The sequence below is a fragment of the Bacillus rossius genome, chromosome 6 (genome assembly GCF_032445375.1).
Source record: "Bacillus rossius redtenbacheri isolate Brsri chromosome 6, Brsri_v3, whole genome shotgun sequence".
Taxonomy (NCBI): domain Eukaryota; kingdom Metazoa; phylum Arthropoda; class Insecta; order Phasmatodea; family Bacillidae; genus Bacillus; species Bacillus rossius.
In genome coordinates, this window is record NC_086334.1 from 15,376,694 (window position 1) to 15,448,782 (window position 72,089).

Consider the following 72,089-nt stretch of genomic DNA (forward strand, 5'->3'; position numbering starts at 1 on the left):
GTTATATATTAAGCCAAAACTAACGAAGTAATTCTATACAAACAAATAAATACGGATGACAGTTTTGCTAGAGAACACTTATTTCTTTCATAAATTTATTTCATAATCAAATAATATAGACCCTGTTTCGGGAAAATACTTGTCGATTTTCATTTCACTGGTGTAGGTTTCATTTTTGTACTAATAGTTTCGTATCACGTATCCAAATTAATCCGATCCTGATGGAATTAGTTTGTGGTATAGGATGCTTGCTGTTTTAATTTAGTAGGTCGAGAGATCCTAGACATATTCACTGGGGAAATAATTATGATTGTAAAATGTATACGAAATAAATACATTTTTACAAGACCTGACATAATTTGTTTGTATCGTGATATGTTAGGTATTTTGAGTTATGTACAGGATTTTTCAAAATTCTAAATTAAAACAGCAAGTCTAATGTAAAACAAGACCAACATATAAAGGATCATGCCGATAGGATCAAGGGATAAACTTGGATACGGGAAACAGAATAATTCCAGTGCTGTTTTCGTTTTGTAATTGCGTGGCAGGTAGATAATAAGTACCTAAAGGTTTGTAAGATAGGGAAGGGATAATTGGGTAACATTTATGTACACAAACGTGTACGTGATGAAACTAAGATTTTCCATTTTTAATTACTCAGAACGTTATTCCAGGACTTAATACAAGGGCGCCAGAGGTCATCAATAATTAAAAACAAAATAACACAAAAAAAACTTATTTTATTGTTTTAATCATAATGAGAAACCTTGAGTCATGGAAATAATAACCAAACAAACAAATATTAAATAAAGTCTATGGGATGTCGTAGATAACCTGACTCTTGAATAAAATACAAAATAAATAAATTTCCTGAAATTGTTCACTGAGTAAAAGTTTTGGGGTTTTGCTCCGGCTTGCTCGAGCATGAAACGCCTAACCAAAAGACTTCTGGACTTGTGTACATATAGTTTGTGCCAATGTGAGTAAATTTGCCGTTAATCGCCGAAAGTCAATGTTCTACTAATTTTATAATAATCCAAAGTTTATATAATTACAGTTCGTTTACGTTGACGGTAAAATTTACGCCAATTTTAATATATAGCGATGATGCAGACCATACCTTAACTATAGATGCTTAATGTCGTTCGTAAAATACTTCGTCGCTCACGTGAATTGAATGCGATTATTCTGCATTCAATTACAGGGCGTCAATTAACATTGCCCAGTATTTTGACGTAATTTCCAGATCAATAACGCCGAAATTAGCATCGCCACGAACGAAATATTCCCAGAGGGAATACACTACCACACGCACTAAATGGCGTCATTTTCCACTTTTTTTATTCTCTCTTGCCGAAATTAAATTGTTAATTGAAAAGGGCCAATCACGGCCGCGACACGTTAGCGTCCTTTTTAATGAAGCCAATGAAATGTCAATATCAATCAAGCATAGGCTCGTTAAAGCTGTTCCGAACGCCGCGCGATTATTTATTTTAGCAGTTGTCATGACGACACAGCACGAGATGCGCGCGCCGCCATGCGTGAAACAAAACAAAACACTGCCGAAAGTATTGGGAAGCGGTATTAACCTCGAACGTAAAACAATAACAAACAGTTTCAGTTAGTCTGATAATACCGTAGTATTACATTTATTTTCACATTCAATTGTATTCATTGAATTAGAACCACGTCTGAAGTCGTATGAAGTACATTTCATTCCCGGCATATGTCCACTGTATTACGAATAAAAATTCACCGATACAACTTCCACGAAAACACGCATTTTATAGGTAATAATAACCCTCGTTTTGCAATTTTAAAATTCACTTATTTACACATATTCTTAAGCAGGAACATTTAAGTTTATATACATTGCATACGTTTATGTACTTCGTGATCAATTAAAGTCAAATAATAATACACGACTCGACGAGAATAGAAAAGCGTGACTACACTTTCATGTCATGTAATTTTTAATAAAACTTTGACGAATACGGCGAAGCATTTTATATTTAGTAATAAATTATTCCATCGCATCCTGCAAATATTGAATAGAATTCCTTAAATAGTCATCATCACTATCAACAACTAACCTCGCCTGATACATCGCCATTTTATTTTCTGTTGCTTAGCCTCCGGTTAAGCAGCTAGCGGCTGGTTCATCCACCCGCTAGGTTAGCCGGAACTTTAACTGAAAGGTAGACGTTAACAGGGAGTCATAAAACCGAAATAAGAGCTAGCCTGCGGTTAAATTTTAGCCGGAACTTTAACCGGGGGTCATAAAACCGGCCCTTAGTCGTCTATAGCAGAAAGTGAGATTAAATTTATTTTATGTCCAAGTAAGCAAGCTATATATAGATTGACAAGGAAACGGAAATAATTCTGCTGTTAGCTATGCTAAAAATAAAAAAAAATAAACGTAATGATCAGTTGAAATCACACTACAAATGTGAAAGTATGCCCAAAGGTAAAAATAAATTTCATTTTTTGGTACAAAGATTTACCCAAGCAGGTAAATATTTTTTAAGTTTAGTTCTGTAAGGATTACGTTTTGCTTTCCGTCGTGCGGCACGATGCGACGAAATTAGAAATAGAATCTACTTCCGGCGGGCCGTTGGGGCGCGTATTTTGTCGCGTGTTGACGTCACGGCGACCTTGTGTTTCATTGGCTGCTGAGCGTGCCGGGCCTGTCGTGTCGTGTTCGTCGTGGCATTGCTACTCTGACTTATAGTTAAACTTTACTATACATTTTATTTAACTTCATAGATAATCCTATAATATTTTCTAGTGTTTCTGTAAAAAAAAAAAAAAAAGTAGAATGCGTTCTCAAAGTCGCCATCATCAGCGTAGCAGTTACCTACAACCCTGATGACGGCGACTGCGAAGTGGACCGAAACGTACGTGAAATCTTCGCCATCGGACGTGGTTGCAACCCAGAAGCCAGGCAACTCCAGACAATGGCTGCGATCATCATTTAGAAGGAAAAAAATTGGTTGTCTGTAAAGTCGGTTTACGGACGATAGTTTAACGTGACAACGTCATAACAAAACATTGATGAAATGATTGCATACTTTTATGAATAAAATTGAATCATTTTTATTGAATTATCACTATTTTGTATGGATACAAAGAAGGTGTGAAATGAAATCTACAATTTAATTGATAAATTTACTTTTATTTGCACTCATTAATTCAAATATGTTTATTACTTTAAGGAAGAGATTATTTTAACTATAACTTTTATACATGTTTGCTATTTAATTTCTTCTAGTCTGTGTTATTCTGTTAAGGAAAGGACGATAATAGGAAAAGTAGGAAACTAATGGGAGGGTTTCAAGTTTAATGTGCCTCGAAAAAGTCAAATCGATGGTTGTTCCAATCGAGTGGAAGAGAGATATTTGCGCCACGGACTCTGCAGCAATGCTAGGAGGAACGGGTTAGCAAAGAGCAATGAAAATGTTACATTGAAATGCATGAAAAATGAATCACGCCACGGACTTGGTCGCAATGCTAGGAGGTTCAGGTTAGCAAAGAGCAATATAAAATGAGCGTAACGGGACACCGCGAAACGGGACAATGTGCGTAACGGGACACTTTTTCGTGCGTGCAGCCGGCGTTCATCGATTTATTAGACGTCACGGTAAAAAAAAGAATAATTCAAAAAGGTCTAGGTAAGTTTCAGCAAAATATTTAATAAAATAATTCCTCGGCTGGAGGAGTCTCCTGGAATACTTACCAACAATAATTTTCTTCTAACTGAACCAAACTCCAATGCTGCGCATGCAACGAAGAAATACCACTTATTGCAGTCGTACCGTGTTGCGACTTGCCAAAATCTCTGCCGGCGGACGAACTACAGTGTCCTCCCGGCCAAAGATTCCCAGCGAAAGGAGCGAGGGGACGAGCACAGCGGCCTTGCCGGCGGCAGGACCACCTGGCTAGGTCCCGCCCTCTCCCCCACTCCCCTCCCCGCTTCATGGCCAGACGGTGACTCCTCTTCAGGACGGGCTGGAGCGGGCTGTAGTGGGGCGTGCGTGCAGTGATCGCGCCTGTCGCGGGTCGTGGCCACTCCTCGCGCACTGCAGTGTCGACGAAAAAGAGCGATTAAAGTTTTATCGCGGAAAAACCTGCCATGAACGAGCTCCGCATTTAGAGTTGTGGTGTGGTAGGTTTCGGTTTTTGGTGATATTTTTTGTAAAGAGGATGAATCAGTTGCCAACTGAAAAAAACTGAAAAAAAAACGATTGAATAAAGTTAGCAATCGAAAGAAAGTCAGGGGTACAAAATATTCAATAACGTAAAATTCAAGAAACCTCACAGTTTCAGTCACATGAATTTTCATCGTACCACTATAGTCATCTTGCATCGGAAGAGGCGAATTCACGACTTAAAAACAAACATGTTTGATTTCAGACGTGAATATCCCCCCCCCCCCCCCCCCAATTTTCCCGGCCTGCCTGTTATATAAGGGACAAACACGACAATTCGTTCACTCGGGTAGTAGTGTTCCACGGGAACATGGCCTAAATTATTCCTATGCAAGGTTGCGGACATCTAAAATTCACACTCATACATACCACTCCTCTTTCTCCCCCACCATTCCACCCTCTCCCCCCTCCGCCACCCCTCCCGTGCAAACATCTCCCTGACCAAGCACCTGGCACGCACCTACGTTCGCTGGAACACAGGTTCATTTTACCACAGAAAATATTTTGGGATCTGTGAATCAAAGTTAAATTCGCAAAGCTTGTTTCACACAATTCGTTTCATTTTCATAAATATCCCCACTTTCGTGGCCGTTTATATCTTTAAAATTACAATCCGATAATACATAGCAAAAATTATGGCAACCAGTTTACAGCAAAATGCATAAATCAAATGACAAAAAATTAAATAACTAACAAGGTTGTGAATCACATATTATCTACTGTTACGAAAATGTGGGAAGAAACGGGTTCGTGGATAGCCCATTAATTTATTAATTACTAATATATCGTGGGCTTAGTGTAAAAAGTCGGTTAAGTCCAATTTCTGGAAAAAGACTGTTAGTTCACTTATCAAGTTTTCTTGCCTAGAATAGCATTATAATGGACTTGATGAAATAAAGCTAGAAGAAAACGTCCACAATCATTCATTATTTGGACTTCCAAACGTTTTCTTGGCGAAGATATTGCCCTTACAACTTCATCTGTGAAGTTAACTCATTTTAACAAAAAAGTGGACTTACCAACTTTTTCCACTAAGCCCACGATATACACCTTAAAGTTCATCAAAAACGCTCTGTACAATCACTGTTCGTATAATCAGACTCATGCCGATCAATCACACACTGGAGCTCGGCTCGACGGTGGTTCGCTCTTCTGCCAGTCTGTGTCCGCTCACCGCAGTTCGTGAAGACTACTACATCACCACTTACCCACGCCGTGCCGCAACACCACACCGGACTGTCGCTACTGTCGCCCCGACTCGCTACCGAAGAGGCTCTCGGAACTCTCTCTCTCGCGGGCCAACCTCGCTGGTATCGCTACCAGAGAGACCCTTCCTCGGTGGCCAGGCCTTCAGACGTCGAACAGTCGCTCCGATGCCGCCGCACGGGTGTCGCCGTTGTCGCTCGCCGGTGGACAGGGACTCTCTCGTCCGATTCACTCGACCACTCCACCTCACTCCCGCTGATCGCAAGGGTATCTCCAGTATCAAGAGGAGACTCCCACTCTACTCTCCGCTCTTCGTGGGGCTGGCGTCGCTGCTTATACAGTCCTCGAACATGCTTCTCGAACTGTCCGGCACCGCCTTTGACGTGTCGCGTCATCCGTGTCGACCCGACACCCAGAACCGCGGCGTGCCATTCACGCCACTCCACGCGGGAGACAGCGGAATTCCCCAAGCCCCTTGAAGGCAGCCGTTCTCGACGGCGAACCGGTGGGTGGGGGGGGGGGGATGCGGGAGCCGATGGCTTGTAATCCGGCGAGGCACGCGAGGCACGCATTAACGTCAAAGGACGGTGAGTCACCATGGATGGGGGAGGGGGGGAGGGCCGACAGGCCAGATGTCCGCTGGAAGGTCCCTTGGTCCGCCTCTCACAGCCGTGCTCCCAGCACGTTCGTAACATCACTTACAAGAGAGACGACTTACAACCAGCCTTGAACGCACGAAGGCGGAGAAATAAACACACAGAAACATACAGTACTTCACCACAAGTTACAAATAAATCATTAAAGGTCAAACAGTTGCTTACTAAACACATCTGTGTGCTACAATTTACAATTTATTCAAAACATGAATCAATCGACAAAAAAAAATGTCGTCTCGGGTGTTTCCGCATCACAAAATGCGTGATGAACGTTAAGCATGCGTATGCGTTCCGATTATAATTAACTCTACAATATGAACTTTTTTTACGCCCTTTTAATTGCACAGAATGTTTAAACCGTGATTAATATGCACAATACGCCGAAAGACTTAAACACGATCGCTGAATGAATGAATTGATGAATGAAGTGTTCTTACGTACGGTTTTTTTTTTTTAAATTTTATGTAGGGCAACGGCTGAATATGCGAATAAATTATATTATAATTACGACCCCAAAGTGTATCAATTTCAGCTAATTTTAGACTCAAGCCACTCAAAACTCCATTACCTCTTATGTGCTTTCTAGTTGGTTTATGTGTAATATTTTAGCTCTCGATATAGGGCATTTTGGTAAGAGTAATTTCGTGAATGGAACGGAAGTCGCATGGAACAGAAATGTGTAACCACGGTGGTGCCATTTGTGGCGGGTAACGCAAACAAAAGTTCACAAAGCCAAAGGTAAACTTTTAACAAGATGGGCAGTATTTCAATAACAATTCTTTGTCGAAAATCAGATTTAAAGACGACGTTTGGTTTTTTTTCAAGTTATTTCACTTTTATCGGACGTTTCATTAGAGTTTAAAATTTCGGTCGGCCAATCAAATGATTCAATAGTCCGGCAACGAATTCTAGCGGCAGGTGTGAAAACTATACGTGTGATTCGCGTCAATAAATGTAGTTGAAAACACAGTTTGCGTATACTTATCACGCTCGGCAATATTTTAGATAATTATACGATAACTTTCGTGTCCAAGGCCCGAGTTTCGTATCATAAGTGTACTTGCAACATGAGAACACATGAATTTCCTCGTTACCGAGGTTAGATGTTACACATCTCTGGCGAGTACTAAAAGAATCACTCAAGTGTTTTTTTTTTTTTTAATTTAAGGCTTGTTTAGTTTACAGCATATATTACGTATGTTTTGTGTGTACGAGTGAGAGAGGGTTTGAGAGGCCGCTACCATGAGAATAGCGACTGTAATGTCAACCGAAAAGTCGGTGAATTCTTCGTCTTCGATGCGACGAGAATCCACAAGCCTGAGCAACTCGAGACAATGGCCGAAAACCTGGAATCCTTAAAGAGAATTTTCTTTTTCACGGCGTCGCTGCAACAAACATAGTGAAAATGCTTTTAGCTCGAAGCTTCACTAATAGTGCTCCTATTCGTACACTAAGAAAAAAAAAACTCAAAACAACCGATGGAATAAGTTCCGAATTCTTTTCATTTGGATTTGATGCGTGTTTTTTTTATATTGTTTAAGGCATCTCAGAAGGGTGAGATACTAGAATGCACTCAGGAGCAACACCGCAAAATTTACCTCATTTGTAGTCACAGTATGTACGCCCGAATGCTCTTACCACCACTAATTTTCTTATCAGTCCTGTCAGTTTCATTCTCGTGTCTTTCTTTACCTTCATATCTCCCTGGCCCGGCAATGCGTTTCAGATCGACCCACTACTATTTCAAAATTTCACATTGGCCATAAAAAAGACTGAATGCATGTGGTGGGCGTAGTCAAGTTTAGGATGTTTTAACGAAGTCCAGGTGACGCTTTTAAATTAAAAAAAAAAAAACATGCTAAGAAATACCAAGCAACAACTTTAAGTATTGTAAGTCGTAAAAAGAAACACTCATTGCAGATTATGGGCAGAACATAACCTTTATAATATGTATATACGTAATTCTTCACAAATGATTTCGGGTTTACAGCTGCCTAGCGCGCGGGCGGAATAATGTTGAAAACGCGACGAACAAGCAGCAGCGGAAACGCGCGTCAGTCCAGCCCTTCGACCGCGCCGCCGTGTCTGAAGTCGGAGTTGGCGAAGACGGAGCCGTCTTGCGCGCGTCCCACGGCGCACACCACGGAGAAAGTGCCGCGCGCCTCCAGGGTGCGGTGACCTCGGTGGCGGAGCCCTTGGAGCACTTGCTGCAACCGACACGGGACCGATGCGCCTGAACATCTGCACTGAACAGGGACGTCGGAACGTTTTCATGAGTTTGGGGGGGGGGGGGGGGGCGGAAAGATGTATCACATTAACCTCAGTCCTAGAGCGGGGGGGGGGGGGGGGGGGGTCCGGGGGCCCTCCCCCGGGGAAAATTTTTGAATTTTAGATGCAAAATTGTGCTATTTAATGAGTTTCCGAACCAAAATATTAAATATACAATGCCAAGAATTTGATTACGTAGTAGGTATGTACTAAATACCACTCTGACAGTAGATGTAGTACAATTTAAACAAAATACCATCTAGGAATTGGCAATCATTTTACAGTAATTTGACAATCATAAATTTGATTTTCTAATCAATGTGATCACCAATGCAACGTTTGTAACTACTGGTTGAGAAAAATACTACTAGGACCAAACATTTGTTCTGGGAAAAGGAGGGGGGCGAAATGCTACTCTCGCCCCCCCCCCCCCATGAATAACAGCACGGGGGCGACTCGCCCCTGCTGCCCCCCCCCCCCCCCCCCTGTTCCGACGTCCCTGGTACTGAAGGAACAAAAAATCTTTGAATGAACATGAACGAATTAAAAATGAAGAATCGATTAATGGACGTATGAGGAAAAAATAAATGAAGGATGAATGAATAATGCATTAAATAGAAATATAGAAATAAATTAATGAAGAACGAATATCGAATGAAGAACGAACGAATGCAGAATAAATTAACAATAAATAAATAAATGAAGAATAAATAACATCATGACAGAATGTTGAATTAATTAAGAACAAATTAATTCATGACAAAATGAAGAATGAACTAGGAATCAATATGAATGAAGAATGAATCAAGAATAAATAAATCAATGAATAATACATAAATGGAGAATAAATAAAATAAAAATTAATGAATAGAGAATGAATAAGGAATGAATTAAAGAACTAAAGAAAGAATAACTGAACGTGCTTAACGTCTGGTGATTGTCGAGACCTTAACAGACGATGAATGGAGATGAAACACTGATGGATTAAATTTTTTTGTCCAAACGGGAGTACCCCGCGGAAATCCCCACCGGCTCACAGCAACATCCGCCACGTTTCCCCCTTGCACTCGGCGGGAAGCGAGTGATGTGACCACTCAACCAATTTGGTCCCCTTATCTACATTTATACACACAATGGAATATGTTTTCCAAATAGTAAGAGGCCAAAATAACTATTTTCAAAATTTATGTCTAAGTTTTGTACTTTGTTACATCGTAGCACAAATAGTTAACTATCAAATTATGACATTTAGGGCGATAATAATATGTGTTTTGTAAGATTAATTATGCATAGATTTTACTGCTGTTAAGTTGAATCGCTCTTATAGGTCACACACCTTTGTTTTCTTTTCGCGCGTCGCTCTAAATCTACTGAACGGAATTCATAAATTTTACGTGAACGAAATGGTAGGCAATAAAATTGTTTATAACTCAAATAAATAATATTTTTAGGACATTCGTCTACTTGCTTGCCCGTTTCAATACTGGGTGAAAAACACTGAAAGTATTTCAATGAGAATTTATTGTAATAAATTGAGGCGTTTGGAAGTTCTGAAAGAGACATTTGGAAGTTTTGCAAGAGGCAATTGGAGGGGAAAAGAGGTTAACTTTACAAAATATAAAAGTTTCATCTATATCGACCAAAAAAAAAAAGAGAAACTTTTCCGTTGTACTCTGCAGTAAAAATAATGAATAGCATGAGCTTCTTCTTCGCCTACAAAACCCCTCCCCCCAATCCTAACTTCCCTACTCCCGTTAAATTTCCCTCCTTCTTTTTATACCCTTTCGGAAATACACAACCCGCTGCGTACTGCAAGGTGATGGATTCGGCTAAAGCTAATGTAAGTTCGACGGGTTGTCTACTACTACAAGGCGATTGACCTTGCGAATACATATTGTAAACCGCCAACATGCAATGACTCTTACTTCTTCATATCCATGAAAAGGAATCTACGTTTCCAGAAATTAACGTTCCTTTATTTTCTTTTTTTTTTCTACCTGTGCTTGTGTCCCAGTACAAATTATCTGTCATGTTACATTTGAGAACAGATTTTTTACCTGATATGTTTGTAAACATGAACCAAATTATCATTTTCATTAAATCTGTTACTTATCAGCACGGGAACGTAATATAAAACATGAACTTTAGAAAAAAATAGTACAAATATATGGCAATAAAATAAATTTCGTCTGATTGTTGTGACATAAAATTGTTCTAAGAATGTCTAGTTTGCATCAGTGAATATTCATTTCCGTTTATTGTCATGACATGAATTGTAACTTTAGTTTAAAGTGTTTTATTCAAAATGTAAAAAAAAAAAAACATAATGCTAATCGTAAGTTATTGAACAAAATTGAATATCTCAGTAGGATATATTTTAAAAGTTTAAAACTAATTTAAAATTATAATTATTTTATAAAATACTAAACAATGAAAATTGCAAAATGTCTTATAAGAATAATATTGTACTAAAATGTTTGTTTTGTGTTTCTTAAAAATAGTCTGCAAAGATACCTGTACCTTCTCTACCTTACTTGTTACAAATATACCTGTAACTTCTCTACCTTACTTGTTACAAATATACCTTTACCTTCTCTACCTTACTTGTTACAAATATACCTGTACTTTCTCTACCTTACTTGTTACAAAATTACCTGTACCTTCTCTACCTTACTTGTTACAAATATACCTGTACCTTCTCTACCTTACTTGTTACAAAAAGCTAAACGAACCCAAAGTGTCAGACACGTCGATGTGTACAATTCAAACGTAAGTTCAATGAAGAGGCAGAAGCCAAGTGTTGCAATATCCAAATAAGAGATGAAAGGCTTATGCGGTTAGAGTGGGGAACGATATTTTAATCGTTACAGATCTGTGGTATCACGGGCCATATTTTAAACAAATCCGAGTAAAATACTCTGAAGTACATCTAGGTATGAGATATCATTCGTCATTTGTTATGCTTACCCTTGTCAGGCCGTGTTCGTGTTGCAAGGTGTTCGGAATGAACTGGTGGTGGACTCTCCTGGCATCGATCGCTTGCTTCAGATCGTCATCCAACCATAAATGCCTGGCACACACCTGTAACAACAATTCCATCGCACAGGCACAGCATTGGTTGTAGTGCACTTAATTTGTACATGTCGATTATGTTTTACACTTTGAGACTGCGGTTTCAAGGGTAAACTGGGCAAAATCCGACAAAATCCGACAAAATGTTAACACTGATACATGCTCATATGTACAGAATGAGACAGAATTCGACTGACAAAATTTTGGCTGCAGGTTCATCGACTTATTGTGTTTCGCAAGTTGGGGCCGAACAACATTTTTTTTAATTTAAAGAATTAAGTTATAAAGATGGAACACTTAGCGTCTGAGTTATATATCCTCGTTTTCTGTCTGTTCCGTGATCCTGTTTCTATAATTTGCACTGTGAATGTTTACACACATTCATTTACGCGGTACAATTACACAAATTTAATAGTCCCTGGCTTGCGACCTTCTCGTCTTCTTGAGTAGACTGAGCACCACGTGTTCGTGAACCAGATCGCCAGCTTTCCTCTCCTAGGCTGCTGCGGTTCACACACGTAAAGTATGAGCCGTGTAGTGGAAAATGTAGTGTACTCTTCCGACTACTTGCTTTAGTACTTTCCCAGAACTTTCCCTTCTGGACGTATTCAGGAGAGGCAGGGAGAGACCCCCTCCAAAGCTTTCTTTTGACGTGATAACGTCTCATAAATCGATGAACGCCGGCTGTACGCACGAAAAAGCATGACTCATTGTCACGTTCCGCCTGAGCCGAGCGCGCAAGAACCGGCCAACCACCGTGCGAGAAAAATCTTCTATAATATCAAACAGGTTAAGGCGAGCTTTTTAACTAATTTTTCGTTATTATATTTAAACAAATTATTTAAATTAAATTTGCAAAAACTGTAAATAATATTTGAAAATTAAAGAGTATGCAATTTTTCATCAATGTTTACTTATGACGTTATCGCGTAAAATTATCGTCCGTAAACTGACTTTACAGATAACCCCCCCTTTTTATCAATCATATTGCATCTCATCAACCAGATTGAAGTGCCTTATTTACGGTTCATTTTATGGCCAACGAACATGCTAAATTAGGGAGTAGCCTTCTAATTAAACATGCATTAAGTTACACTTTACATTTATGATTGTACGGTTTTTTTTGAAAAGCACTTAAGGTTCCTCAGATAGATTGAAAAATTTTTTGAACTGTCATATTTTCAAAGAATTTCTGAAGGATGACCCCCACCCATCGAGGACTATACCATACCTCTCCAAGACTCCCAAAAACAAGCCTATCAAAGGGGGGGGGGGGAGCCTTATTTTCACAGACGAGAGAGCCAAAACCCGAAGTTCATGTTTTTTCCCGTATCTTTAATGTAGCTATCCTAACCAAATCAACCGTCCACAATGTTTCAAAGTATTTATAATGTAGCCAACCAAAACTAATTGACCATTAGTATCATTTTATCAACACATTTTTTACAATGAACAAAAAAAACCGAAGATGCACGATCGGGCGTTTGGCTCTCTCGTCTGTGAAAAAAAAGCTTCCCGTCAACCGGCCCGCCTGGTCCACACAAGAACAGCGGTGCGGACCGCGGACGGGGAACTACTCACGAGCGCCACGCTGGTGACGATCCTCGGACGGGGAAACTACTCACAAGCGCCACGCTAGTGACGATCCTCGGACGGGGAAACTACTCACGAGCGCCACACTGGTGACGATCCTCAGACGGGGAAACTACTCACGAGCGCCACGCTAGTGACGATCCTCAGACGGGGAAACTACTCACGAGCGCCACGCTAGTGACGATCCTCGGACGGGGAACTACTCACGAGCGCCACGCTGGTGACGATCCTCGGACGGGGAAACTACTCACAAGCGCCACGCTAGTGACGATCCTCGGACGGGGAAACTACTCACGAGCGCCACGCTGGTGACGATCCTCAGACGGGGAAACTACTCACGAGCGCCACGCTAGTGACGATCCTCAGACGGGGAAACTACTCACGAGCGCCACGCTGGTGACGATCCTCGGACGGGGAAACTACTCACCAGCGCCACGCTGGTGACGATCCTCGGACGGGGAAACTACTCACAAGCGCCACGCTAGTGACGATCCTCGGACGGGCAACTACTCACCAGCGCCACGCTGGTGACGATCCTCGGGACGGGGAGCTATTCGCCAGCGCCACGCTGGTGACGATCCTCGGACGGGGAACTACTCACGAGCGCCACGCTGGTGACGATCCTCAGACGGGCAACTAATCACGAGCGCCACGCTGGTGACGATCCTCGGACGGGGAGCTACTCACGAGCGCCACGCTGGTGACGATCCTCAGACGGGGAAACTACTCACCAGCGCCACGCTGGTGACGATCCTCAGACGGGGAAACTACTCACGAGCGCCACGCTGGTGACGATCCTCAGACGGGGAAACTACTCACCAGCGCCACGCTGGTGACGATCCTCGGACGGGGAAACTACTCACAAGCGTCACGCTAGTGACGATCCTCGGACGGGCAACTACTCACCAGCGCCACGCTGGTGACGATCCTCGGGACGGGGAGCTATTCGCAGGCGCCACGCTGGTGACGATCCTCGGACGGGGAACTACTCACGAGCGCCACGCTGGTGACGATCCTCAGACGGGTAACTAATCACGAGTGCCACGCTGGTGACGATCCTCGGACGGGGAGCTACTCACGAGCGCCACGCTGGTGACGATCCTCGGGACGGGGAGCTACTCACGAGCGCCACGCTGGTGACGATCTTCGGACGGGGGAAATACTCACGAGCGACACGCTGGTGACGATCCTCGGACGGGGAAACTACTCACCAGCGCCACGCTGGTGACGATCCTCGGACGGGGAAACTACTCACAAGCGCCACGCTGGTGACGATCCTCAGACGGGGAAACTACTCACGAGCGCCACGCTGGTGACGATCCTCAGACGGGGAACTACTCATCAGCGCCACGCTGGTGACGATCCTCGGACGGGGAAACTACTCACAAGCGCCACGCTGGTGACGATCCTCGGGACGGGGAGCTACTCACAAGCGCCACGCTGGTGACGATCCTCGGGACGGGGAGCTACTCACGAGCGCCACGCTGGTGACTATCTTCGGACGGGGAAACTACTCACGTGCGCCACGCTGGTGACGATCCTCGGACGGGGAAACTACTCACAAGCGCCACGCTAGTGACGATCCTCGGACGGGCAACTCTTCACCAGCGCCACGCTGGTGACGATCCTCGGGACGGGGAGCTACTCACGAGCGCCACGCTGGTGACGATCTTCGGACGGGGGAAATACTCACGAGCGACACGCTGGTGACGATCCTCGGACGGGGAAACTACTCACAAGCGCCACGCTAGTGACGATCCTCGGACGGGCAACTACTCACAAGCGCCACGCTGGTGACGATCCTCGGGACGGGGAGCTACTCGCCAGCGCCACGATGGTGACGATCCTCGGACGGGCAACTACTCACGAGCGCCACGCTAGTGACGATCCTCGGGACGGGGAGCTACTCACGAGCGCCACGCTGGTGACGATCCTTGGACGGGGAAACTACTCACAAGCGCCACGCTAGTGACGATCCTCGGACGGGCAACTACTCACCAGCGCTACGCTGGTGACGATCCTCGGGACGGGGAGCTATTCGCCAGCGCCACGCTGGTGACGATCCTCGGACGGGGAGCTACTCACGAGCGCCACGCTGGTGACGATCCTCGGACGGGGAGCTACTCACGAGCGCCTCGCTGGTGACGATCCTCGGACGGGGAGCTACTCACGAGCGCCACGCTGGTGACGATCCTCGGACGGGGAGCTACTCACGAGCGCCACGCTGGTGACGATCCTCGGACAGGGGAGATACCCACGAGCGCCACGCTGGTGACGATCCTCGGACGGGGAGCTACTCACGAGCGCCACGCTGGTGACGATCCTCGGACGGGGAGCTACTCACGAGCGCCACGCTGGTGACGATCCTCGGACAGGGGAGATACCCACGAGCGCCACGCTGGTGACGATCCTCGGACGGGGAGCTACTCACGAGCGCCACGCTGGTGACGATCCTCGGACGGGGAGCTACTCACGAGCGCCACGCTGGTGACGATCCTCGGACAGGGGAGATACCCACGAGCGCCACGCTGGTGACGATCCTCGGACAGGGGAGATACCCACGAGCGCCACGCTGGTGACGATCCTCGGACGGGGAGCTACTCACGAGCGCCACGCTGGTGACGATCCTCGGGCCCCCGGACGCGCCCACGACCAGCCGCACGCGGCCCCCGGGCTCCGTGAAGATGCTCGGCGTCATGGAGGACAGGGGCCGCTTGCCCGGCTCCACGAAGTTGTTGTAGGACGGCGTCGCGGCGTCTCCGGGCGCCCCTGGGCGGGAGAAGTCGTCCATGTGGCTGTTGAGCAGGAGGCCCGTCGCGTTCGACATGAAGCCCGCGCCGAACCTGGGTCATCGCCGGTTCGCCCACACGTCACTCTGAGATGTGCTTTGCCGACGTTCCTGAACATCTCATGGAACTTCTTAACCTATGCACAATTAAATAGGAAATTAACAATCTTTTCACCTGAACAAATTTTGTAGGGAACCATGAATACATGTTAAATTTTCTGTCATGAATGTATCAACCGATACAATCGTGCAGTAAATTCACCACGAATCCACGACGTATTTGCTAAATTTGACTAGGAAAACTTTTATTTCCCATACCCTACATGTTTCGGAAAATCATATGACAATCACGCAACATTCCTTCAGGACCATGCGTGATAACGACCACCTGTTTGCCAAGTTTGAAGAAACTGTTCACTCGAAGTTCGACTCATTCGGCCAGTGTGATCACACAGTGTTTGTAACTAAAAATTTCTAATATAACAAAAGTTCGAAACAGGAACATTCCCGAAAAATATTTTGCCTTCCAGGTGAGACCACGTGCGATTTCAAAACGTGCCTGAACATCTATCTAGGACACTGCTTTGATTTTAAGAGAAAACACGATATCATTTCGTTCAGAAAAACCAGAAAAGCTGACTAATAACAGCTGCCGTCGTGTTTAACTTGCGACGCAATAGCTACAAAGTGAAATTGCCGCTCGCTCTTGTCAACAGTCGTGAAAGCTGGCGCGCAACGACTCATGACAACTAGCGATGAGTACAGTCTCATATCCAAGACTACAACGTCACTGCGTGGACGGGATGTCGATATGTCCCAGGCGACGACGCCTGCTCTCTCTCTCTCTCTCTCTCTCTCTCTGGTGGCTGGAACGAGTCTGCCGTTCCCGGGAGTGGTAGGCCCTGATAAAAGGACTCGGAGTGAAAAACAGGATACGGCTTCCGGTGAAATCACTCGCGCGGTGAAATGAGAGACGAATCAATAACGGATGTTGACATCCCATCCATAAAAATCAAGCAAGATAAAATTACTTAAAGAGAACTGTAGATAACGTGCCAAGGAATGGCTAGGCACTTCTGAATTGATGATTTACACAGTAACTGGATGATTCAATTGAAGTGGATGATTGGAGTGACTTTAACGATTGAAGTGGATGAACGGACGAAGTTGATGAGTTAATGAAGGGGATGAATTAAGGAAGAGAATTGATGAATTAGTTTTAAATGTTGTCCAATTTCCGTATTTAGTTTTAAAACTAAATTTTTAGAAAAGTGAAAATAGCTAAGACAAGTTTTCGGAGTATTTTTTTAGGCATGAAACACCCGGCACTTAAAAGGATTGCATCAAATTCACCTTAATCTTGATTTCTCAGCTATAAAAATGTTACAGATTGCCTACGCACTACGAGAAGACAGCGCGCCAGTCTACAGCCTCGCTGGAAGCACCATCCCGCCTCGCCGACGCAAGTACTACTGGCTCGCTGTAGGAAATAGAGGTGGGTCGAAAAGTATTAACCTGATACTTTGGTACTGATACGCGCCTGTATCAGTAACGGCAAACGAGTACACTTGAAAAGTATCAAGTACTTTAGTATCAGTTCAGAATTCGCCTGGAACAACACCACGGCCAATGTGCGCAGAACCCGATCGCAGATGACGATCACTTGGGCGGAGCTTGTGAAAGGGGAGGGAGCAGGAACGACGAATAAGGGATAAAGAAGGGAAATAATGTAGGGGTGGAAGCGCAGGGGAAGGCGTTGAAGGAGAGGCGCAAAGCGAAATTGTTACGAGTCGTTTGGTTATTGTCCCACATCAAAGTACGCTCAGAGCGCAGTGCGTGCACAGACTCGTTCAATAATAAAACTAATGAAATTTTAATATTAAAAAGTACATTAATACAAGATATAATATTTATATTTGTGCACCTAACAGCTATGAAAATGCAAATAAATTCTCAGTTGACACTAATAACAGATGTAATCAACATTAGGACTTTTTTTTCCGAAAACAATTAGTAACTAGTGTTTTCATACATTAAAAGATTACGATTTTAACAAAAATTAAAAATTAAAAAAAAACAACAGATACACACATTAGTGAGCATACTATATCAATGTTTATGTTTCAATTGTTTCTTCAGATTAGTCGATGATGATTTATAACTCAGTTTTTGTTTACACAAATTACAATTAGCAAACTAATTATTTTCCGTAAAAAAATTCCACACAAATGAAGTCTTTTTCGTGCACTTATCCATTCCTTATTTCACTATAAAGATACTAACTACAAAGCATGACAGCCCGCAACAATGTACATGGTGATACACGGCCAGGACGAACTGCAGTGAATGTTGAACTGATTGATACTGGTTGTATCAGGCGGGCATGAGAGTATCAGAGGTAGAGAATTACCGGGCGTGATAAATAATGTATCAGATTCTCCTTCCGGTCGCATGGTCTGCGTACGCGGAGCTTTGTTGCTTCCTGGGACCGTCTGATACAGAAGTATCAGAGACTTGTAACTAGGTACATTACTGTATCAGTATCAGGTTGGAACAGATACCGAAAATTGCTGTAACAACCCACCTCTAGTAGGAAAGGTTTTGATGGAGATAAAAACTGACGAAAACTAGCTTCTGCTGCGCAGCTTATGTTTCCCCCTCCCTTCCTTCTTTGTGCCAGAGAGGGGAGTGACGGAAATTCTCTGTCGTGAAGAAGGGGGGGGGGGGGGGAACCTAAGCTGCGCTCCTACAGCGAGCTAGTAGTAGTACGCGTGTCCAGGGTCTCCACAGTTAGTACTTTCGTACTAGATCTAGTACTTTTATAACTTTTTTAGTGGTTTAGTACAGATCTAGTACATTTTTCTTTAATATAATAATATTATTGTAACTCCAATATGTTTTATTATTAAACGTAATTATTTAAAAAAAAAACTATTGAATGTATGTGTGTGTGTGGTGTGATAATTTAAGTTCGAGCATTGCAATGTCATAATAACTTCCAAAATTGTTAAAAAACCATAACAAATTATAATTTGGTACTTTTTTTTCTAATAATAGTACTTTTTTCTCGCCTAAGTTGGTACGAAAAAAAATTTTTTACCCTTGTGGACACCCTGCGCGAGTCTTGCCGCGAGCTTTGAATATATATACTGTATAGAGTCGCGAGTGGATAGGATTTACTCTACGTTTTTCAGAAGCGTATGATGAGCAGCTTGGGAACTTCACCGCTGCAGTGCGCTGCCGTAACGCCCTGTATCGTCTTAGTTGTTATTTACACGTTAGAGCGCAGCACTGTCGCCCGCTGTCATTCACCGCACCCCCCATCTATCATTTACTGCAGCTCAAGCTCGTTCAACGGGAGGGGGAAAGGGTGTTTGAAGAGTTGGACACTTGTCCGCTAGGGACCACCACAAGTCGATGCCCTAGAGATGGTGGCGATTGCGGCGGTGAATTAACCAACTACCTCAAAACCGTATTAGAAATTTTAACCTGGGCTGGCGACTTCTATACAGTATATATATTCAAAGGTAGTACGCGTGTCTTGCCGCGAGCGGAACCACACCGACCTGTGGTTCAAGGACGCAGTGATGGCGACCGCGTCCCCGCCGGGGCCCAGGACGCTGACGTGGGTCGTCCCCGAGTCCTCGGGCTGCGCGACGAGCGGGCCGTAGGACGAGGCCTCGTCCTCCGTCCTGAAGTCGCTGATGCGCCGCCTCACGGAGCGGGCGTGGGCCTTGGACAGCAGCAGCGCCATCACCTGCGGAGGAGCGAACCGCATGGGCGTCGCAACGATATAGTTGTTGGGGGGGACTGCAATTGATTTAGTTGTTGAGGAATATCCATCCCCTGGAGAAAAAAAAAAAAGAAAAAAAAAGCAGGGGGTCCGGGGGTTCTCCCCACGGGAAAATTTGGGGTTTGAAGGTGCAAAAAGGTGTTTTTTAGGCATTTTTCTTTCGTGGATATTCTAATTACAGTTGGTTGCAATATATAATTTATTTTTTATAAAAAATATTTTCAGAGAACAAATTACCACGATAGGACTAAATGCACCATGCGCAACATATGAATTATATCACAGAAATCATATTTTTAATATAACTACGAAACTAAATATATTATTGTAGGGGACGAAATTGAAGACTTATTATTGGGGGGGACGTGTCCCCCCCCCCCCCGTACCCCCCGGTTGCGACGCCCATGGCAGCGAAGCACCATTTCCGCAATGATGCGGAGGCGTGCAGAAAGTTACGGCAAGCTATCTCCCGACAATGCCGAATGCTCTTTCTACCAACGTCCCAATTATTACAATTAAATAATTTTGCGAAACGGACAAGTTTTTATCGGTTGTTGTAGAAATTTGTTAAAAAAACGTTGTTTTCAGACGCTCGGTGTTCCATTTTAATAATCGTAATAAAATAGTTGTTCAGCTGAACCATAACCGTACATATGTTTCCAACTTTTTTTTTTTTTTTTTTTTTTTAACCTGCAGCCAATGTTCGTTGTTCGGTTTCTGGCTCATTCTGTGCGTGTCGTCAAGAAACACAACGCTGTAATTTATTTTCCTAAGTGTATTTGGGAGAGGTCTAGGTGGGGAAGACTGTAAATGCGTCTCAGGCCGAAGCCTATACGCTTAATCATTCAGGGTTTTAGCCATGCTGGAAGGCATAGGCGTGCGCACGGTAGGTGCCACAGGTGCCTTGGCACCACCATTAGGGTTAACGTTATTTTGTTTTTTACAAGCACAAATAATATATACTTACAAAAATCCGTATTATTTAAAAAAAAAAATGTTTTCCAATCGTGTCGAGTTACAGATATGTGCTCATAACACTATCAGTATAGCAATTATGAATCGAACCAACTATACACACGGAAACAAGCCAGGTTCAATTACTTGTGTTGTGCGCCGACAAAACATTTTTGTTGTATTCCAAAAGTTAAAACTTTTGCCCACTCTTATTTGTGTATTTTTATTATTTTAATATTTTACATATTAAATGTATGTTACAAAAACCCCCTTTATTTGTGGATTTTAAAACTTAACATTTGAGAATGTTTTTTCTAGCATTTATTTGGCGTCTTCAGAAAACATGTAAGTACGGTTTTCCAAAGCCACCAGCATGAATTCCGTGCAAACAATTTGTGCAATTTACTTTATGGCTCAACAAAGCTTAAAACTGTAAATAGTTTAGTAGTTTTCCTGGCGATTATAACGTACAAAGCCATAATTTGTCATAAAAAATGTTAAAATTTTTACATCTGTGTATTTAATGTTTTTGTTCGGAAACACCTTAAATAGCACCATTTTGCGCTTTCAAAACCAAATTTTTCCGGGGGAGGACCCCCGGACCCCCCGCTTTAGGCTCGGGGTCCGTGAATGATAGGGCTGTTGTGTAATCTGGCACCACCAATACTGTAGTCCTGCGCACGCCTATGCTGGAAGGGTATCATGTATTATGTGCTAGGAAAGGATTGGCCAGCCGTGGCAGTGATAGATGCCATTACTAAGGCTGGGTTCACAATTAAAAAAAAAAAACATAAGCGTGTGCACAGCAGGACATGCGCACGAATGTGCGCAATTGAAATCTTACTGTTAGTTTCAGCCAGTGAAATTTCGCGAGGTATACGACATATGTTGGTAGTGTTTGTAAGTAACTATATTAACTACTAAATGATTATCCAGTAACATTTGTGCACACATATATAGGTGTGTGTGTTACCAATTCTAAAAAACACACATTTATTTTACAATTTTTGTTTTTGACTTACAAGTAATAAGATAATTAATTTTTAAAGCAAGTATTACACCTGAGCATTGTAATATCTCTAAGTTTTCTTGCAAACAATATGAATGATAAATATAAACTGTCCTCTAGTCCCGCCGAAATGGCTTCCTACTGTAATATCATCGACTATTGCGCCATACGTCCGTAACAGAAATAAAATGTATCCATTTTCCTCCTGCGCGCTTGACCGTCCTATGCGCAATTGTGAATCACTAGGTTCAAAAACATAGCGGTCAAATCTTATGCGGTCGACATACTGTTACCATGCTCTGAACTGGCGCGCAATCTTCTCGTCGTGCATAGGGCAACTATGAAATTTGAGCGGTGACCGTAACATTATATGGCGGAGAAATTAAGATAAAGGTGTAATGCAAGTCCCTAAGTGCGTTCAAGAATCTGTAACAGTTGTTTTATGCATAAAGATTAATCTGAAAACACGCCTTTCAGCCATTTTAACTCTTCTAAAAATACGGTTTAAAAACTTAATCCGGAAACCAAACTACTAATTGGCCCTCAGCGAATTCTTAAATGCTTTTCGTAAACATACCCCACTAGGATATCTTGAGTAGTTTTCAAATCGCGTTGTTATTCCTGAAGCTGTGCGCACCGTGTGTGTGCCCGGGTAGGCGGGGGCCTTAACCCCCCTCGCGCCAAAACTCTAGCCTAGAGCTAGATAAGTCGGTCCCAGGTCAAACCTGCAATAGACGCAGGGAAAATTTGGGCTCTTTTTGCAAGAGTCATGATTGTGTGAGCAGGTTGGTTACAGGAAACACAAGAATGGTCTCCAGGAAGAAGAGTTGGTCGGTGCAGAAAGAAACTACTACGCGAGGGGTGGACACCGCTGGGAATGATGTAGAAACTCTTCCCCCCCCCCTCCCCCCCTGTGAGCACACTCTAGCCAAGGGCGAGCTTGCCAACCGCGCGCGTCCCAAAATAGAACACGATGAACACACCCAGGCAGCTGCTCGCGCCGATTTTTTTTCTCTCCTCTCTCTCTTTCTCTTTATCACCCCTCCCCCCCCCCCTCCTCATCCCTAACCAACACGACCACCGCTGCGCTACTCTGTTGAGCCCCCTTCACTGTTCTGCAGGACCACCGGTGAGTATGTTCGCAGCCAAGAACGGTCGGAGCACGGATGCGAGTGTGGACGACATCTGCGGTGACTGTACACGTTCGCTTCACCAGCCTCAACAGCACACATGTACCAAATGAGGAAACTGATTTATTTATTTGTTTGGTTAAACGTAATCAGTTTTAATTAAAAGGCAATGGTCAAGTCCTGTCCTATAATGTGTTTTATTAATGTTATTTTTGTTTGTGTTTGTATTGTATTGGCATGTAGGAATTAATTTAATATTTAGTCTAATTTTTGTATGGTGATATGTATTCATAGTGGAAATAATTTGTCACCTATAAATTGTAAAATTTTGAATGAACGAATAAATAAAATATTAAACATGTAAGTTTGAAAGAAAACTGCTTAAAAACTTTGTTTTTTGTTTAAATTTGCATTGCATCACCATGTGCGTCCCGTAAAAAAAGAAAATACATTAATTTTTTATACTTGGGCTAGAATTTTGGAATTGCCAGTTAAGATGGCCGCCTTCCTGGCCGCTCACAAAGTGCGGAGGCGCTAAAGGCGACACTGGCTCACGCATTACATGCTTTTTCGCCTCTAAGTGCCAGGCACTGAAATGGCGTGCAGTCTGCGTGCCTGTAATGCGCCTCCATGGGACTTGTAAGCTGTGACCCTAACATCTGATAGTGGCACTTCTCTTTACCACTTAGGATACTGGGTTAAAAATATTTCATACTTAAAAACTCCCGTCAAAACACCCTGTTTTAGCCTTTTTTCACTGATCAAAATATATGTGTTAAAGCCGAAACCACGAAACTAAACTTGTACAGGCAACTGCGCTGGCTCTTAAATTTTACTCGTAATCAGAAATTTTCAAGAAAACTTGAGCGGTTTGTAAATGGTGCGTTGCAACACGTATCTCTGCACGCCATTTGGTGACCTAGCCAGGCAGTCACCTTAATGAGGTTGTAAAAGGTTTAGGGGGGAATTATTCGCCTACTCAATGATGTATATTTATCTTTTCGTGGTTGGCTGAAGCCACATCTGGATGATGACACAGTTACCTTATTTTTCAGCTCACGGTGTGCGCCATGTTGATTATACACCCAAAACATTGCGAAAACAGTACTGAAAAGCTGTAATTTATGGCAGTGACTCACTAACCATCATCAGACATGGTCAAGCACCATTTCCGCCTTGAAAGTTGGGAAAATGTCAGGAAGCGGCATGCTGTGACGTAGTTTTTTTTTTTTACCTTGCCATCGCCATATTGTAGCGCCCAAAACAATGCGGAATTCGTGCTTGATCACGCCTGAAGGTGGATAAAAAGTATGGATTAGAATTTACATCGTTGAACACGATCACTTTCATGACATAAAGTCCTTTAAACCCGTTTTCACAATGCAATAACTACACTTAGGACGATGTTTTGGGCGTCTAACCGACATACTGTGAGCTGAAATAAAAACTGCTTCACCCAGTTACCATGTAATTATGCAGACGTGGCCACCTCCTGATTTCCGAATTGTTTTGGGCGTGACAGTATGGCGATAGCGAGGTAAAAAAAATTTTTTTCAACTACGTCACAACGTGCCGGCTGATTTTTCCAGATTCCATGGGAAGGTAGCGGTGACGTAACCAGTTGAAGCTTGGCAACTCTGGATAAGTGTGGTGTGGATAAAGTGGGGGAAGGGCCTGGCCTCCCCTCCTAGATAAGGCCGCCAGCTTTCTACGCAGCACGATACAGCAGTGAGGGACAGAGGGAGGGGAGACGCTCATATAACATTCCAAGGCCAGTCCAGCTGCCCCGAGGCCGCGATAGGGTCTACATAAGCGCGGCGGCTCGCGGCAGCTGGCCTCATTCGGCTGGCGACCACGCGTCGGGGCGCGGAGCTCGCGAATAGCCTACAGTTCACAGCGATGCAAGCCACGGCCCGAACAATTCTGACGTCTACCGAAGTAAAAGGTTAGGTTAGGTTCGGTCAGAGAAATAGATCTTTATTTTTTTCCAGGGGGTTAGTTAGGTTAACTTAAATAAAAGGTTTGGTTAGCATTATTTGAAATACTCTATGTCCGTAAAATATATAAATATCTGCAGTAAGGCGTCTTTTTCGCGAGCGATCGGCAAACTTCGGAGAACTTCGGAACCATTAGGGTGTGGCTCTCAACCCTGTGAACTGTACGCAGGCTTCCCGGAGCTCGCAGTCGCTGTACACAGAGCTGGATGTGCGTAGAGAAGACAATGGCTGCTTCCGAATACTAGCCTAATGGATGCACTTTAGTGGATCCCTTAGGTAAGGGACACTCGCGTCCCTACGTCCAACAGCTTCGGAGTAGTGGTGTTTGTGCATAATTTTGCGTCAGAGTTTTACATAAGATTTGCTGAAAACATAAAAAGTTTATTTTATAACTCAAATAGAGGTAAATATGAAGTATTTGAAGTATTTTTTTTACCTATTGGTGAACTTAAACTTATAAGCTCATTAAAAGTCTTCTTTAATATTCGAGATTCATAAAAAAATGTTTATTATGATTACTAACATTTACAACATCCACGCTAAATTGAAACTTTGTAATTGCATTTACCAATGATCGTTGTTATTTACGTAGATTGCACGACACAAGATGGCTGTGTACACATTAATACGACCAACTGTCAGCAGGTAGTGCTACTAGCAGTGAAAGTATTCGGTATTTGTCCTTCACATTGTGGCTGCTTTTGTTAAGGAAACGTAGCGATGAGTTTGCAAAGGACGCTTTCCTATGTATTCGGATAGTCACGAGCAGCAGCTCTAGAATGAACTAGACCAGGCGACAAGGCAATAAAAAACCTAGTTAATTTCAAACACAGGCTTAAAAACATCTTTAGAACACCTACTTTCCATGATCACTTAGTGGCTTACCTACTGCTCGAATCTGTGTGAATGATTTTAATGTAATGCTACTTTATTATCATCTTGTTTTGGCAACGCCGGATTATTTAAGTGTTTATTACTTTCCAGCATGTGTATGTCTAAGCTTAAATGTTAGTTGTAAATTATCTTTTTGGTTAAATTTTGTAATGGTTACCTCATATCTTTGGACATTTAGTTAAAGCTTAATTATGCTTTCTATCTTATTCCCTACTTTATCATGTTTATTTTTATTATTGAAAAATTTCAATATATGATAATAGCAGAAAATGTGGTTAGCTGTAAACAAAAGGCGTACTGCCTTAACTTCGCCACCAATAAAGATGATAATAAATGAATAAATATATTTGTAGCATCGCATTAGGAATGCAATATGTCCTGTCCTCCCAGCCAGAGGTGGTCACGATATTCGGTATCTTGGGAAGGGGGACGGGACGAAGAGAAGTTTTTCTGTATCACATGGCCATATTTGTACACAACAGGTAAGTCGAGAAAGTAAGACGGAAACGTATTAACACCCTACCTTATCCCTTAAAGAAATCAATAAAGACAGTTTTGTTAGAAATTTTCGTAAGAAAAACTCAGAATTATCTGGAAAAACCCTATTTCACATATGCAAAATTAACCGTCGCTTTGTTTTGAACGAAGTTACAAAACATTTTCCATAGTATTACAATCTATTTCCAAAAGAAATATTTCGTAAAAAAAAATGGTTGTCTGTAAAGTCGGTTTACGGACGATAGTTTAACGTGAAGTCATAACAAAACATTGATGATTTGATTGCATACTTTTATGAATAAAATTGAATCATTTTGACGTGACGTCTAAATTTTTTTTTTTTTTTTTTTCCTAGCCTAAGTTAATTCTAAGTGTGTAGGGGAGGGTCCAGGTTAGGGGAGGACCTAAGTGTGTCTCAGGCCGAAGCCTATACACTCTACCATGCGGGTTTTTAACCATGCAGGACAAGGGCGCGTGCATCATGTGCTTATTGGGGTTTATTGGCCAGCCATGGCTGCAATTGGCGCCATGACTGACGCCCCATTGGTCGCCTAGCTTAAAAGCTAGCTAAGTGTGACCCAGGTAAAACCTGCATAGACACAGGGAAAACCCTGGGCCGGTTCATGCGGGGATCAATTAACATGCATTAAGCAAGCAGGTAACTACTGGACAAGAGGGAGAAGGGTCCAGGTAAGAAGAGTTGGAGGGGCTGAAAAATCAACCTTGGTGGAGTTGGGTGCTTGGGCCTTGCGGCCCGCATTTAAAGTTGGGAGCTCCTGGGTTATTATTAGCCAGGGGCGCATGCGCCCCCAGGGGCGGGCGACTTCACGTCAGCCCAGCCACAGCTGCCCAGGCAGCCACAGTTAAGACAGAGTGGGCAGACGAGCCAGTAAACCGGCTCGGACTGCTGACTCTCGGAGCGAAAGGCAGCCTGACGTTGCGCCATCTTCGTCTTCCTTCTTCAGGTCAACAGCAGTACTTTTCAAGCCAGGGTGGGGGGAGGGAACCAACCTCGCCACCCAAAATCCCCGAGACGGTTTAAGGTCGCGCCGCTCGAGGCTACTGCTGCCACACCTACAGCAGCCCTAGCTGAAGGTTCCTGATGTCTTCCTTCGGAGTTCCGACGCATTTCAATTCCGTTGCGCGCGCAGCAGTTCACAGCTCCGCAAGTTCCAGCCCGCAGTTCGTCTACACTTCGCTACTGTGGCACATCGAGCTCCCCTGCGGTGCCTTCGCCGACGAAGCTGCTTCCTGCCACGCGCCGAGCTGCATTCAGGCTACCTTTCACCCCAACAGCCGTGATAACGACTCCACAGGCCGGCCATTGGTCCGCGGACTGCTATTGGTTATTCACAGCCACCCCAGCGAGATTGCAACTCTCGAGCTGGGCTCCCGTATCCGCCACCCGCGGGACGCGGTCGGTAGCAGTTGGCGCTGCTAGGCCGCCTCCCGTACGCACGCAAATCCCGTACGAACTGCCAGCCTTCGGTTACCCAATAGGTCGCAGGGAACTCCCAGCCAACAGCCCGCGAGAGAGATGCGCACGCCCCGAGAGACGACCGCCGACACGTGACGTCTAAGCCCAGAGTCCGGACCCCGACCAAATGGTTGCGGACTGTTCAGAGAATTCCGTCCAGCGCCGAGTGTGGCTATACTGTAATGGGTGGCCATGCCGCTGGGCACAATACACGAGCCTGCTGGCAGCTCAAACACTTACATCAAGCTCTCACACAGCCCGTACAACACCGTTAGAAATAAAGCGTAGGAGTTGTTGTTAGGGATCCGCGATGAAGGAGTGGGCAATTTCTCTAACCGACCGACTGCCTTTTGCTGGCGACAGGCGATCTGAAGCTATGTCCTCTCCAGAGTGTGTCCCGACACATCAACTTGCGGGTAACACAATACAAATTAATTACTCGTAGCTTCATAGCGTAGATGTTGCGGCTAGGGTCTTGCAATGACGGATCAGGTAATTTCTCTAACTGACCGACTGCCATCTTGGCGACAGGCGACCTGAAGCTATGCCTGTTCCGGAGTACGACCCAGTGCCAATACTCGCGGTTAATTAATGCAATGAACAACACCGTGCGTACACAACATATCACTCTTCTTTTATTTTAGGTACGCGAGCTGACTGGCAGCTTGGTGGGAACAACAACATGTTGCCCCTAAAGACCAGTGCCCACCAAAAAAAATGCGGACAAAAGGTCCAAGCTCCCAAATTGCTTAGTAGAATTTTTCTATCTGCCCAACTCTTCTTCCAGGACCATCCTTCTTTTCCTGTACTCAACCTGCCTGCTAATAATGCATGATATTTTGCATCCCGCATGAAAGTGCCCAGGGTTTTCCCTGTGTCTATGCAGGTTTTACCTGGGCCCAACTTATCTAGTAATTAGTCTAGAATTAAGATAGGGGAGTTAGCCATGGCGCCAATTGCTGCCATGGTTGGCCAATCCCCGAACAAAGCACACGATGCATGCCTCCCTTTCTGCATGGCTTAAACCCAGCATGATTAGGCGTAAGGGCTTCGGCCTGGGACGCACCTAGAGTCTTCCCTAACCCAGACCCCTCCCAAACAAAATACACTTAGTTTTAGTTAGGTTAGGAAAAAAAAAAAAAAAAAATTGTTGTGCACTGCGCCACGGGAATATATTCGCAAGGAAATGGCGTTCTTACAAGTACGTATTATTTTAATTACTAGTGTAAATCAGTATATTTAAACAGTGTTGTATGAGTATTGTTTCAGCTGTATAACTAAATATTTATTGCTGGTATGATACTTTTCACGCTTTAGTTTGACATTGGTAATTATTTGTCATGAGTTATTATTTGATCAACTAAATCACACACCGTATTATTATAGTTATGAGCCCACGGGCGTGTAAATATTTCGAGTCCAACAAAGAATATACTTGTTAAAAGAAATTCAAACAAATATCGTGCGTGGAATATTATTAATGTATGCAATCTGAAACAAATATTATCAATATGGTCTCGTGGCCATGTGGTTAGCCTGGATGACTTTCAATCCAAAGGTTATCGGTTTGAATCTCGGCAGCTGCGGATTTTTTTTGTACTTGTAAAAATAAATACGGCGCACGCAACATTTCAAAAGTAATAAATATATTTGAATTAATGAATGCAAATAAAAGCAAATTTATTAATTAAATTGTACATTTCATTTAACTCCTTTGTATCCATACAAAATAGTGATAATTCAATAAAATTAATTCAATTTTATTCATAAAAGAATGCAGAGGTAGATTTTATCATACAAAAGGTAGAAAAAATTTTAAAAAATTTCTTCCTCAAAGAATATAATATTTTTTAATGCCTAAGTGCTTTGGTTGCAAAAACCTATTACGGCTCAGTCTCAGGCCGAATATGATATTTCCTTTTCTTCTGGATCAATCATTTCATAATTGTTTTGTTATGACGTCACGTTAAACTATCGTCTGTAAACCGACTTTACAGACAACCAATTTTTTATTGAATTATCACTATTTTGTATGGATACAAAGAAGGAGTGAAATGAAATCTACAATTTAATTGATAAATATTACTTTTATATGCACTCATTAATTCAAATATGTTTATTACTTTAACGAACAGATTATTTCAACCATAACTCTCATACACGTTTGCTATTTAACTTCTTCCAATCTGTGTTATTCTGTTAAGGATAGGACGATGATAGGAAACGTAGGAAACGAATGGGAGTGTTTCAAGTTTAATGTGCCTCTAAAAAGTCAAAATCGATGGTTGTTCCAATCGAGTGGAAGAGAGATAGATGCGGCGCAAGCGTACATTGGGCGTAACGGGATACAGCGTAACGGGACAATGTGCGTAACGGGACACTTTTTCGTGCTTCACGTGACCGCGGAGACCAGCTCGCGAGTGCCGGACCCACCTCGTCCATGTCGACGAAGCCCGGGTCCCCCAGCCACGGCCGCTTGGAGAAGGCGTGCTTGAACGCCTCGACGAGGCGGTGCAGGAACACCACCCGGCCGCGCGCGCCCCGCTCGTCGGCGGCCGTCATGTTGAAGGCCTCCAGCACGTTGAGGACGTGCGCGAGCACCGGGCCCGAGCTGGGCGCCGGCGAGGTGTGCAGCTCCAGCGGGCCCAGGCGCGGCAGCTGCAGGCGCGCCGTCACCACTCCCCTCCACGCCGGCCTGCCCGGTGCCCGCGCCACAGCTTGATATCCATTTTTATATAATACTAGCTGCAGTACCCGGCGTTGCCCCGGGCTGAACACAGGGTGAAGGGGAACTGTTTACAGATCAGATGTTTATTTAGTAATTGTCTTCTTAATTTGAATGTCAAGTGTGCAAAATAATTTATATCACATTCAGATCCCAACAGACGTTGTTCTGCCAGTTTATAGTTATTTACCTGGTCTGTATGTAATCTAGACTCTATAAAGCAATATAGAAAGAAGAAAAAAAAAACTGAAAAATAAGGGATTACTAATATTGAAAAGATTCCGTTATCTCGCTAATGCTCGGCATGCATTGCAATGCCTCATTCAGTTTTGTTTTGTAATATGTTTGAAGTAGTTACACATATACAAATAATCTATCCATATCTCTAAATATACACCTCACACTATCTATATGTATTCTGTATGAGGGTACTGATTGCTTCGTTGTTAATATCACACGGGTGTTTTTTACTTGTATGGGAAAATTAAGAATGATAAGGCATCTAGTGCGTGACAACAATGTTAATAGTCAATAGGAAATAAACTTCTAGTGTCTGCGGCATTGTCAACACACACTTCGTACGTGTACTGCATGTTGTATCTAACCCCCTCCAACGCATTTGATTCTAAATTGGACTTTTAGTAAGGATCCCTAATGTTATTGATAATATAATATAGCCTATAGCCTTCCTCAATAAATGTACTATCCAACACTGAAAGAATTTTTCAAATCGGACCAGTGGTTCCTGAGATTAGCGCGTTCAAACAAACAACCAAACAAACAAACTCTTCAGCTTTATAATATTAGTATAGATTAAAACCTATTAAAAATTAAGGTATTAAATAATACTAATATTAGTATAGTTAAAAATAACGTAATTAATTTCTTAGTGACTTGATGTAAGCTTTTGGACATACGCCATTGCTAAGCACATGTATGTCTGTAGAAGAAAACTACAAAAAACCCAATAGACAAAAAAACAAATTAAGCAAAAAAATTGTTGTTGTCAACAGGATATAAACACCACATAATATTCCATAACAGGAATATGGTCAACAAACAAAGAAAAACAAAGAAAAATGGACTAAGACATACAGACATACTTTCTACAGACATACATGTGTTTAGCAATGGCGTATGCTTACATCAAGTCATGCACTCCCATTGCACAAATCTTTCAAAGATAATAATTTCTTAGTATGTGCTCGATATGCATTTTGGATTAAACTTTTGTTATGAAATAAGTCCTTGCCCTGAATAGTTCGAATTTCTTTCAGAAAATATTAATTAATTTTACCATGCATTTAAAAATTCTCAAATTTGTTACGATTTTGACAGCCAAGAAACATGAAATGAGTTTTTTGTGATAGAAATGCAAACAATGTCATGAAGTAACCAGTGGCATTGCAGTAAAAACCTAAAAAGTTTCAGTTCTGCAATAAATTAAATTCTCCTTATTTGCACAACCCAAAAACGTTAAAAAAAAAGTTACTTTGGCAGCCAATTATGCAAAAAATAAGTATGCGCTGTATGTAATTTTTCATTTCATGAAAGTTAAACAATTTTAAAAAAAGGGGGAGGGTGTCTGTAATGTTGGTTTACGGACGATAATTTTACGTGATAACGTCATACCAATTTTTTTTTTTTAATTGCTGCTTTTAAAAACCCGCCCTAACCTGTTTGATAATACAGAAGATTTTCTCGCACGGTGGTTGGCCGGTTCTTGCACGCTCGGCTCAGGCGGAACGTGACAATGAGTCGTGCTTTTTCCGTGCGTGCAGCCGGCGTACATCGATTTATAAGACGTTTATCGCGTCAAAAAGTCTTAAAAGTTGATCAGTGATTAAAAAAGACCTGCAATATTCGCGGATTCAATGACCTCCAGGATAGACTCTACTACACTTTACACACTCGGGCAAATGCCACCTGTTCATTGGCTGCTGACTTGTGAGTCGTCTTGACTGAGTGTCTGTGATTCGACACTTCTTTGAGCGAGGGTCTCTAATTGGCCCTCATTACTCCAGATTAACAGTGAACCTGTGGTAGAAGCAGCGCTAAGGTATAATTATTTGAATTGTAGCATATCACGAAATGAATCCGCGAATTTTGCATGTCTCTAGTGATCAATATGAATATGAAATCACGACCTGAGATGGGAGGCGGTCGCGCGGTACCTGTAGCCGGCCAGGTCCCGGGCGGTGACTGCGCCCCCGGCCCGGCAGATGTCCCGGGAGAGGGCGGCCGCCAGCGGGCCGCTGTGCAGGGCCTCTCCGCCTTCCCGGGCGACCGCCCTCAGGGTCGCCGCCATGCGCCGGTTCCTCAGCACGTCCCCCTCGCGCAGCAGGGCGCCACTCGCGGCGTCAGTGAACACCTCCCTGCAGCCACAGTCGCCACACCTGCTCCCTCGCTCCCGTCCAACCCCGCGCCACGCGTCCGTACAGGCGGACCAGGCACCCGCCCAGGGCAGCGGTTCCCAAACGGCGGGTCACGACCTACCCAGTGGGTCGCGGAAGGGTTACAAGGTGGGTCGCGACTCGATCCTAAAACTATCAGAGACCATCGAATAAACCACCAGAAAAGATACGAAAAATCGAAACAAAATCGAATATTGTGCAAACACATATCTATTGTTAAATAAATAACTGTTTTGCTGCAAAGTGCTTGTATTATGTCAACCATTTACAAATCAAAACACAAATTGTTTATCAATCATCAATCGGTATCTTAAAAAAAAGCATAGGACCTATATATTACAATATTTGATAGTAAATTATATATTACATAAGGAAGGGATACGATACAAAAAATATTTTTACTCCACCACGGACCGATAGACCGTGGAGGTATTCTTATAAGGAAAGGTGGGTCGCCAGCTGAAAAAGTTTGGGAACCACTAGCCTAGGGCACCAAGTAGCTGGGGGCGGCGCAGCACGACACATAACAGCTCATATAATATATGTTTAACGATTATTGAAACTAGATGAAAATGGATTTTTGTAACAATTTGGAATGTTTATATTGACATAAGTAATTATTTAAAGGCCACGGTGACCTGTTTATGATTTGTAATAAGTAAAAGTAAAAAAAAACACAAGCCTGCTTACATTTGATTGTTGACAAAGTCTTATGCTTACGTGATGTATTTTGAGGCAAGGAAAAATTTTTTTTGGGGTGTTTGACCCTGGGGAGGGGGGCGGGGGGGGGGGCGGTATTAAGGTTTTTCGCCTAGGGCGCCAAATTATCTTGTACCGGCCCTGGGCACGGAGGCAAAGTAAAGTCGGATTACGGACGATAATTTTACGCGATAACGTCATAAGAAAACATTGATGAAAAATTGCAAACTTTTTTAATTTTGAAATATTATTTACAGTTTTTTTATTGCAAATTAAATTCAAATATTTTTTTTTAATATAATCACGAACAATTAGTTAAAAAAAAAGCCCACCTTAACCTGTTTGATATTACAGAAGATTTTCTCGCACGGTGGTTGGCCGGTTCTTGCGCGCTCGGTTCAGGCGGAACGTGACAATTTTTCGCCCGTGCAGCCGGCGTTCATCGATTTATAAGACGTTATCACGTCAAAAAAAATTCCCTCCCCGTTACTTAATGCACAACTTAAAACCCCCACGTGTATTAAGGGGGCCGTCTGGTCGGGGTGTATGTGTGTCACTGAGGCGGGGAAATGGTATTTATAGCGCGGTACAGCCTCTGAACTGGCGCGCAGGACAACTGTGAAAACTGAGCGGTGACCGTAACATTATATGTCAGAGAAATGAAGATAAAGGTGTGACGCAAGTCCCTTTAATGATTTCAAGAATCTATATGGGTTGTTTTACGCCTAAAAAATACTCCGAAAACGCTCTTCTAAAAAAAAAAAAAAAACACAGCGAAACAAACACAACTAAATCAAAAATACTGTTACGATTTACCGCGGGTTCGTAAAGGATAGCCCAATTAAAGATTTTAATCACACTACACAGTGTTATTTATTGCCACTACTTATGTCACTTACAAAAATCTTCTAAAATGGCAAATAATTAATTACTCTTAAAGAAAGGTCTATTCCCCAGTCACTCGTTCCACACACCTCGCTGGGCCGCACCTCTGGCGCAACTCTCGCCGCAGCACCCCTCGTGGGTCACCGCCGCGGTACTCCGTCGCCACGCTCCGCCGCCGCCGACGCACTTCCCCTTCGCCGAGATCCCACTCGACGCCTCGCTCGCAACTTCACTCGGGACTCCGCCGCGCCCGCGACTCTATCGCCCGGAAACCCCGCCGCGGGAGAACTCCCGACTGAACACTCCGAACTGACTCCCTGCCCTGACGTCCTCGGGCATATATATAGGCCCCGGCGCAATTCCAGAACTCACGAGAGCGGCCGGGGCCCGTCGCGTCCCGACGGCAGAAATCTCTTGAAAACACGTGTCGGCGGCTTGCGTAACTCCGCAGCTGGCTGGTTTCGGATGTCAAACTAACAGGGTCGCGCGGTGGAAGGGGGAGGGGGGGGGGGAGCGGAGGGCTGTAGGAAGATAAAGCGGCGACCCAGGTGCGCACGCCACATCTCATGTTACGGCGTGCACCTGCGCGTGACGCGGCCTTGCTAACATTCGTAACAATACTTTTCGTCCCTCAGCGTACTCTTCCAATGCTTTTCGTAAGCAGATCCAACTCGGATATCTTGAGTATTTATCAAATTGCGTTGTTCCTCCTGAAGCTCTGCGCACCGTGTGTGTGCCCGGACAGACGGCGCCCTTAAGTACACGTCAGAATTTATACTTCTACGGCATTACTAAAATATTATTCTGAAACATTTTATAACACATATTATGACACTAATATAATTATGTATATTTTTTAAATAACTCAAATCAGTCTTTAATACTTCCTGCAAAACAAACATTAACTTTATTGAGCTGATTCAACATTTAAAACTTAACAGTAAAAATACATGTGGGCTAACAATTTGTTGTGTCATTAATAGCAACGTACGTAGAATTTCATTTGCTATGGGGGGGGGGGGGGGTGGTGGAACCACATTGCCCGCTGTTTGGTATCAAATCAAATTATTTTCTTTTGTAAGTGGGAATTATAGATTTTTGTATGGATTTTTTTTTTATGATTTCAGAATATATCCCCCTATCCTCCCCCCTTCCTTCCCCGTATGTACGCCCTTGAGCATAGTATTAATGAGTACCGGAAAAAAAATTGTCAATGCACTCGAACCATGTATATATGTCCTAGCAAAGCAATCTGCCATGATTCCCTCTATGAACCAGATGCAACAGACAAGTGAGTGTAGCCCGCTGCTACGGGATCGGGAAGCCTACAACTCACGTAGTTTCGGTTCCCTGCAAGAATTTCCGAAGATTTCCGAAGTTTTGCGTTTTGGTACTAACGCCACTTCAGCCGCTAAATCAGAAGTTTCCAATGAAAACAAGCATGTTGTGACTGACCTAACATAACCAAACCCTTCGATTTTTTTTAATTTCTATTTTTGAGAGAAATCCGAAGTTGCACGAACGTGGTAGGGAACCGAAACTACGTGAGTTGTAGGCTTCCCGTGGCACGCTGCTACAGGATCACGCAAGTCACCTGAGGACGGGGTCGGCCTCGACCAGGTCCCTGTGCGCGCGCAGGTGCTGCGCCAGGGTGGCGGACACGGGAACCCCGTGCTCGCTCAGCCTGATGGACGGCTGCACCAGCGCGGCCCACGGCAGCTTGCCGAACTTCTGGTGCGCCTCCCACAGGCCGCGGGCCATCCCGGGCACAGCCACGGACTTGCCTGCGGGTGCCGTCCACACGGTGACCTTGTGGCGAAGGTGCGAAGGAGGGACCCCAATGGATCATGAGATCATGGGTGTAATTCACATGGTGAACAGTAGGTAATTATAGTATGTTCTGAGGTAGGGGGTGAGGGGTCGTGATCCGGGGATCCGCGGCGGCCATCTTGGATTACGTCACTTCTGGCCGCCGGAAGTGACGTATTCCAAGATGGCCGCCGCGGATCCCCGTATCCCCCCCCCCACCAGCCACTGTCCCAGAACGAACTATAATTACCTACTGTGAACTTATGGTAAAAGTACATTGGAGAACCCTGTTGGATCATGAGATCATGAGAAGGGGTGTTATTCACATGGTGAACTTATGGTAAAAGTACATTGGAGAACCCTGTTGGATCATGAGATCATGAGAAGGGGTGTTATTCACATGGTGAACTTATGGTAAAAGTACATTGGAGAACCCTGTTGGATCATGAGATCATGAGCAGGGGTGTTATTCACATGGTGAACTTATGGTAAAAGTACATTGGAGAACCCTGTTGGATCATGAGATCATGAGAAGGGGTGTTATTCACATGGTGAACTTATGGTAAAAGTACATTGGAGAACCCTGTTGGATCATGAGATCATGAGAAGGGGTGTTATTCACATGGTGAACTTATGGTAAAAGTACATTGGAGAACCCTGTTGGATCATGAGATCATGAGCAGGGGTGTTATTCACATGGTGAACTTATGGTAAAAGTACATTGGAGAACCCTGTTGGATCATGAGATCATGAGAAGGGGTGTTATTCACATGGTGAACTTATGGTAAAAGTACATTGGAGAACCCTGTTGGATCATGAGATCATGAGAAGGGGTGTTATTCACATGGTGAATGTATGGTAAAAGTACATTGGAGAACCCTGTTGGATCATGAGATCATGAGCAGGGGTGTTATTCACATGGTGAACTTATGGTAAAAGTACATTGGAGAACCCTGTTGGATCATGAGATCATGAGAAGGGGTGTTATTCACATGGTGAACTTATGGTAAAAGTACATTGGAGAACCCTGTTGGATCATGAGATCATGAGAAGGGGTGTTATTCACATGGTGAACTTATGGTAAAAGTACATTGGAGAACCCTGTTGGATCATGAGATCATGAGAAGGGGTGTTATTCACATGGTGAATGTATGGTAAAAGTACATTGGAGAACCCTGTTGGATCATGAGATCATGAGCAGGGGTGTTATTCACATGGTGAACTTATGGTAAAAGTACATTGGAGAACCCTGTTGGATCATGAGATCATGAGAAGGGGTGTTATTCACATGGTGAACTTATGGTAAAAGTACATTGGAGAACCCTGTTGGATCATGAGATCATGAGCAGATGTGCCATTCACACAGTTAAGGTAAGGTGCCCATTTATCGTCCCCTTAAGGGAAACTTGTAATTGTGACGATGTGGTTAGGGATAAAAATATAGAAAAAAATCCTGTAAACAACTCAACTCAATGGCAATGTATGCTGATATCGTAACTGCATGGAATGAACCTTTTGCGACACAGAGACAATAAACATCATTAAAATGTGTTTGTAGAGATTTCAAAAGTGGTGCTCTAATTCCGTCCCCCTTATTCCATATTCGATTTAAGTGTTATTTGCAGTAGCTAACTATGGGAAATTACATTTATAACTTCCGAAACCACAAATGTTTATATTAACACATAAACAATACAAAATGTTGTGAAATAATAATAGTTTTTCATAATAAACGTAAATATACCTATTTGCACATAGTTAGGTATGTAAAATTATCCATCCAAACAGAAATCGCATACAAAATTTTTGTTTCCTGGGGAGGAAGAACACATTTCATGACACCATTGGAAGCATTTGGTGCACTTAACCCATTTTTCTCCTCGCTTGTCCTGCGAAAAGTTTTTTCCACAAATAGGGCATGACACATCACCTTCATCAGAACTGTCTTCATCATCGGTCGATACAAGAGGAATGTGTGTTTCGTCCTCGGTGTCACTGGAACTCACATCACATCGCCTTGTTTGCTTCCTGCGTGGTTTTGTAAGCTTAGAGGATGCTCCTGGCACTGGCTGACATGTAGATCCCATGTTGAGCTGTTTTTTGGTTTGTGGTGCTGGTCCTTTTGTCTGACGCTTTTCACGGTTCTTACGTTTCTCCAAGGAGACTGTTAGTGCTGTCTTGTGGGGAGATCCTGTAACCAAGAAAGATGTGCCAGCTCTGACAGATGTTGAAGCCTGGATGATAGGAACCTCTCTGATGTCTCTTGGCCTGATCACTTGGGGTGGACCAGTAGGTGCAATCCCAATTGCAGTTTCATCATTGACTGATTCCTCCACAACCTCCATTGCTTTAGCAGCAAAATGATGCTCTTGAAAGACATCAGGGTTAAATGGATGAATTCCAGTAGCTCGGAACCCATTAGCCGCAGTTTCGAGTGTAGCAGCTCGAAGATAGGCTTCACAAAACAAAGAGGAAACTTGGAGTTTCCTCACAATTCTGTTGGGGTTATTAGCCAACCATTGTTCAATGGCCTTTGCGTACAGAGTTTTCAGTGGGAACATGAATGCCACATCCAACGGCTGCATTTTGTCTGTTGAGTGGGGTGGGAGGCAAACAATTGACACCCCGACTTCCCTTGCCCGGTCAATGACCTCAACATTCCTGGTGTGGGAATAGTGCCCATCCAGTATGAGCACTACAGGCGCCTCTTTTGTAGGCTTAACTATGGATATGAAATGCTCAAACCACATCAGGAACAAAGGTCCAGTAACCCAACCTGATTCTGAGGTTCCACCAATCGAGCCTGGAGGGGCACCATCGAGCAGTTCAACCTGCCACCTTTTCTGCGGAAATATTAGAAGAGGGGGGATGTAGTGGCCGGCAGCTGACATACAGGTTATGACTGTAATTGTTGCCCCACGCTCTGCTGATGACAGTCTGTGCACTTGTTTTTGTCCCTTACTGGTAACCACTCTGGATGCCTTGTGCTGTACCACACTGATCCCAGTTTCGTCCACATTGAAGATTTTCGATGGATCAAAGTTAATTCTTTCAAGTTCGACCTTCAGAAGTGAAAAGAACTTGTGAACGTTATCTTTAGTGAACCCTTTGGCTCTAGCTATTGAGAGGTTCTGTGGCCTCCTCAGAGTAAGTTCAGGATGACGCTTAAAAAATAGTCGGACCCACTTTTTACCAGCAGCCTTTGTTTCCCTTGAAAAGGGATTTGGAAGGTTGTTCTTAACAGCCAACTGGTAGGCCATTCGTCTCAAATCTGAGATAGTAAGACCATAGTAATGGTGGTCCATGTCCAGACAGTATTCCACGAGGCTATTCTCATGCTCTGAAGAAAAAACAGGTTTTCTTCCAAATTTTGTACTTACACATTCTTCTGGTGTATGAGGAGACTTCACGTAGTCCTTCAGGGTAGCCCTAGGAACGTTGAATAATTTGGCAGCCGCTTTATACCCCATATCTTTGTTTCTCACAGCAATGATGGCTGTCACCATGGCAGCAGAGTTCCAAGATTTTCGGGGAGCCATCTGTGGAGTTACAGAAACAATAATAACATTAATTACATTATTTCAATATTGTTGATTAATTTTATTGCACTAGAAGCTAGTTATTTATATCAGTGTGACATTAATTATGTATATTATTATAAAACATAATTTTATTTCCGTATAGACAAAATACATTCGTTTATAGTTCAAACTGTTTCAATCTATTGCGTGTACAAATATAGCTTCAAGATATTTTGCGCAATGCTATTAAATGTTGTTTATTAAACAATTTTAAATAGGTAGGTATGTGTGCAAGGTTTCTACCTACCAAAATTAGACTTAAAATTAACATGGATGTAGGGGACGGATTTAAGGATCCCTGAGTCGCTGGGTTCCTAAATCCGTCCCTGGGACGGATTTAGGATTTACATGGGGGGCGAATTTAGGAATATCGCAAACATAAACACAGCCGCCATTCCTGTCACACCTTTTTAAATAACGGTAACCGGAAAGCTGCTACACAAAGTTCAGACTGTATTTTCATGCAATAAACAAAACAATAAGATAAAACATACCTGGAAGCATCACAATATGGTTGTGAAGTTAAGTACAAATATGTTCAAGTTTCGCCTCAAAGTTATAACGCAAATATATGGCGGCGACGAACAGAACGTCCGGATTTTCTCGTTGTCGACTCTCTACTGGATCGTTCCGAAGTGTTTCGTAGCCTCTGGGACAGGTGGCAGCACCTTCCTTGTAAGATAGCGTAGGGGACGGATTTAGGAGCGGGGACGGGATTTGGGCACTTTACCTTACCTTTATGGTGAATGTGTCAAGGAGGGAACTTGTTGGATTATATCACGAGCAGGGGTTGCGTTCACACTGTGATCTATGGTGAATGTGTCAAGGAAGGAACTTGTTGGTTTACATCACGAGCAGAGGTGCCGTTCACACTGTGACCTTACCGTGAATGGGCATTGGGTGGACATTGTTTGGATTATAACAGGAACAGGGGTGCTGTTCACATGGTGACCATACCGTGAATGAGCAATGGAGGAAACCTTTTGGATCATTAGATATACGAGCAGAGATGCCTTTCACATGGTTACATTACAGTAAATGTACAATAGAGGGATCCTGTGAGATTATGAGTAGGGATGCCGTTCACATGAACTTATTATAAATGTTCTATGGAGGGACCCACTGGATCATGTCGTGAGGCACATAAGTTAAGAACAGGGTTAAAGATATACTATCAATATTTTAATACTCAGAACTGGTATCATGATCCTCCTAGGTGTTTTAATCCAGTTTATATCCCTTCCCGTGAATATTCCATTGATGCACCATTTAGTAATAAGATGGTGGGGAAGGACCAAACTCACACAGAGAAAGAAAACAAACATTTAAATCAAATTATTGTAAATTTTTACAAATTTTTAATTTGTTAGGGTTGGTGAAGTCTGGCGACTTGCGTGCTTTAGTAAACGGCTGTCATTTTTTGCATGTTGCGTCGTTGCGTACATCGCGTAGTTCACATAGATCCGGCCTGGTTCGCACCGGTAGCGTCAGGAATGACAGGAGGTACCGTCAACACACTCCGCCGCGTAGCCGCCGGGTGGTGGAGGGGGGGGGGCTGTCCATGGAGGGGGGGGGGAAGCCTTCATTTCACAAACGAGAGAACCAAAACCTGAAGTTCCCCGAAGTTCATGCTTTTTTTTTTCCGTATCTTTAATGTAGCTATCCTAACCAAATCAACCGTCCACAAATGTTTTAAAGTATTTATAATGTAGCTAACCTAACCTAATTGACCATTAGTATCCTTTTATCAACACCGCCATATTTATTTACAATGAACAAAAAAAAACCGAAGATGCACGATCCGGCGTTTGGCCCTCTCGTCTGTGAAAAGAAAGCTTCCCGTCCAGGGGAGGAGGCGCCCCCCCCCCCTCCCACCCGCACGCCCCTCCTTTGAATATAAATACTGTATAGAAATCGCCAGCCCAGGTTAAAATTTCTAATACGGTTTGAGGTAGTTGGTTAATTCACCGCCGCAATCGCCACCACCTCTAGGGCATCGACTTGTGGTGGTCCCTAGCGGAAAAGTGTCGAACTCTTCAAACACCCCTTACTCCTCCCGTTGAACGACCTTGAGCTGCAGTGAATGATGGATTGGGGGGTGCGGGGGGAATGACAGCGGGCGACAGTGCGGCGCTCTAACGCGTAAATAACAACCTAAGACGATACAGGGCGTTACGGCAGCGCCCTGCAGCAGGTAAAGTTCCCAAGCTGCTCATCATACGCTACTGAAAAAACGTAGAGTAAATCCTATCCACTCGCGACTTCTATACAGTGTGTATATATTCAAAGGCCTCCTCACCGCCGCGGGGCGTGACGTCGTCGGCGGCGGCGTCGCGGGAGGCCGTCTCGCGCGCGTCGAGCGCCACGGCGCCGCCGCGCGGGGAGTACGCCACCATGAAGAAGCCGCCGCCCAGGCCGCTGAGGTGCGGCGCCGCGACGCCCTGGCAGAGCAGCGTCGCGACGGCGGCGTCCACCGCCGAGCCGTTCCTCGCCAGCACGTCCCTGCCGGCCCACCCCGCCACTTCCCTCGTCCAGTAGCCTGCAGCTTCGCAGTCAGTGGCGTAGCCAGGATTTGTGTATGGGGGGTGTTAAGAAAAATGCCGCCCCCCCCCCCATCCCCCGTATTAAAGCGGGGGGTCCGGGGGTCCTCCCCCGGGAAAATTTGGATTTTAATGTGTAAAATAGTGCTATTTTAGCAGTTTTCGGTATTTAAATTTAAATATTGTAATGGTAAAAATTTTATTAATTTTGATATGAAATTTGTTTGAGTGATGAATATAAGAAATTAATTAAAATTCGGTGCTAAAGGGGGGTGGGTGGGTTTGAACACCTAAAACCCCTCCCCTCTGGCTACGCCCCTGTTCGCAGTACATACAGTAGTTATTTAATAAAACCTCACGTTGTGAATAATAAAGTATTCAATAATTCCTGAAAAAAATACGCGTTAAATAGTTAACATAATAAATTAGTATGTCAAAAGCATTTAAGTAATAATTAGTTACATAAATCAAATTAATGTAACGAATAGTTATGTAACAAATATTAAACATTTAGACGTGTAGTCAATTGTTATGCAATATATGCAGGGGTGCCCACAAGGAAGGGTAACGACGCAGACTGCGTCATTACAATTTCAGGGGGGGGGGGGTGGTTAAAAGACGAGAAAAATGTATATATTATTTACATAATTATAGCTTCTATTGTGAAAATACGTTTCTGGTGCTTTGATAATTGAAAGGGATCTTGTAAATCAAATTGGCAACCCCGCACTTTTCTCAACAAAAGCAGTTTGGCATCTGTCGGTTTAGGATGGAAATATTACCTGATATGACCAAAATTATTATCAGAAAATCAGTTTTAATTAATGCAAAATGTTATAAAATCTAATACTAAAAAAGTATAATATTATGAAATAATTGAGTAAATCATTGAGAAAATAGCATAAAAAATTTCGGGGATGGGGGGGGGGCATCATTAGGTTAGGGGGGGGGGCACCTCTGATATATGGGTACGTATCAAATAGTTGTATGTTAAACTGTTGATCAATGTAGAGCTATACCCTAAGTGCTACCTAATAAATAGTTGTGTGACCTTTAGTTTTCTACAACAATGCTTGTTTATTATTGCATTCCGTGGGTACATATCTATTTTGTATCAAGTCGTACAAGGACACTTAGCATATCACATACACTTATCATAATTTTACTGAACGTAAACAACATTGTACAGAGAGAAGGTCTCCTCCACTCTTTAGGCTCCAATCTCGAATCAGCCACCTTTGATATCATGTTGATACTGCACTAGGCTGTCTAGGCCCAGACCTTGAACCAGGAATGGCTCCAGAGGGGGAAAAAAAGAGCCGGGGGGGGGGGGGAAGTCGATGGCCCCGAAATTTACAATTTTTTTTTTTAAATTCTATGTGAGTTGAAGGTTAAAAGTGTTAACAGTGACCAGCATTGTTCTTGAGTTGAAGGTGAACAGTGTTAACAGTGAACAGCGTTGTTCGTGAGCTGAAGGTGAAAAGTGTTAACAGTGGCCGGCATTGTTCGTGAGTTGAAGGAAAAAATTGTTAACAGTGACCAGCATTGTTCTTGAGTTGAAGGTGAACAGTGTTAACAGTGACCAGCATTGTTCTTGAGTTGAAGGTGAACAGTGTTAACAGTGACCAGCATTGTTCTTGAGTTAAAGGTAAACCGTGTTAACAGTGACCAGCATTGTTCGTGAGCTGAAGGTGAACAGTGTTAACAGTGACCAGCATTGTTCGTGAGCTGAAGGTGAACAGTGTTAACAGTGTTGTAAGCACCAGTGTGTCCACAGTTAGTACTTTCGTACTAGATCTAGTACTTTTTAAGTTTTTTTAGTTGTCTAGTACATTTACGCTCAGATCTAGTACTTTTTTGTCTTTAATATAATAATATTACAGTAACTCCAATATGTTTTATTATTAAGAGTAATTATTTTTAAAAACTTTTGAATGTATGTGTGTGTGGTGTGATAATTTAAGTTAGGGCATTGCAATTTCATAATAACTTCCTAAATTGTTAAAATCATAACGAAATATAATTTAGTACTATTTTTTTTTTCAAATCTAGTACTTTTTTCTCGCCTAAATTGGTAGGGTATAGGCCTATTGTTTTCCTTGTGGGCACCCTGGCAAGCGCACCTGCCGACGGCGGGGCAGGCGGCGGTGTCGGCGCTGACGGCGGCGTGGCGGAAGGCGCCCAGCGCGGAGGCGGAGGGCGGCGGCGGCAGCAGCGGGGCGTCGCGACGCCCGCTCGACGCCAGCGCGGGGGGCAGCCCCGCCGCCAGGCAGCCGGCGGCCAGGGCGCAGGCGCCGAGCAGCACGGCCGCCACGAAGCGCATGTGGTGCTGGCAGGCGCCCCGCCTGCAACCACGTCGCGAGTCACCTACCTCCTTCACTCGCAGCTTCCACTATCTCGGGCCGGGTCGTTACCACAACGCCGAATGTCAAAATTGACCACAACGCCGACAGCTAGAAAACTGTTGTGTACCACAACGCCGAAAAATGATTTTGCGGGAAAGGGGGGCCACTGGAGCAAAATGAAGAACAACTGAATATATTTGTGTGCTAACCTTACCTAACGTAACCTTTGTGGCAGTCCTGCAATGACATTTTTCGGCGTTAATGTATTTCGGCGTTGTGGTACACAGCAGTTTTCTAGCTGTCGGCGTTGTGGTCAATTTTGACATTCGGCGTTATGGTATTCGGCGTTATTGTACGTTCGGCGTTGTGGTATTTCGGCGTTGTGGTGCGTCCCCTCTCGGGCCATTTCACCACGATCACGGTCACATAGACCGGTCTGGCAACAGAGGTCAGGAAAGGGTACAGATGGAGCATCAAACGGGGTGCACAACTGAAAAAAAAAAAATGACAGTAACAGTAACAGTAGGACGTGGTGCGCACTAGATTTGGCCGCCATGTTGTCCAACCTACTGATTCACAACCAGTAGCCTACAACTCACGTAGTTTCGGTTCCCTACCACGTTCGTGCAACTTCGGATTTCTCTCAAAAATTGAAATTAAAAAAATCGAAGGGTTAGGTTACGTTAGGTCAGTCACAACATGCTTGTTTTCATTGGAAACTTCTGATTTAGCGGCTGAAGTGGCGTTAATACCAAAACGCAAAACTTCGGAAATCTTCGGAAATTCTTGCAGGGAACCGAAACTACATGAGTTGTAGGCTTCCCGATTCACAACAGCGCATAGAACGGTCGTGCGCATGGGAGACAGGTGGTGCGCGTACGAGTGAAACGGAATGTATTTTATTTTTGTTACGGATACAAGGTGCAACCAGAGATTATGGAAATATACATATGGAGCATAAGGGACAAGGGTGGGTGAAGCCAAAAGGGGAGGAGGATTACGGTGTAGGAACTTACTACATGTGCCAATAGGGCGGCCGTTTGTTTACAAATGTATCAGTTTTACCTGAAATGGAGGTTGAATTGGAGGTTAAATGGGATAAAAATGTCAACTCATATAATTACATTTGTATTATGAAGATTCCTTTTGAACTTTTAATATACATATATAAATAAACATTTGAACTAGTATTTTGATCTAATTTTCTTCCGAACATCTCAACTACAGTCGTTAATAGAAACAGATTAGAACAACTGACACAAATATAAATAAACGTCCGCCAAATTGGTATAAAAGGAAAAAAAATGGGGGTGGGGGGAAAGGATTCGCGTCTGACAGCTAATGCTACATTTGTATCCTTTTCTAACCTCTGGGTGCAACAGCCAATGAGAACCGAATAGGACGCCATTTTAGTGAGATTAGAGAACTATTTATAATTGTCAATATTGTGGCAAGAAATTGTCGAAACATTACAATACTCAGGTGGGTGTAATTCCTGCTTTAAAAAATTAATTATTGCAATTGATTATAAAAAAGTCACTAGCAATTAATGTAAATACAAATGGTTTGTGGTATTAATGGTTTAATAAAAATGTTGCCTAGCCCAAATTAATTTACATGTAGAAAAACTGTGTTAAAAAATTCCTGGTCAGATGTCACGGGATAAACATTCGGCAGTTAATACGGTTATTCACTAGTATTACCAACCGATGTCGCATAAATCGCGTAATTTCGTTGGTTAAAATTAACAGTAAGACTCTGGTATCTGTATGTTGAAAGCGGGAAGCGTACAGTTCACAGGGTTGGGAGCCACAAATGAGCAGTTCCGAAGTTCTAAGACGTTTGACGATCGCTCGTAAAAAAAAAAAAAAAAATCACAATTTGCAAGTATTTATGTATTTTATGGCCACAGAGTGTTTTAAATAATGCTAACGCAACCTAACAGACGGTAAATATGTAGTGTACGGATTAGCGCCAAAAAAAATCGTACAAATCTGAAATAACTTTCATTATATGCTCTTTTACGTCCTCTTTTCATAACCGCCTGCGGAGATAAGAAGTTCCAATTACTTTTGGAGACATCGCCGTTCTTATTTTGCAATACAAGACCTATGTAATCATTCGACCGTCGCCATTTTATATTTTGCCGTGTGCGCGTGAATGCCTAAATAACAGAAATTTTCTATTAGATAAGGTTAGTTACGTTATAAATACTAATCCGTACACTGCATATTTACCTAACAGACTTTTCATTTTGTTTGAGGCTTTCATCCCTGTGAACTGTCTGGTATCCGTTGAAAGCCATCCAAAATGTCAGAGAGGTTACTTAATTTACATTAATCACACCACGACGGCCTATAAACAAGCTTAACCGAACACCCATTCATTTCGTCATTGCTTCATTCCCATTTCATCGCCTCGGATTGTCTCTAATGACCTTGACTAGACGTTACGCATATATTCATTCAGTCATTCATTCAACTAACTATAAATACGGAACCTGCCCTACGCCTTATCAACATAAAACCCTGTAAACTTCATCACCCGTACATTGCTATGTAACTATCCCGCTTTACAATCTGCCGTGAACGACACGCGATAGAATAGGATACCTTATTGCTAACAACATAATATTAAAAAAAAAATCTCTTAAATTAACAATTTTTTGCTTACTTGGTTAAAATTCGTAGAAAATTGTTGGACTCATAGAAGCACAAAAAAAAGTCACACAAACACAAACATTTAGATCCAGCTTTCAAAAGAAAAAAAGATGAAACCAACAAATTACACAATTATTATACTGTTCAATGCCAGTGAAAAGTCGTTTGCCTACGAGATTGCAAGAAATTTATATACATAATGTACAATCACCTAGGCAGCGGTATAGCTATATTCCTGGTCAAAAAGGCTGCATAGAGGTTATCAGGTGATGTAAAACCGATACATAAGACAAATAAAAACCTGTATAGTTCATAGTTATTTTACTAGATACCAGTATCGTCCATCTTAAAAATAAAAATAAATAAATAAAAAGTATCACACCTAAGGGTTCAGGTAGGATACCTGTCAATATAAAAGTTTCTAAAAAAGTACCGTGTCCAGAAACGCACAAAATTTAACTTGCAGAAGCCAGTGTTGGGAATTTCAGCTAATATATTTTTTGTAATTACCCTCAAACATAAGCCAGTTAGGAACTGTTTTTCGAGCTTTATGTTGCTATCTCAGCGAACAGTTACACAAGACTGGCGCGCGACCATTGCTGTCAGTTATATAGGTATGGTTATTTGTCTTAAATGTTACATTATTTAATTAATACTATATTTTCAAACCATTAAGATAAGGGATTAATGTCCTAGTTAATATCTTATATTTCAATCATAGATAATGGAGAGGATTATTATAACATATTTTAATTATATTTATGTATTTGTAGTCACAGTTCAAGAGCAATAACATCTGCTTATTGCGTGCACACAACCCTTTCTGCGTTTTGCTGTAAAAATGATTAAATAATAACACGCATCTGTGAAGACCTCCTTTGACCGAATCTGAAAAGACCTCCCTTAGCCGCATCTGTGAAGACCTCCCTTAGCCGCATCTGTGAAGACCTCCCTTGGCCGCATCTGTGAAGACCTCCCTTGGCCGCATCTGTGAAGACCTCCCTTGGCCGCATCGGAAAAGACCTCCCTTGGCCGCATCTGTGAAGGCCTCCCTTGGCCGCATCTGTGAATACCTCCCTTGGCCGCATCGGAAAAGACCTCCCTTGGCCGCATCTGTGAAGACCTCCCTTGGCCGCATCTGTGAAGACCTCCCTTGGCCGCATCTGTGAAGTCCTCCCTTGGCCACATCTGTGCAGAATCATCTATCTTTGCCACTGCATTGTAGTTACTTCCTTCTCCATGCAGGCTGCCAAAGCAGCGTGCTCTCAGTCGCCCGAACGACTGCCAGTGCGTCCAACACAACCGAGACAGTGTTATTCGAAAAAAAGAAAAACCCTCCGTTTTGTGACCAATGACAGAGACTCGTAGTTACAGAAATGTTATTATATTCGAGTTTTCGTACATAGTGTTTGGTCATGTTTGTAATTTTTTGGTGGAATTTTCTCTAACAGCGTTCAATTTTAATTGATGTAACGGACGAGTCAACTGCAACAAAATCTCATAATTACGCTCCTCATTCCTGTTCACAGTGCCACGAGAATGATGTTGCTACTTCTGCCCATTCTTGCACTTTCCGAACTACACTGTACACTGTAAAAAAAGGTATACATTTACTCATTCGATGTTAGTTTAGACGTGCAATTCGGAAAAAAAACACATAATGTTTGCGTATTTTTACAAATTCCTTGTGTAAAGTTACCACTATGCCATGTAATTTTACACCATATGTAGGTGTATATTTTAAAAACTCAACAATGGTGTAAAAATACAAAGTTTTCGTGATAATTAAAGATTCTTCTGATAGTTTCGCACCTACTATGTCCTTGTAAAATTACATTAACATGAAATAAAAAATACATTGTGCTGTGATAATAATACACCAATATGGTTTGTTAATTTTACACTAACAGTGCCTATTTAAACACTATATCAACAAGTTTTAATTTACTCACTTGTATATCCGTGTGCATACACTGTAAATAAACTTATAATTTAAAAAACAAAAAAAAACTGATTTTTTTCGTAGAATGAACTAAAAATTAAAATACAAAATTTAAAATTAAGTTTTTGTCCAACAGCCGAATAATGCACAACAACTCTGTATAACTAAAAGCGTGGTGTGCTCTCTTCTTTCATTTTTGTAATGAATATATACTAAAATATTTGTAATGACTATATCCTAAAATGAGTAACAGAAAATTTAAGACAAACGATATCCAGCACTTCATTTCTAATTTTAAGTTCATTATTGTTATTAAGTTCATATATTAATTTTCGTGACGACTATATCCTAAAATTTTCGAAATGACTATAGTCTAAAATTTTCGTATTGAATATATCCTAAAATTAGTGACAGAAAATCTATTATAAATTATTTTGATATTACTGATAAAAAAATTAAGACAAATTATATCAAGCACCCTATTACTATTTTTTTAGTTCATATTGTTATTATTTTGTATATGTTCATTTTCGTAATGACTAGGTACATCCTAAAAATAGTGATAAAACAATAAGACAAATGATATCAAGCACCCCACGCTTTTAGTTATACAGAGTTGTGGTGCATTATTCGGCCGTTGCAAATTGCAAAAGCAATGATTACAAAAAATAATTCCCCCACCCCACCTTCCCTCAGGGGCACAGTCGAATCTGGGGCAAATTCCCATCATGCCCCGACCTCATGAATACAAAAAAGGTATAGTTATTATCCATAGCTCTAAATTAGGTTTTTTTTTTACTCTCTGACCCCCCACTCTCATGATGACACAGAAAATGAAAAAATTATTTCATGAACGATAAAAACACACACCGAACAGCGCAATTTTACAACCAAAAATAGTGTTATGTTACACATGCATAGACAATGAGTATGTGTGTGAATTTACATTTAAATGAATAAAATGCGCATACAATGTATATGTAACTTGTATTCTGAAATGTTAAATTACCTGTCAGTGAAAATGACACATTCTTTGTGGTTATTTAACAAAAAAAACTAAGTCTTTATAGAAAAAAAATTCTAATTTGTTCTCTTAATATTTAGTCAACATCTGCTTATATCATGCTTAATTTTTAATATTCCACTATTTGATGTAATTGCAGAAAAGTGGTTAAGTGTAAGAAAAGGCGTACCGCCTTAACTTCGCCACCAATAAAGACGATAAATAAATAAATACATAAATAAATAAATAAATAAATAAACTGTGTGGGTTAAAATACACCTGCATCGGTGTAAAATTGCTCTTTTTTTCTTACAGATTACCCTCGAGCGTATGCGATGTGATACGCATCCATTCACAACAATTTTACACGCCACTGAAAAGAGTTTCATGAGTGAAAACTTAAAATTGCTTTAAATGACAATCCACGCATCAATTAGTGATTAGTTTAACGTATTCTTTTTTTTTGTAAAAAAAAAATTATTCACACACTATGAATACGTTTCTAAAGTTGGATTATGTCCAGTCATTTCAACTGAAGCTCCATCCGCTCCTGCTAATTAAACTTGAAATTGCCAATTTACTAGGAGGAGCCCATCTTTAATCTTTTAAATTGTTCCTTATCGCATCCTGAGCCCTGGTGCTCCGGCGCACAAAACCAAGCCGGAGAGTGGGGGAAGATGGAATGGTTACGACCAAAGACCGTCGGCGTACCCTCCAACAACCCTACTGGTTGGATCGAACAAACCCTTCCGGTCGCCTAGCAACGGTAAAGGGGAAGCCCGCATTGCGGACAAAATGGGGGTAGCCGGGTTGGCGCCACGAAATGACAGGCGGGAGAGACTCTCACTCAGTTGGAAGTTGAGCACTGCCCGGCTCCGAGTCACACACCTCCAATCCTGGGGCTGGTTTAAGCCCCCAGTCCTGAAACCTCATGGTTGAAAAACCTCCAACCCAGTCGGGCATCGAACCAGAAACCTTTGGTTCAGAACTCAGCCAACATGCCGAACCTGTAAAACAAATATTGGCGTCTTAACTGTCCAAAAAAAAAAAATACGCTTGTAAGTCCACTGTAGGCTTCTTGGTTTGGAAATGGCATTCAGCTACCGTGGCAGCTGGTTTATGGCCAGTTGCGCACCTTTCTGCTCTTCGATCGGCGATCTAAGGATCTAAGCCCAAGGCAGATCTTTGGATCATTCCTCGAAACGTTGCACCAACAATTTCTGGGACCTACGGGTCGTTACCACAACGCCGAAATACCATAACGCCGAATGTCAAAATTGACCACAACGCCGACAGGTAGAAAACTGCTGTGTAACACAACGCCGAAATAACAACTGAATGAATTTGTGTGTGTTTCTTAAATGTACCTTAACGCCGAAATACCACAATCAAGCCTAACCTTACCTAACCTAACCTAACCTAGCGTAATATAACCTAACCTAACTTAACCTAGCCTATCCTAGCCTAGCCTAACCTAACCTAGCCTAACCTATCCTAGTCTAACCTAACCTAGTCTAACCTAACCTAACCTTTGTGGCAGTCCTGCAATGACATTTTTCGGCGTTGTGGTAATTCGGCGTTGTGGTACACAGCAGTTTTCTAGCTGTCGGCGTTGTGGTCAATTTGGCATTTCGACGTTGTGGTATTTCGGCGTTGTGGTGCGTCCTCGGCTGTGTGGGGATGACACGAATCGCTACAATCGATTTTGACACGGCTAGCCACTGATTAATGCTGTTCACACAAGATAGAAGCACGTGCGGCCGCATACTCAATTTTAATAACGACTGAAAACACATACCGGTATTAATAAGTTAAAGGTTAACATAAATCAAAGGACACTGAAATGTTAAGGTGAGTCAGCTAAAAATTACCTCTAATATGGAAAGTAATTTCGACGAAGTAAAAAGACTTATTAAAGCATTAAACAAAATAGTAAGCATTTCAAACATTTAAAATTAGTAGTGGTTGCAACATTAGAATATATAGCATGTTTGCTATTTGTATTATGAATGATTTGAAATAATGTAAATAACGCTCTAATATTTACGTCTGTTTTAATCAATCCACATAAAGTCCGTAAAAATTCCGGACATGTTCGGGTCCGCGCCGTAGATTTTTCATGAAAACGTCGGGATAAAATCATAACAAGTGTTTGGTATTAATATATAAATTAATTATCAATCTCATTTTTCATATCCTTTTCGAAAATGTAGTGGCTCTCCAGGGACGTAACTATAGGGGGGCAGACGGGGCTTGTACCCCGGGCGTCGTATTTGGGGGGGGGGGGGGGCGCTAAACTGGCAGAGTGATTATCACTATAGATATTTACTTGAATATCACAGTGTTAGAACACAACAAAAATGTTTGGAGGGCAGATGAACTGAATTAATTGTATTGAAATATACCAGGGGTGCCCACAAGGGAGAGTAACGACGCAGACTGCGTCATTAAAATTTCAGGGGGGGGGGGGTGGTTAAAAGACGAGAAAAATGTATATATTATTTACATAATTATAGCTTCTAATGTGAAAATACGTTTCTGGTGCTTTCATAATTGAAAGGGATCTTGTAAATCAAATTGACAACCCCGCACTTTCCTCAACAAAAGCAGATTGGCATCTGTCGGTTCAGGATGGAAATATTACCTGATATGACCAAAATTATTATTAGAAAATCAGTTTTAATTAATGCAAAATGTGATAAAATATAATACTAAAAAAATATAGTATTATAAAATAATTGAGTAAATCATTGAGAAAATGGCATAAAAAATTTCGGCGGGGGGGGGGGGTCTATCATTATGTTAGGGGGGTGAGTCATTGGGTTTGAGGGGGGTGGGCACCTCTGAATATACCCACATGTACATAGTCAAATATGTAAAAACAGTTTTTTTTCACATACCATCAAACCTGTGATGAATTAGAAATGAAATATGTAACTACAAATTAATTTTTTTGCTGTCTAAGTAGATTCAAAAATATTTGGAATAGTGGGATTAATTTGTGGTTGCGACATGAGGTGGTGTTGGGAAAGGTTTTGGTTTGGTTGGTTTGAAAAAAAAAGGGGCACCAAAATTAGTTCTTGCCCCGGGTGGAAACTAGTCTAGTTACGTCTCTGTGGCTCTCGCATTCGCTCAGCACTGGACTAACTATTTAGGCTTTTTGTGTATTCCTTTCGGCGCGAGCTTTCCTCTAAATCGCGTTTTCCATAATTCCGAGCATATTTACGAGTCATATATGAGACATCTTTAATTATTTTGTAATTTTAAATTTAATTCCGTTTTTCACTTATATTCAAGCAAATATTTTCATGGTCTCACTTTGGGTCATAGCAGCGATCAACAAGCTCTCCACGATGACACCTGAATCAACGTCCTGGCTAAACGGGGAGACCTAAGATGCACATAAAGTTCTGCCATTCCCGATTACACCCGAACAATTCATCTTCGGCCAACTTCGGGATTTGTTTTATTTTTGCGCAGGAAAAATGAATTCAATTATTAAAAGTTGTCGGTTAGGTTAGCTACATTAAAACACTTTAAAACACTATGGACTGTTAGTTAGGTTAGTATAGCTACATTAAAATAAACAGAGAAATATAAATATATATAAATAAACCCGAGGTTGGCCGAAGGTGAATTGTTCGGGTGTAATCGGGAATGGCAGAACTTTATGTGCATCTTAGGCTTCCCGGCTAAACGCGTTCCCACGCCACACCAATTGAAAGCTTTACACAAGACTGATTCGTAACTATCACGCGCATGCGCCTGTGCTGGTACGATGACGTCACAGGCAAAACAAAACACTGCGCGACAAACACGCACAGACATAACATACCAGTTGTGAGCTCAATCATTGTGGACGCTTTATTGGTCTCGTAGTCATTAGCGATTCAAATCTGGCAGTCTTTTGTTACACAAGAGAGTTTGACCGACTATCACTGTAACGAGCAAATTGACATTTTCACTAACAAGGTTTAAAATTAAACGTATGTGGCATTGCTAAAATATTAACCTGAAACATTTTAAAACACATATTACAACACTAAGTATATGTTTGTATATTTGTCTTTGCTTAAAGTACTGAAATCAACTTGTAAATACTTCCTAAAATAACAAACCTTAACCTTATCACACTGAAACATGTACGATTTAACAGTAAAAATTTCATCAACGATATTATTTTATTTTTCATGGCGTGGCATACATGTAGGCTAACAATTTATTGTGTGTATACAGTATGATAAACGCTGCGCTAACTCTACGTTCCAATGTTAATTATGGGTTGTCAAAATTGTAATGCCAGGAATCTAACGTAATTTTTAAGTTGTTATTGTTTATTTTATGAATGTAAATTATAACTTAAAGTATTAAAGGATAGTTGTACTATTATAAAGTATTATTTTTATACATACCAATGTTCGGTGTAAATTCTACGATGTTTATGAAAGCAATATATACGAATGAGTCCGGCATTTTTTTTTTTTTAGATATTTCTTAGGCGTCCACAGATGGCAGCACCATGTTTACACATTTCCGTTCCAATCGAATTCCGTTTCATTCACGAGATTACTCCTACCAAATGCCGTACACCAAGAGCTTAGATGTTACACTTAAAAAAAAATCTTACATACTTATGTGCTCATTTTTCTTAACTTAACTTCTGTTGGAATATTTTCTGTGTACATATTCAAGTCTCTGCGTACTAGGGAGCTCGTGAAGAATAACGAAAGTGAAAAGCAGCGTCGGACGGTACGAAAAGGCAATTCGTACACTCAAAACTGAGAAAGCCGCCGATCAAACGTCTTCTAAGTCCGGAAAATGCGGAAACAGTAACGAGATACTTTACTTTCTCATTCGAGTATACCTTCACAATAATGGAGTTATGGACTGTCAGTAGATGGCATGCTGGGACGTAGTTAAAGTCCCTTTCTACTCCACCATCGCTAATTCGCAACACCCGGAACATTGCGGAAATGTTCCTTGGTCACGTCCTGACGAAAATTGGTACGAATAATAATTTCCGTCGTTTAACACAGTCACTTCCATACAAATACAGTCCTTTTAGGACTGCTGCCGCAACGCACTTCAACCAATGTTTTTTTTTTTTTTTTTTTTTGGGTGTCTCGAAAAGATGGCGCGGTCCATCAGCTGGACAAAAAGTGCCTCCACGGAGTGTCCGTGAAGTGAAGCACGCACGGACATCTCCTGAGTTGTAAGTACGAGCAGTGCAGGAAGCCGTGTGGGAGGCGGAGGCGAGCAATTGAATAACGCAACAAGACGGGGCGGCCATGTTGTCTGCGAACAAAAGGGAACAAAGGAGACACGTGAAAGGAGGCTCAGGTTAAAGAGGCGCTGCTGATACATAAGAGCCTCTAGGCCTTTGTGCCCCTGGACATGTGCAGGGCTCGGAGAGGCAAGTTCGCTGGAGAGGCATGTTGTAGGACGTGAGGAAACTTCGCGGAAGTTTTTATTCAGCGGGGTCTTGGGGAAATTTGGTCCGTGTCGCCCTGGAACTGATGGGCTTTTCTCCTCCAAACGCATCTCCTCCGTTATCTGCTACATTCTCGTCGTTTCAGACCTCGTCAGATCTTGCAACTTCCTTCTCAATTCTCCGCCCGCTTAGTGAAGCTCGCGGCGGCTAGTAGTCGACACAGAAGGGCTCAACATTAGCCAACGTGGGGCAGACCACGTAGTGAATTAAAAAAAAAACCGCTTCACCCGGTTGCCATGTAATCATGCAGACGTGGCCACCTCCTGGAACTACTGGATGGACCTGCTTACGGCAGGACTCTTGAAGGTAAGTTTGGATAGCTTACAGTTCACAGGGATGAAAGCCACAACCACAACTCGAACCGTTCCGAAGTCTACCGAAGTGAAAGGTCACGTCAGGTCAGTTTAAAAAATTATATTTTAGTAGGTTAGGTTAAGTTATCGTTACTAAAATTAAAGGTTGGTTATACTAGGTTACCGTTATTAAAAATACTCTATGGCCGAAAATATATATAAATTCTTGAAATACGGTGTCTTTTCACAAACAATCAGCCAACTTCGGAGAACTTCAGAACTATTTGGTAGTGGCTCTCATCCCTGCGTACTGTAGGCTTACCAAGCAGAAATTAGGAAAGGATTCAGTTGGTGCATTAGCCGTCAGACGTGAAGCCATATTTTCCCCTCATTTTTTCCTGATTTTCATGTAATAATATGGCGGTGGTTTGTTTATATTTGTATCTGCTGTTTTTGTCTAATTTTATTAACGACTGTAGTTAAGCTGTACGGAAGAAAATTAGATAGAAATATTACTGGTAAACATGTCTATAAACAATAAAAGTCCAATAAGAATATTCATAACACAAATGTAATGATATGAGTTTAAATTTTTCTCCAATTTAACCTCCAATACAGGTACAACTGATACATTTGAAAACAAAGGCCACCATATTGGTGCGAGTAATGCACTGAAAACCCACTTCCTTTTTGGCTTCACTTCCCTCGCCCAGAATAGGTCCTTATGTTCCAGCTGTACATATCCCTAATCTCTGTTTCCAAGAAGTTAAGAAGAGTCTTGTGTGTGTATGCAATAATAATGTTAATAATTATAATAAAATTAAGCACGACCTCCCCACCCCCTTTTTCAAAATTTTTTTTTTCTAATTATCACGGCAAAGAGTTCCCGATCGTAAATTGACGATTATCGGACGATTTCATGTTTGTGGTATTCTAAGTACGTGTGGCTTCTCGATTCTAGGTGAGTGAAGAGCTAGGTGGGTGAAGGGAAAGTGGAGGAGGATCGTTACAAGCAAAAAGGAAGAGTATTTAAAATAGCCTAACAGATCTGTCGTGCTGGAATGATGCAGGACGGATTTGTTGTGTCCGTAGTGGCATTGTGACTCCAGTTTGACAGCCACGGGTACAACCTGAAGATGGCGGACCTCTGGATCAGACTATTTATGCGGAAAAAAATTTGATCGTAGTAACTTATTCCTGTCCGCCAGCTGGACAAACGACATCTGGAGTTTCACGAACTCATGCTGGGAGCTCCGCGGCTAGTTTAAGCCGGTCTTTGGAGGTCAAAGGGTCAAGGGTCGTGACCGTCGCCCTCTTGCGTCAACCTGATTACAAAAACTTTCCGTCCCGTTTTACAGTTAAAGGTTGCCGCCGGCGAGACAAAGGAGCTCCCATCCCCAACGAACGAACTGGTTGCGTGACTCAGCACGGGGATGAAATAAAAGAGTTCCTTACCCCCTCCCTCGATGGCCTGGTACCTGCATGCTAAATAATTAATTGTACTGGGAATATATGGGAAAATAATAGCCCTTGCAAGCAGCACACTACGCCCGCCATGTTAGATTATTGCATGATTCATGTCATTTTATTTTTGTATCTAAGAGTCCAGAGGCGCAAATCTGTGGGATTCGCTTAAATTTCCTGGAGGGCCCATGCGTACCTTTCTGGATAGGATGCTTGTATTATGTAAACTGCCCATATTTTGGCCTAAAAGAATGCAATAAGCAGAAAACTTTAAAATATACAAAAAGTTTTTACATAACACAAAGTTTTGACACGAAATCAGTTTCACAGTCAGTGAGGTGCTTCTTAATTCCAGGGGAAAGCCCATTCATAAGACCATTTCTCCGAATGTAACACCACATCAGCATAGCATTTCGTGTTCGGTAGCAATATTTTGTCATCACATACATGCGTACTAATGTGCTGATCAGGAAAAATTCAGGTATATATTCAATATGTATGTTTATCCTTGCCTGCCTGTTTGCGTAGTGTGTACTTTCTAGAAGTACGTTTCCTGGGCTTTCACATCTAGATTACGCTACTTTCAGAATAGATACCTGTGCATTGACGTGGCTGGTGCCATTTTATTTTTACAGTTTTTGTCATGTTAAAAGCCTGTGCAGTGGTGTGGCCGCTACCAAGTGTTTCAGCGCAGAAACTTTGTTCTGTGGTTTTCCACACGTAAGAACGTGTACATTTTGTATTTGGACATTGTGACGCAATGGAAGGTGGATCCAAATCCGGACTCACTTTTTTTACTATTAGAAACCATTAGGAATTTAGAAACGCTGTTTCGGGGTAAAGGAACGCATCTAGTTTTAGGAATTTTATTATTATTTCATGGAAAAGCCACGCTGAAAGAATATTACCGCAACAAGCGAAAACCCAAACGTGTATAACAAGACACGGGTCGAACACGACTCCGCTCCAGTACCTCGAGGCGTGCGTTAGGAAGGACTCACGTGTCCTCCGGTCCGCGGGAGGCTGCGGTCACAGGCAGCAGAGGGCTGGCCTCCGTCCTCGCCGCGGTCAGCTGCACGCCATTGTCTGCGCTTGTCATCTCGGCGGGCGAACTGGGGACTGACCGGGCGGTGCTATCGTTTCCCGCCACGGGACGAGTGCGTGGCCTCGCCGCTCATCGCACGGCCAGGAGATTCACACACACAAAAAAAAATTGGTTGTCTGTAAAGTCGGTTTACGAACGATAGTTTAACGTGACAACGTCATAACAAAACATTGATGAAATGATTGCATACTTTATGAATAAAATTGAATCATTTTTATTTTAATAATAAAAGAATAAATACTTGAAATTATACTAGTAATCAGATTTTTAAAATGCAAGAATAATTAACCTTTATTGCCGAAATTGTTGTTGTAATAAGCAATGAAAACCACATTAACTTTTCACTTCACTTTATAAACAGTCGAGTGGAAGAGAGATAGATGTGGCGCAAGCATACAATGAGCGTAACGGGACATAGCGTAACGGAACCAGGTGCGTAACGGGACACTATTTCGTGCGTGCAGCCGGCGTTCATCGATTTATTAGACGTTGTCACGTCAAAAAAAAAGGTGAATGTGAAGGACGGGGCTCGTGTTGAGAATCTTCATTTTATTTAATTTTTCTTTTTGAAGTCACTCTTCGTTAGGCGTGTTAGTTAGTTAAATTGTTTAACTTAATTCCATAAAAAAAAGATAAAGTATTTTAGTACTTACTATCAAATCCGGACAGTTACAGTAAATATTACATTTTAAAATGAACTTAACGAATTACTTGCTTAATGTCCTTAGAGTATATTTTTTTTGTAAGTAAGAGAGCTCGAAATTGATTTTAAAATGTTCTTGAAGGTTATACAGAAACGGCATTCCTCTGGGACTTGTCTGCTGTGCGCCGGCCGGTGTGAGGTGGTCTCCAGCGGTGCCTCGAGGCAAGTGCGGCCAGCAGCGTAGGGGCGCATCTCAGGAGTCCGCGGCGGAGGTGCGGGAGAGGCAGCCCAGGAGGGAAGCAAGCTGATGCGACAAGAGGCTGCCACCTCACACACCGGGTAAAATCCCACGCAGTGGGGAGAATCCAGAAGCTACATCCCTGGTAGGCGGAGGAAGCACTGCATCGTAGGCAACAAGGTTGAATGACACATCAACAGAAAATAATTAGGTACTCTAAAACACTACATCTTTATATGAAATAAAATAAAAAGAGGAAATTGGCTCCCTTTTTCTCTCTCTCGGGACTGCATCCCTTGTTCTCTTCAGAGAGACTTCCAACGCAAAAAAAAAAAAAAAAAAAAAACGCTGATCCTACCTTCCGTGAAAAAACGTTACCGAGAGACTCCCTGTGGAGGGGGGTGGTGGGTCACATGGTTGAAGACGGTCCCAGTGCCAGGAAGAGGGTGGGGCTTAATAGTTTCAACTCTGGCCGACAGAGATGGCGTTGCGCTGGAGTGCGGTGCAACGCGGCTTGAAATAGGTACTTCAGCGTGGTGGCGGGATTCAGAGTAGAGTTAGAGGAGTGCCAATAGGTGGTGCTCCGTGGCGGTAAAAACCAGGACTACCAGAGGCCTTGTTTTAGTTCGAGGACAGCCCGACAGACGTCGCACACGTGTGTCAAGTTGGCGACCACACATTGGAATTTCAAGGTCAAAATTTGTCAAAAATTAGTGCTAAATTTGTGCTAATTTGTGCCGTAGAAAACAGAATTTGTGCTGCATTACGTAAAAACTTATAGCATATAGTAAGTTGGTCGCCAACTTGACGTCAAGTTGGCGACCACCCAAAGAAAATATCAATTTTTTGGAATGAATTTAATGTCACGAATTAGTGCTCAATTTGTGCTGATCAAAGGCAAAATTTCATAATTTGTGCTGCATTACATAAAATGTTATAGCATATAGTATGTTCGTCAAGTTGGCGACCACCCATTTAAAATATCAATTTTTTAGAAAAAAAAATTCTATGCCACGAATTAGTGCTCAATTAATGCTAATCACAGTCAAAATTTTCATAATTAGTGCAGCATTACATAAAACGTTAATGCGTATAGTATGTTTTTCAAGTTGGCGAGCACCCATTAAAAATATCAATTTTTTAGAAAAAATTCTATGTTACGAATTATTGCACAATTAGTGCTGATCACAGGCAAAAATTCATAATTTCAGCTGCATTATATAAAAAGTTATAGCGTATAATAGGTACATATATCCCTTAAATGGTGTGAGTCTTCTTAGAAGCAGTCAAATTTTCCCGAAAGACAAAGTTCTCCTGTGAACCACGTGTGTACCAGTACGAACGCTCCAAGAGAAGACTGTGCAACTGGAGCAGCGACTGCCCGACGCTGTCGGAACTGTGGGAGCTGTAGTCTCTCAGCGCGAACACTCCGATTACAAGCGATGTACCTGCAGGACCGGACACTAGCGATCCAGCGTGAAAGGGCTCTTAGCTCTTAGCGCTGTCACTAGTTTAGCCCTCGGATACGCAGGGGCGGTTACAGGGTTCACTTGTGGGAAGGGCACCGGAAAAATCAATACACCTTCCCAATAAAATCTGGGAATGAGACTTCATATCTATATATCTTCGTAGTCTATGTAAATTATGCAGACTATGTTATTAACAGTTAAGTTATACAAACGTGCATGCATTTTCCGCGTAAAAAAATATCTGATCGCTCATTAGACTGCAATAAGGTATGCCTGCACTAGCGACTGTTCCCTTGTAATATTGGTAACCGTCTGCAAGAGAAGCAACTGCCTTATTAAGGACTCGCCTCTACAGACACGAATATGATTCCACGTACTGAAGACTAACAGCCTCGCCTATCTCAGGACCAACAAGCGCGGAGATCCACTGAAATGCCTCCGTAAATATAATAAAGACAACTGATATGATTATTTATCTGATAATCATTTCCTTCTCGTAAAAGTATTTTGAATGTAGTTTCGTAATAAGTAAAATAAGTTCATGTGCCATAATAATTTTATAGATATATAATTCCAACCATTTTTGTTTCTCACAAACAACAGAATAATATGTTCTTCCGGCTAGAAGTCATTAAGCTACGGCACAAGTCATAGAAGGTTTTTATGTTGGCATAAGTGTATGTTGGCGGATGTTTGTTGACGTGAGAAGGGTGTCGTTACACATTTGAATGGCGCTGGAAAAATAATAGCTAAATATATTACGCACTTTGCATACACATATATGTATATATACACTAATGAAATAGAAAAAACTATAAATAATTAAAGAATGAAATCTTCACTCAGTGTATATGAGTGTTTAACTCGTTTTACTTCCAAAGTAACACTAGAAAAATTTCAACCCATGTAAAATATGGTGGGAAAACGAATATAAGAGTGTTTTTTTTTTACATAAACAACCTACAGCATCTTATATGTTAATGGCAGTTACGATGAAATAGCCGATGATCAAAACTTAATATGTTTAACTTTAAAACTAACTACCAGCAATAGCCAACAAACGAAAGTCAACCGGACTTACAAACAACTGTCCACCACCATCACTGACCACGAACATTTAGAAGTTATAACCTCACTTGCAACTGTCACAAAAACAACTAATAGAAGATTAAATTTTACTGTAATGTATTCAATCTCAATCAAAATTACTTGCAGTGAATACAGGATTGATGCCAGAATTACATAAGTACATTTAAAGAACACTGAAGTAGGATAAATAATTGTGGCAAGTACTTTTCTTATATTCTCAATGGAGTTCCTTAAGGCATTACAGCATGATTGTGTGATTAAAGGAAGTGCATAAAGATAGATAATTCGTAGGCTATATAAAATTATTAGAAAGTTTATTCAATTGTCATGTCTTTAAAGAGCGTACAATACATGTTAATCGATTTTAAGGTACGACCGACTTAGAATCGAAATATCACATAGTTATTTCTTATCTAACAGTGAAGGGTATGAGGAGTTAATAAATGCATAGTTGTTTAACACCGTAAATTAATGATTCACATACAACTACTTTGAAAAAAGATTTTCTTTCCCTCAATTTTAAACATGAAACATCTTTTAAAACATTTAAAAAAATGTTAATGTATTGAAATTAAGAACATCTTGTAGTTATTTATAAAATAATGATCTTTTTTACAACCATCCCAGATAAGATATTATCAAATATAGAATAAATCCAATACCAACAAAGGAGCTTTATTTATGGGGCGATGTTAACACACAAGCGCACACAACGAACAAAGAATAGACCCTGTTATTTTGTCTATCGTGCTCTTTGTTGACGGGGAAAAAAGCAGAGAGCGTTTCCATAACTCTGCATCTTTCACGGGAATTTAGGGAAAGAAACGAACATCTATTCCCAGAAGCTTGGACAGCACGTGTGAGTATAAAGTGAGGGGTAGAGACCCCTACAGTTACAACCTTATCTTCCAAACCGAAGTAGTTTATTGCTGCTGTCGCCCCTAGCGCTGGTATCTGTAACGTTTCACATGAAACTATAAACAACCACACTGTGGAGTTCAGGCATTCTAGCTGTACAAAAAAAAATTTTTCCTGACATTTTAAATACATAAAGGAGATTCGAAATGAGTTCCTGAACGATCAGTGGCAGACATTCTTTGTATAAGTCAGAGAAGTGGATGTGGTGCCAACAGATAAAAGCCAACACCAAGCACAGCTCCCTCAGCCTATTCAACACATGTGTGCCATGCTGTGTGATAAGAAACCTGTAAAAACGTTCAGTAACTATTTAGTGCAGCTAAATGATATGAAAAAAAAATATAATTACAGTGTTCAAAAAATCAATGTCAAGAAGACTTACAAAAACTTAAATATAATAAGTAAAAATATAAACGAAAATCTACGTAAGCGACTATAAACTAAAATTTGTCATCATATGAAAAAATATATCACGAGGTACCACAAGTAAATGGGTGGATGCCAACTTGTAAAATTACTAAACGCTATAACTTTTAATATAATACTACACAAATAAAGACATTTAGGATATAAGGTACAACTTGAGCACCTATGAATGGTATACAATTTATTCAAAAATAAAATTATATTGGAAATGGATGGTCGCCAACTTGACGGACATATTATACGCAATAACTTTTTATGTAATGAAGCAAAAATTATGAAATTTTGGCTGTGATCAGCACTAATTGAGCACTAATTAGTGGCATAGAATTTTTTCCTGAAAATTAATATTTTTAATGGGTGGTCCCCTACTTGACAACGAACCTACTATACGCTATAACATTTTATATAATGCAGCACAAATTATGAAATTTTGGCTTTGATCAGCACTAATTGAGCACTGATTCGATGCTTAATTTTTTTTTCTTCAAAAAATGGATATTTTAAATAGGTGGTCGCCAACTTGGCGAACATACTATAGGCTACAACTTTTTATGTTATGCAGCACAGATTCTCTTTTTTACGGCACAAATTAGCACAAATTGAGCACTAATTTTTGACAAATTTTGAACTTTTAATTCCAATGTGTGGTCCCCAACTTGACACATGTACAAAACTAACTAAGGGATATAACTTTTAGGTTTACTTTGCACAAATCTCGAAATTTTGGCGTCTGGCAGCACAAATTGAGCACTAATTCGTGACATGAAATTCATTCCAAAAAATTGATATATTCCTTGGGTGGTCGCCAACTTAACGTCAAGTTGGCGACCAACTTACTATAGGCTCTAACTTTTTATGTAACGCAGCACAAGTTCTGTTTCCTACGGCACAAATTATCACTAATCGAGCACTAATTTTGGACAAATTTTGAACTTGAAATTCCAATTGTGGTCGCCAGCTTGTACTGCAACATGTTTGTTTTGACAGTTTAATTATTTATTATTATTTACGATTTATTTTATTTTTGTTTGCTCTATGTATAATATCATTTATTTTCAGAAACGGCAATATTTGGTTATGTATGTCTATGGAAAAGTGATTCTTTGGATTTTTACCGGACTATTTGAACGAGGTATTGTTGATACCCCTCTAAGGACTAATGGACTTGAAAACTGTAAACGGTAAAATTAACGCCGTAATTTTATTATGTAAATTATTAATTTTAATATTTATGTATTTAAATTTTAAGTGAAATTTTGTTATCCGCGCAATTGTTGCGTTCGGAGTTTACGTTTTCGGTAAGAAATTATGTAACTGAAACGGTCCTTTTGGCCAATCACGGGCCACCATTTAAAAGTGAATCTTACTGGTTATTTTGAGGAAACTAGTAAGAAAGAGAGTTCTACAATGGCCAGCTGAATGAGCGGCAACTTCGTGACGTCGGCGAATTTAAATCCTGAAAATTAGCTATCTAGCATCAGGCATCCCGGATAGTGGATGATAATTATGAACCATTAGGGAGTTCAGAACATTTAAATAGGATTTATCTAAAAAGATAAATATCATAGGAGTGATTAACGTGAGTAATAAAAGTGCCCAGATTTTTTGTGCCCTAATCTTATGCACGAATCACGAAACTCCCGTTTTTACGTCACATCGTCGCCGAAACTTATTATAAACATTGATTTCATGAATTAAATTGACTTTATAGAGGATTTAAATAATACTTGGACATAAATTTTACGAATTTACACATTAATTAACAGACTCAGTGGTCCTATAGATGAGAGGCTCTGAGCTCTGCCGATGATTTTGAACCTATCTAGCCGAGGTAATTTGATTTAAGTTCCCTAAAAACATTAATTAAAAACTGTGTAGTGTCAACGAACCCGAATTAAGACTTTTGAAAATATTTAAATGTGCGCAACATAACTCCTGGTAATTGAACTTTTATTGAATTACTATGATGTCACCGTTAAGTTAGGTTGTTGTTTTGGATATGAATAATAATTAAATATATTAATAAGATTGAAATCTTTTAAATCGTTTTTACATTGGAAATAAAATAATTCTATATTTAATATTCACAGTGTTGTGTTGTGTTATTTGTAATTCCACCTACTCCAGTGTGTATTTATGTATGTTCCATATCAATCAAATAACACCTAACTGTGACTTACCTTATGTCAACATTACCAGTGAAGAGTCACACAATTTAAGAAATCTAATTTATTACACAGTTTTATTCAGCCCAACGTTTAAGTGTGTGTGTGGAGCCTACTAAGCAGCACGAAAGTAGCTCTACATATTTAATTGGCTACCCTAGCGGGGCCTAAACAACTAAGAAGGTTCCCGCACATATCTATTTGGCACTCCAAGTGGGGCCTATACATATATCAACATAGCAAGTGTGTGCATGAGGGAAAAGAGCTGCACATATTTATTTGGCGCCCAACGTGGGGCCGATTTTGAGGTTAAGGGACACCTCAACAATTTTTTTGTGTAAATTCTGTACCATCCGAGTACTGTGTGCAAGTGCACTATTTGTGTAACGCATTATTTTTTTCAATTACTTCCTTGCACACCACTATGGCCGACGAACAAAACAAATACTTTCTTAGAGAAAGATCACGAAGTGTAGGGGAGGAGTATGCTACTGCACAAACCTCAAGCAGTGAGTCGAATCCTTCATCATCTGCAGGGAATTCGCCTGTAGTCACCTGTGAGGAAAGGTTAGGGCGGCTCACATCTCCCCTAATCATGGAGCAGGAAAACATAAATGACACTGTCCTACACACAATTGCACCCCTACTCCACCACCAGTGACACTAGAGTCACTGATGCAGATCTTGCTGCAGACAAATGCTCAGATGAAGCAGAACGACTCTAAATTGGAAAAAAACAACACCGTTCTCACTGAAAAACTAGAGCAAAATAACATCAATCTCACGGCTGAGTTGAGGGCTGGATTGGAACGGACCAATGCTGCCATGGAACAGAACAATGCCAGCCTAAGGAATCTCGAGCACAGCATCGAGGTTAGACTCTTGCAACAACATGAGGAGATTCAGCAGATAGCCGAACAGGTCTCCCAATACAACAGCAGGGTAGATGGGTTGGAATCCCACGTCACGTCCCTGAGGAACATGATGGCCAACGAGCATCGAGGACAGGCCAACGCCAGGGAAGAGGTGCGTGAGCACATCCAGCACCTGGAGAGTAGGCTTGGTGACATCGAGGTGGCCACAGCTACGCTGAGGGACAGGTTTGAAAATCTATCTGTCCAACCGAGCCCTACAGCTGCATCAGCTGGTAGTATAGGCCAGGCCCAGGCAAGCGAGTGCCATGGACCTACTGTTCCAACACTGCCCACCACAAGCAAGCAACAGGGCGGCACCGAGTGCTACACTGAGCACCTGCCCCAGGAACCGTCACGTGTCACCCCCATCACTCATCGGCCAAGTAGCAGGACGTTTGTAAACACGTCGAGTATGGACCCTGCTACTCTGATCCACCACCCGGCCAAGCATTGGGCAGAGGCCATGCCCACGTTTTCAGGAAGGGTTACCGAGAACCCTATACGGTTCTTGAAGCGCTTTGAGGAATATGCGGCCACGTTCAATCTCAGCGAGGCTGAGGTACTAAAATGCCTCAACAGTGCGTTGAAAGGGCAGGCTTTCTACTGGTGGGAAATGCTGAGTGCAACCACCAGTAGCTACAATCACTTCCAGGCCATGTTCCGCCAGCAGTATTGGAGTCTGCACATTCAGAGCAATCTGCGTGCCCAGCTCCATACTGAGAGGTATGACCCCAGGAAGGGCACAACGCTGGAAGCCCACCTCTCAACAATGTTTGAGAAAACTAGATACCTCGACTTGCCCATGACGGACGAGGAGTTCGTAGCGGCAATACTCACTCAGTTGCCGCTGCGCTACCAAAAGCAGTTGTCCGGCCTGACGTACCGAGACGTCACAGAGTTCAGAGAGAGGCTCCTGAACTACGACAAGCTGGAGAAAATGGACAGGACGCCAGCACCCAAGGAGGACCACGAGAGGGTACCCCAGCAGAACCGCCAGCCACCCCTGAATAACTATTGGCAAAACAGGGACAACAAGCCAAGGGACAACCGTCAGGCAGCTGTCCACACTATGACGTGGCAACCCAAGGGCAGAGAGCAAAGCTCATATGGCCGGTACGCTATGAGCCAACGCAAAGGCCCCTACAACAAGAGGAAGACCTGGTGGTCAAATACGAGGAACTATCATAGCGACGAAGAGATGTACCAGCGCAAGAGGAAGGACGACCGCAACGACAACCGCCGCCGCTCCTACTCGCCTGAAGTACGGCCTCCCAGGGAGTCCCGTGACCGACGCCCAAGATCCTCGTCTGAAGACGAGAGAGAGTACGCGAGGAAGTACCGCAAGACGGAGGAACCTCGATACCAGGGCCGGCACGAAGAAACCCGAATGCCACCCCACCATTATTCCCCCCAGACGACAGAGAATCATGGCGGCCAAGCCCATAATAGCCAGTTCTCTGGAAACAAGCAACGCTACCAGAACGCGACATTTCCACCACCATTCCAGGCGCAGCATCCAGGACATCAAGCTGCATACTACCAGAGAGGGGAAGTGAACCCGGTAGCAGCCGAGTTCAAGGCTGCAGTGTCCAGCGTCGCAGGACCAAGTAATTGGAACCACAACGAACAACAACAACGTGTTCCAGGTGGACGTGCCAACCAGGGCACGTTAAACTAGAACGGGTTTCAGTTGGATCGCCCCGAACAGAAACCCACTATTCAGGCTCAGGGGTACATAACGACAAAACTCCAATTTACAGCTGCATCAGCTACGATAAATTTATATGCACTGTTATGCTAAGAGAAAGTGAAAGGGACTTTCTCTATAATGAAAATGATGAAAATAGGGTTCATCAAGTTTGTACAGTTTGTCCACATGTGACATTAAAAATTGAAGAATGCAACGTGGATGCATTAATTGACAGTGGCGCTGAAGTCACGTGTATCAGTGAGGAGTTGGTGAACTACCTCGAGCATCAGGGCATCATACTACCCAAGATACCAGTACCAGCACTCAAGATAATTGGAGTGACATCAAGGGCAAGCCCTATTGTAAACAGACAGGTACTGATAACAGTACACGGCCTAGGCAGACCAAAAGACATGACTGCACTAGTTGTGAAAGGCCTAGCAAAACCGCTAATAATAGGCACCGACTTTCTATCACAATTTGGTGTAGTGATAGATTTTAAACTATGTAAAATTCATTCAAATGACTGTGAAACTCCAGTCACACTCACAGGCAAGTAGCATGTGAGGGAAAGTTTTGTGGGAATATTGTACAGTGAACCTATGCACAGGCACATATACAATGCACAAGCAAGTGAGCAACTTCAGGCATCACTTGAAGACATAAGACAGTCACTACAGGAGGTGAAGAGTGTATCACCCAGTCAGCTGCAACAACTGTTTGGTGTACTGGCCAATTTTCAGTCAGTATTTTCTGACAAGCCAGGCAGAAACAGATTCTACCAAGCGAAAATTAAAATAAATGAGGAGGCACCGTACCACCGCAAATGCTATCCCATTCCGGTGAAGTACGTTCAGGAAGCCACAGCCTACCTACAACTTATGATTGATTGGAATGTAATCAGGAGAGAAGCAAGCCCCTATGCTAACCCCATAGTTTGTGTGAGTAAACGAGACGGGACAGTAAGACTGTGTCTCGATGCTAGGGAGCTCAACAAAATTACAGTCAAGGACAGGGAAAGTCCTATACAAACGGCAGAAATTTTAAGATTGTATCAAGGTGTGAAGTATCTCACAACCATGGATCTGTCGTCAGGCTATTGGCAGATACCATTAGAGCCTAATTCCGGCCAATATACATCATTTCTGTTCAGGAATCAGCAGTATGTATTTACAGTTATGCCGTTTGGACTGAATAACGCAGTGGCTGACTTTACGAGATGTCTAGACGCAACCTTAGGACCCGAGTGTCAGGGATTTGCAAGGGCGTATGTCGACGACATATTAATAACATCATCAAATTTTGAAGAGCACATGCAGCATGTTGCCACTGTACTGCACAAACTGCAAGAGGCAGGCATGACTGTGAAAATTAGAAAATCGGTATTCTGCAGAGAGGAATTACCCTTTCTAGGTCACATCCTCACACCTGAAGGCATCAAGACAGCCCCAGACAAGCTGCAGAACATTCAGGAATTTCCTACACCGAGGAACGTGAAACAGCTGAGAGCGTTTCTAGGAATAATTGGTTTTTACAGGATATACTCCAACCAAGTTGCACAGTGTGCAGTTCCGCTGTTCAGCCTATTGAAGAAAGGCCAGGCATGGATGTGGAGTGAAGAGCACGAGCAAGCCTTCCTCAGCTTGAAAAACTTGTTCCTGACTGAACACGTCATATACCATCCAACCCAAGGGAAGGAATTTCTGTTATACACAGATGCCTCTGACACAGCCCTAGGTTGTAAGCTTGCACAGGAGGAAAATGGAATTGAAAAGACTGTAGCAATGGCTAGTCGTACTCTCAACCAGGCCGAGAGAAATTACACTGTTACAGAGCGAGAGGCTCTGGCCATTATATGGGCACTCCAGAAGTACAGGGATCTGCTACTTGGAGAAACAGTGAAATTGTTAACAGATCACCAGGCGTTAACATGCCTTAAGGCAGGCAAGTTATTTGGTAGCCGCCTTACGAGATGGTTTTTGCTACTGCAGGAATATGATATTCATATACATCATATCAAGGGATCTGCCAACACCACTGCAGATTACCTAAGTCGCCTGCATGAACTGCAAGAAAGTTCACCATCTACATCAAAACGACAGAAGGAATTTTTAGTGGCACCAGTATCCACAGAAATATTTAAAACCAACCCTAAACTCCGAGATATCCTGAAGGATATAAAATGTAAACAACAGGCAGATGAGTACTGCAAAAACACCATCAACCAGCTGCAGAAGCAGTCAGCTGATAATAAAATTCACCAACATTTCTGTTTGTCAGCAGAAAATGTTTTGTTTGCCCAGTCAAGGAAGAGAGGCATTTTCGAAGATCACTGGAAACCAGTGATACCAGCTGATTTGAGGCAACCAATCACCTGGGAACTACATGTAGCCTTGGGACATGTAGGGAGCAAGAAGCTCATTGAAGCATTAAAGAGGCAAGTGTATTGGCCTAACATGTCACGCTATGTAAGTAAGGTCACAAGTGCCTGTGACCTATGTCAGAAGGTGAAACCACCTGGACAACACCTGCATGGAGAATTGCAGCCAATCATTCCAACAGCACCATTGGAATTATTATCAGTTGATTTATTTGGCCCCCTACCACAGTCAAAGGGAGGTGTTAAGTATGTTTTTGTGATGCAAGATGTTTTCACAAAATTCACCAAATTATATGCAATTGTGAACCCAACTGCAAAAGCAGTTATGCAAAAATTAAAAACTTTCGTTGAAGAAATTGGTTTACCTAAAGTGGTATTGTCAGACAGAGGTACCCAGTTTACCAGTGATTTGTGGCAAACAGGAGTCAGGAAATTAGGTGCAATACCTACAACCATCAGTGTACGGCATCCACAAAGTAACCCTGTGGAAAGACTCATGAAGTCAATAGGGAGTCTTTTACGTACGCTATGCCATAACTCGCAGCAATCATGGCGAGATAAGTTGCCATATGTAGAGTGCGTTATTAACCATACTGTACATGGTTCTATTGGAGTTACCCCTGGAGAAGCCATGAGCCTGAATAGATCGGTGGCGATCAACCCGAAATATTTACCCCGATGTGAACACACCCCTAATGAAGAGGAAAAACTACCTACAGGAGAAGAGGTAGAAGCTCTAGTGAAGAGGAAGTTGACAGCAGAAGCTGACATCAGACGCAAGAGGAAACCAGCATCAAAATTAGCAAAATTTAAAATTGGAGACCAGGTACTGAAGAAAACAACTCCGGTAAGCAAGGCCTGGGAACATGTAACCAAGAAATTGTTTTTGTTATTTGAAGGTCCTTATGTCATCACAGACATAGTACAAGAGAATTGCTATGCACTAGCAGAGCCAGCAACAGGCCGACCAGTAGGCCGTTATAATATAACGCAGTTAAGGGAATACAAGAGCCCTACTACTATGTAAGCAGTACCGACCTAAGCTGCGAATGCCTCGTGATGGTACAAGGTGTAGTACCAGAAACAGCTGAGAGCAGTCTAAGTGTAAGTTTCAGACCAAGGATCTGAACTGTACAGAGGAGTAAGTGTATGTCACTGTGATTATGTGATCTAGTACGCCATGTGAGGCGTAGTGCAGCCACTGTAATTTGTAATGTTTAGCGGAGGTGTAATTCCCGCTTGTTTCTGCGTAAAGGTGAAGTGAAATGCCACCTATGCAGATATTTACCCTGTGGTTATGCGGAAGTGTAATTCCCGCTATATTGCTGTATTTGAGGTGAAGTGAAATGCCACCCATACAGATGTTATTGTAGCCTGTGAAGCTACCTGTGTACAATGTGTATTGTATTTATGTATCAGTTGGCTTGCACAATTCCTCGTATGAGTATGAACTCAAATGTCACTAAGACATATATATACAACATTAGACTAGCCTATACCTATGTGAAGCTGTATGTACTGTGTACTAACAAACGAGAAGAAATTAAGCTTATTTAGTGTCGATGTAACTAGGTGGTATGATACCCCATCCTGCTGTGTAGACATATATAAACACTGGCATGCAAAGCATCTCTAAAAGCACATAACCCTTTGCA

The 72,089-nt window shown here is 42.2% G+C and overlaps 1 protein-coding gene across 1 annotated transcript; it reads right to left on the reverse strand.

Annotated features, from left to right (window-relative positions):
• Positions 1 to 7,939: 7,939 nt before the first annotated feature.
• LOC134533393 (glutathione hydrolase 1 proenzyme-like) lies at positions 7,940 to 58,496 on the reverse strand. Its single transcript, XM_063370913.1, has 10 exons — positions 58,399 to 58,496; positions 44,323 to 44,544; positions 41,959 to 42,161; positions 35,864 to 36,053; positions 32,446 to 32,646; positions 29,980 to 30,241; positions 19,361 to 19,551; positions 15,612 to 15,849; positions 11,309 to 11,422; positions 7,940 to 8,280 (listed from the first exon to the last, which is right to left on the reverse strand). The coding sequence occupies exons 1-10, from the start codon at positions 58,494 to 58,496 to the stop codon at positions 8,128 to 8,130; spliced, it is 1,872 nt and encodes a 623-aa protein (XP_063226983.1). The 3' UTR covers positions 7,940 to 8,127.
• Between the last annotated feature and the right edge of the window lie 13,593 nt (positions 58,497 to 72,089).

Excerpts from the sequence above, each read along its gene's own strand:
- LOC134533393 (XM_063370913.1), bottom strand. The coding sequence starts at position 58,496 with ATGACAAGCGCAGACAATGGCGTGCAGCTGACCGCGGCGAGGACGGAG. Across the intron at positions 44,545-58,398 it reads TCCCGCGGACCGGAGGACAC|GCGGGGCGCCTGCCAGCACC; the intron begins GTGAGTCCTTCC and ends ACGTGGTTGCAG. Across the intron at positions 30,242-32,445 it reads CGGGACCTGGCCGGCTACAG|GCCGGCGTGGAGGGGAGTGG; the intron begins GTACCGCGCGAC and ends GGCACCGGGCAG.